Source organism: Amphiura filiformis, chromosome 4 (genome assembly GCF_039555335.1).
Source record: "Amphiura filiformis chromosome 4, Afil_fr2py, whole genome shotgun sequence".
Taxonomy (NCBI): Eukaryota; Metazoa; Echinodermata; class Ophiuroidea; order Amphilepidida; family Amphiuridae; genus Amphiura; species Amphiura filiformis.
This window is the reverse complement of record NC_092631.1, coordinates 78194507-78266595: the sequence shown is the minus strand read 5'-3', so window position 1 is coordinate 78266595 and position 72089 is coordinate 78194507. Positions and strand designations below refer to the sequence as shown.

The following is a 72089-nucleotide window of genomic DNA, read 5'->3' as shown; positions in this document are numbered from 1 at the left end:
ATGTTCGCTGATGTGGGTAATGTGTTTTCAGGTCATTTCAAGTAACCAAGAGTAGATGAGCTTGTTCCATCTGATGGATGTCTATTTGCGTAGCCGACCCCAGCATTGCCATGCTATACAGGAAACGTCTTTCACCACAGAGGACAGGGCATTTCTGCGTTCTTTCTTGGTCAAAAAGTTCGAGTAATGATTTAGTTTTTCATTTTTCGGCCATTTCGAGGGAAAGATTAGTGCGAAATGTAAAGCTTTCTTCAAAAACATGTGGTTTTTAAAAAAAAATTTTCAGTTGGCAGGCAAGGTTTTCTTTTGGGTTAAGTATATCAGGCAGAAGGTTAAATACGACTAAAAAGCGCAATGGAGGGCAGGCTTTACTAATGATCTACCATCGATCATGTCGATGGAAGATTTAAAAAATGGAAAAATAATAATAAATACCAACCCATTAATTCCCGATTGGTTTGTTGGTTTGGAGGGCACATGTAGTCATCTGTTCCAGAAGTTTTTCCCCTGATAGAATTCTCACATTCTACTTCGCACTTTGATTCACATCTCAGCTTGGAGTCCCCTTTCTTGAAGAGGTCCATTTTGTCGCTATCTGAGGAGGTAGAAAATAAAAGGTAATTTTGTTGTTAAATACAAAATGTTTCTCATCTGGCCTGGAAGTCAAAATTATCTTGGCCCATCGTACATCTCATCTTTGGTTTTGTCTTTGGCGTTAAGAGCGCCCGCTTAGAGTTCCGGGTTCAATTCCTGTTCGAATAATAATTTTTTTTCATGTTTCGGCCATCTCGAGGGAAAGGTTAGTGCGAAATGTAAAGCTTTCTTTCTTCAAAAACATGTGCTTTTTTTCCATTTTTTCAGTTGGTAGTCAAGGTTTTCTTTTGGGTTAAGTATATCAGGCAGAAGGTTAAATACGACTGAAAAGCGCAATGAAGGGCAGCCTTTACTAATGATCTACCATCGATCATGTCGATGGAAGATTTAAAAAATGGAAAAATAATAATAAATACCAACCCATTAATTCCCGATTGGTTTGTTGGTTTGGAGGGCACATGTAGTCATCTGTTCCAGAAGTTTTGCCCCTGATAGAATTCTCACATTCTACTTCGCACTTTGATTCACATCTCAGTTTGGAGTCCCCTTTCTTGAAGAGGTCCATTTCCTTTAACACGTTTAAGAGGGCCATTTTGTCGCTATCTGAGGTAGAAAACAGAAGGTTATTTTGTAGTTAAATACAAAATGTTTCTCATCTGGAAGTCAAAATTATCTTAGCCCATCGTACATCTCATCTTTGGTTTTGTCTTTGGCGTTAAGAGCGTCCGCTTAATACTTGAGTTCCGGGTTCACTTCCTGTTCGAATAATGATTTTTTTCTTCATTTTTCGGCCATCTCGAGGGAAAGATTAGTGCGAAATGTAAAGCTTTCTTCAAAAACATGTTTTTTTTTTCATTTTTTCAGTTGGTAGTCAAGGTTTTCTTTTGGGTTAAGTATATCAGGCAGAAGGTTAAATACGACTGAAAAGCGCAACGAAGGGCAGCCTTTACAAATGATCTACCATCGATCATTTCGATGGAAGATTTAAAAATGGAAAAATAATAATAAATACCAACCCATTAATTCCCGCTTGGTTTGTTGGTTTGGAGGGCACATGTAGTCATCTGTTCCAGAAGTTTTTCCCCTGATAGAATTCTCACATTCTACTTCGCACTTTGATTCACACCTCAGTTTGGAGTCCCCTTTCTTGAAGAGGTCCATTTTGTCGCTATCTGAGGAGGTAGAAAACAAAAGGTAATTTTGTTGTTAAATACAAAATGTTTCTCATCTGGCCTGGAAGTCAAAATTATCTTAGCCCATCGTACATCTCATCTTTGGTTTTGTCTTTGGCGTTAAGAGCGCCCGCTTAGAGTTCCGGGTTCAATTGCTGTTCGAAGAATTATTTTTTTTTCATTTTTCGGCCATCTCGAGGGAAAGATTAGTGCGAAATGTAAAGCTTTCTTCAAAAACATGTGTTTAAAAAAAAAAAAATTCAGTTGGTAGTCAAGGTTTTCTTTTGGGTTAAATATATCAGGCAGAAGATTAAATACGACTGAAAAGCGCAATGGAGGGCAGCCTTTACTAATGATCTATCATCGATCATGTCGATGGAAGATTTAAAGAATGGAAAAATAATAATAAATACCAACCCATTAATTCCCGATTGGTTTGTTGGTTTGGAGGGCACATGTAGTCATCTGTTCCAGAAGTTTTTCCCCTGATAGAATTCTCACATTCTACTTCGCACTTTGATTCACACCTCAGTTTGGAGTCCCCTTTCTTGAAGAGGTCCATTTTGTCGCTATCTGAGGAGGTAGAAAATAAAAGGTAATTTTGTTGTTAAATACAAAATGTTTCTCATCTGGCCTGGAAGTCAAAATTATCTTGGCCCATCGTACATCTCATCTTTGGTTTTGTCTTTGGCGTTAAGAGCGCCCGCTTAGAGTTCCGGGTTCAATTCCTGTTCGAATAATGATTTTTTTTCATGTTTCGGCCATCTCGAGGGAAAGGTTAGTGCGAAATGTAAAGCTTTCTTTCTTCAAAAACATGTGCTTGTTTCCATTTTTTCAGTTGGTAGTCAAGGTTTTCTTTTGGGTTAAGTATATCAGGCAGAAGGTTAAATACGACTGAAAAGCGCAATGAAGGGCAGCCTTTACTAATGATCTACCATCGATCATGTCGATGGAAGATTTAAAAAATGGAAAAATAATAATAAATACCAACCCATTAATTCCCGATTGGTTTGTTGGTTTGGAGGGCACATGTAGTCATCTGTTCCATAAGTTTTGCCCCTGATAGAATTCTCACATTCTACTTCGCACTTTGATTCACATCTCAGCTTGGAGTCCCCTTTCTTGAAGAGGTCCATTTCCTTTAACACGTTTAAGAGGGCCATTTTGTCGCTATCTGAGGTAGAAAACAGAAGGTTATTTTGTTGTTAAATACAAAATGTTTCTCATCTGGCCTGGAAGTCAAAATTATCTTAGCCCATCGTACATCTCATCTTTGGTTTTGTCTTTGGCGTTAAGAGCGCCCGCTTAGAGTTCCGGGTTCAATTCCTGTTCGAATAATGATTTTTTTTTTCATTTTTCGGCCATCTCGAGGGACAGATTAGTGCGAAATGTAAAGCTTTCTTCAAAAACATGTTTTTTTTTTTCATTTTTTCAGTTGGTAGTCAAGGTTTTCTTTTGGGTTAAGTATATCAGGCAGAAGGTTAAATACGACTAAAAAGCGCAATGGAGGGCAGCCTTTACTAATGATATACCATCGATTATGTCGATGGAAGATTTAAAAATGGAAAATGATAATAAATACCAACCCATGAATTCCCGATTGGTTTGTTGGTTTGGAGGGCACATGTAGTCATCTGTTCCAGAAGTTTTTCCCCTGATAGAATTCTCACATTCTACTTCGCACTTTGATTCACACCTCAGTTTGGAGTCCCCTTTCTTGAAGAGGTCCATTTTGTCGCTATCTGAGGAGGTAGAAAACAAAAGGTAATTTTGTTGTTAAATACAAAATGTTTCTCATCTGGCCTGGAAGTCAAAATTATCTTAGCCCATCGTACATCTCATCTTTGGCTTTGTCTTTGGCGTTAAGAGCGCCCGCTTAGAGTTCCGGGTTCAATTCCTGTTCGAATAATGATTTTTTTTTTCATTTTTCGGCCATCTCGAGGGACAGATTAGTGCGAAATGTAAAGCTTTCTTCAAAAACATGTTTTTTTTTTCATTTTTTCAGTTGGTAGTCAAGGTTTTCTTTTGGGTTAAGTATATCAGGCAGAAGGTTAAATACGACTAAAAAGCGCAATGGAGGGCAGCCTTTACTAATGATATACCATCGATTATGTCGATGGAAGATTTAAAAAATGGAAAAATGATAATAAATACCAACCCATGAATTCCCGATTGGTTTGTTGGTTTGGAGGGCACATGTAGTCATCTGTTCCAGAAGTTTTTCCCCTGATAGAATTCTCACATTCTACTTCGCACTTTGATTCACATCTCAGCTTGGAGTCCCCTTTCTTGAAGAGGTCCATTTTGTCGCTATCTGAGGTAGAAAACAGAAGGTTATTTTGTTGTTAAATACAAAATGTTTCTCATCTGGAAGTCAAAATTATTTTAGCCCATCGTACATCTCATCTGTGGTATTGTCTTTGGCGTTAAGAGCGTCCGCTTAAGGTTCCGGGTTCAATTTCTGTTCGAATAATGATTTTTTTTCATGTTTCGGCCATCTCGAGGGAAAGGTTAGTGCAAAATGTAAAGCTTTCTTCAAAAACATGTGCTTTTTTTCCATTTTTTCAGTTGGTAGTCAAGGTTTTCTTTTGGGTTAAGTATATCAGGCAGAAGGTTAAATACGACTGAAAAGCGCAATGGAGGGCAGCCTTTACTAATGATCTACCATGAGCGCCCGCTTTAAGTTCCGGGTTCAATTCCTGTTCGAATAATGATTTTTTTCATGTTTCGGCCATCTCGAGGGAAAGGTTAGTGCGATCTGTAGAGCTCTTTTTCTTAACAAACATATGCTTTTTTTTTTTTTTTCAGTTGGTAGTCAAGGTTTTTTTTGGGTTAGTATTACACTCTGCCCATTTTTGTTTATTTTTGCATTTTTCTCAAAATTATAGAGCATTGGTGACAAGTAAGATATGTATATTATGGGGGCAAGGACTACAACTACTGCACTGGAAATTTTATTTCAGCACAGACAGCAGTTGTGGAGTTACAGTCAAAAATGAGGGAAAACCAATATTTGATCAATTAATCAATAACTACTTGCCTTGAGTTGCTGAATTTTCAGTGCAGTAGTTGTAGTCCTTGCCCCTATAATATACATATCTTACTTGTCACCAATGCGCTATAATTTTGAGAAAAATGCAAAAATAGGCATAAAATTGGCCAGGGGTGTAGTACCCCTTAAGTATATCAGGTAGAAGGTTAAATACGACTGAAATGCACAATGGAGGGCAGTTTTTACTAATAATCTACCATCGATCATGTCGATGGAAGATTTTAAAATGGAAAATAATAAATACCAACCCATTAATTCCCGATTGGTTTGTTGGTTTGCAGGGCACATGTAGTCATCTGTTCCAGAAGTTTTCCCCTGATAGAATTCTCACATTCTACTTCGCACTTTGATTCACATCTCAGCTTGGAGTCCCCTTTCTTGAAGAGGTCCATTTTGTCGCTATCTGAGGTAGAAAACAGAAGGTTATTTTGTTGTTAAATACAAAATGTTTCTCATCTGGAAGTCAAAATTATTTTAGCCCATCGTACATCTCATCTGTGGTATTGTCTTTGGCGTTAAGAGCGTCCGCTTAAGGTTCCGGGTTCAATTTCTGTTCGAATAATGATTTTTTTTCATGTTTCGGCCATCTCGAGGGAAAGGTTAGTGCAAAATGTAAAGCTTTCTTCAAAAACATGTGTTTTTTTTTCCATTTTTTCAGTTGGTAGTCAAGGTTTTCTTTTGGGTTAAGTATATCAGGCAGAAGGTTAAATACGACTGAAAAGCGCAATGGAGGGCAGCCTTTACTAATGATCTACCATGAGCGCCCGCTTAGAGTTCCGGGTTCAATTCCTGTTCGAATAATGATTTTTTTTCATGTTTTTGTCATCTCGAGGGAAAGGTTAGTGCGAAATGTAAAGCTTTTTTTCTTCACAAACATGTGCTTTTTTTTCATTTTTTCAGTTGGTAGTCAAGGTTTTCTTTTGGGTTAAGTATATCAGGTAGAAGGTTAAATACGACTGAAATGCACAATGGAGGGCAGCCTTTACTAATAATCTACCATCGATCATGTCGATGGAAGATTTTAAAAATGGAAAAATAATAAATACCAACCCATTAATTCCCGATTGGTTTGTTGGTTTGGAGGGCACATGTAGTCATCTGTTCCAGAAGTTTTTCCCCTGATAGAATTCTCACATTCTACTTCGCACTTTGATTCACATCTCAGCTTGGAGTCCCCTTTCTTGAAGAGGTCCATTTCCTTTAACACGTTTAAGAGGGCCATTTTGTCGCTATCTGAGGTAGAAAACAGAAGGTTATTTTGTTGTTAAATACAAAATGCTTCTCATCTGGAAGTCAAAATTATCTTAGCCCATCGTACATCTCATCTTTGGTTTTGTCTTTGGCGTTAAGAGCGTCCGCTTAATACTTGAGTTCCGGGTTCAATTCCTGTTCGAATAATGATTTTTTTTCTTCATTTTTCGGCCATCTCGAGGGAAAGATTAGTGCGAAATGTAAAGCTTTCTTCAAAAACATGTTTTTTTTCATTTTTCAGTTGGTAGTCAAGGTTTTCTTTTGGGTTAAGTATATCAGGCAGAAGGTTAAATACGACTGAAAAGCGCAACGAAGGGCAGGCTTTACTAATGATCTACCATCGATCATTTCGATGGAAGATTTGAAAATGGAAAATAATAATAAATACCAACCCATTAATTCCCGATTGGTTTGTTGGTTTGGAGGGCACATGTAGTCATCTGTTCCAGAAGTTTTTCCCTGATAGAATTCTCACATTCTACTTCGCACTTTGATTCACATCTCAGCTTGGAGTCCCCTTTCTTGAAGAGGTCCATTTTGTCGCTATCTGAGGTAGAAAACAGAAGGTTCCCTTACGAAAATGGCACGCTTTTTTTGCAAGCGTGCAGCATGAATGCGCACACATGTCGCACATGTGCATATGAGTGTGCGCATGCGTGTTTTTGAAAAAACACGCATGCACATGCATGGTCTGCACGCTTATATAGCATGCAGGGCTGCATGCATGAAGGAGCTGCACGCTTGCAGGAGCTGCACGCTTGCAGGAGCTGCATGCACGCATGCAGAATATAGCTGCATGCTTGCAGGAGCTGCATGCGTGTTTTTTTCCAAAAACACGCATGCGCATGCATGCACAGTCTGCACGCTTATATAGCATGCAGGAGCTACACGCGTGCAGGAGCTGCACGCATGCAGGAGCTTGCCGCTTGCACGCGTGCAGGAGCTGATGATAATATACAGGTAATATGCATGTCTGCTGAATTCAACACTAACCTCATAGACTATGGTTTCCTGGGGAAAAGAATCGCAAAAACAGACTTTTGAAACTTACGTAATTCGATTTTTCTTGCAGAGACAATTCTTGATATGCTCAACATCAACAAGACAATGATCAAAACCCCTAAAATACACTTCAAACTTATAAATTTTCAAAGTTATTGGGAGCTTCTGAGGAGCCAGCACTTCTCTGATCCTTGGCAGTTGGTGACCTCTGACATCCCATACTGCACTGCTGCTTCCTGCAATTATGCGTGCAAGTGTGCAATGCGTGCGCTGCACGCTTCAAGTTTGCGTGCAGAGAATATTAGGTGTGCAAATGTGTGCACTGCACACTTAAAAAATGCGTGCAGGGAATAATGTGCAAGTTGCGTGCAGCGCACAGTTTATTATGTGTGCAAATATGTGTGAAATTGATACTTGCGTGCATTGCCTGCACGCACATGGCTAGTTCGCACACATGAACACGCTCTTGCTCGCTTCTGCACACTTTTGCACACTTATTTAAGCGTGCAGCACGCTTCGGCACACATATTTTTTTGCCTGCATTTTCGTAAGGGTTATTTTGTTGTTAAATACAAAATGTTTCTCATCTGGAAGTCAAAATTATTTTAGCCCATCGTACATCTCATCTGTGGTATTGTCTTTGGCGTTAAGAGCGTCCGCTTAAGGTTCCGGGTTCAATTTCTGTTCGAATAATGATTTTTTTTATGTTTCGGCCATCTCGAGGGAAAGGTTAGTGCAAAATGTAAAGCTTTCTTCAAAAACATGTGCTTTTTTTCCATTTTTTCAGTTGGTAGTCAAGGTTTTCTTTTGGGTTAAGTTATCAGGCAGAAGGTTAAATACGACTGAAAAGCGCAATGGAGGGCAGCCTTTACTAATGATCTACCATGAGCGCCCGCTTTAAGTTCCGGGTTCAATTCCTGTTCGAATAATGATTTTTTTTCATGTTTCGGCCATCTCGAGGGAAAGGTTAGTGCGAAATGTAAAGCTTTTTTTCTTCACAAACATGTGCTTTTTTTCATTTTTTCAGTTGGTAGTCAAGGTTTTCTTTTGGGTTAAGTATATCAGGTAGAAGGTTAAATACGACTGAACTGCACAATGGAGGGCAGCATTTACTAATAATCTACCATCGATCATGTCGATGGAAGATTTTAAAATGGAAAATAATAAATACCAACCCATTAATTCCCGATTGGTTTGTTGGTTTGGAGGGCACATGTAGTCATCTGTTCCAGAAGTTTTTCCCTGATAGAATTCTCACATTCTACTTCGCACTTTGATTCACATCTCAGCTTGGAGTCCCCTTTCTTGAAGAGGTCCATTTTGTCGCTATCTGAGGTAGAAAACAGAAGGTTATTTTGTTGTTAAATACAAAATGTTTCTCATCTGGAAGTCAAAATTATTTTAGCCCATCGTACATCTCATCTGTGGTATTGTCTTTGGCGTTAAGAGCGTCCGCTTAAGGTTCCGGGTTCAATTTCTGTTCGAATAATGATTTTTTTTCATGTTTCGGCCATCTCGAGGGAAAGGTTAGTGCAAAATGTAAAGCTTTCTTCAAAAACATGTGCTTTTTTTTTCCATTTTTTCAGTTGGTAGTCAAGGTTTTCTTTTGGGTTAAGTATATCAGGCAGAAGGTTAAATACGACTGAAAAGCGCAATGGAGGGCAGCCTTTACTAATGATCTACCATGAGCGCCCGCTTAGAGTTCCGGGTTCAATTCCTGTTCGAATAATGATGTTTTTTTCATGTTTCGGCCATCTCGAGGGAAAGGTTAGTGCGAAATGTAAAGCTTTTTTTCTTCACAAACATGTGCTTTTTTTCATTTTTCAGTTGGTAGTCAAGGTTTTCTTTTGGGTTAAGTATATCAGGTAGAAGGTTAAATACGACTGAAATGCACAATGGAGGGCAGTTTTACTAATAATCTACCATCGATCATGTCGATAAAAGATTTTAAAAATGGAAAAATAATAAATACCAACCCATTAATTCCCGATTGGTTTGTTGGTTTGGAGGGCACATGTAGTCATCTGTTCCAGAAGTTTTTCCCTGATAGAATTCTCACATTCTACTTCGCACTTTGATTCACATCTCAGCTTGGAGTCCCCTTTCTTGAAGAGGTCCATTTTGTCGCTATCTGAGGTAGAAAACAGAAGGTTCCCTTACGAAAATGGCACGCTTTTTTTGCAAGCGTGCAGCATGAATGCGCACACATGTCGCACATGTGCATATGAAGTGTGCGCATGCGTGTTTTTGGAAAAAAACACGCATGCACATGCATGGTCTGCACGCTTATATAGCATGCAGGGCTGCATGCATGCAGGAGCTGCACGCTTGCAGGAGCTGCACGCTTGCAGGAGCTGCATGCACGCATGCAGAATATAGCTGCATGCTTGCAGGAGCTGCATGCGTGTTTTTTTCAAAACACGCATGCGCATGCATGCACAGTCTGCACGCTTATATAGCATGCAGGAGCTACACGCGTGCAGGAGCTGCACGCATGCAGGAGCTTGCCGCTTGCACGCGTGCAGGAGCTGATGATAATATACAGGTAATATGCATGTCTGCTGAATTCAACACTAACCTCATAGACTATGGTTTCCTGGGGGAAAAGAATCGCAAAAAACAGACTTTTGAAACTTACGTAATTCGATTTTTCTTGCAGAGACAATTCTTGATATGCTCAACATCAACAAGACAATGATCAAAACCCCTAAAATACACTTCAAACTTATAAATTTTCAAAGTTATTGGGAGCTTCTGAGGAGCCAGCACTTCTCTGATCCTTGGCAGTTGGTGACCTCTGACATCCCATACTGCACTGCTGCTCCCTGCAATTATGCGTGCAAGTGTGCATGCGTGCGCTGCACGCTTCAAGTTTGCGTGCAGAGAATATTAGGTGTGCAAATGCGTGCACTGCACACTTAAAAAATGCGTGCAGGGAATAATGTGCAAGTTGCGTGCAGCGCACAGTTTATTATGTGTGCAAATATGTGTGCAATTTATACTTGCGTGCATTGCCTGCACGCACATGGCTAGTTCGCACACATGAACACGCTCTTGCTCGCTTCTGCACACTTTTGCACACTTATTTAAGCGTGCAGCACGCTTCGGCACACATATTTTTTTGCCTGCATTTTCGTAAGGGTTATTTTGTTGTTAAATACAAAATGTTTCTCATCTGGAAGTCAAAATTATTTTAGCCCATCGTACATCTCATCTGTGGTATTGTCTTTGGCGTTAAGAGCGTCCGCTTAAGGTTCCGGGTTCAATTTCTGTTCGAATAATGATTTTTTTTATGTTTCGGCCATCTCGAGGGAAAGGTTAGTGCAAAATGTAAAGCTTTCTTCAAAAACATGTGCTTTTTTTTCCATTTTTTCAGTTGGTAGTCAAGGTTTTCTTTTGGGTTAAGTATATCAGGCAGAAGGTTAAATACGACTGAAAAGCGCAATGGAGGGCAGCCTTTACTAATGATCTACCATGAGCGCCCGCTTTAAGTTCCGGGTTCAATTCCTGTTCGAATAATGATTTTTTTTCATGTTTCGGCCATCTCGAGGGAAAGGTTAGTGCGAAATGTAAAGCTTTTTTTCTTCACAAACATGTGCTTTTTTTTCATTTTTTCAGTTGGTAGTCAAGGTTTTCTTTTGGGTTAAGTATATCAGGTAGAAGGTTAAATACGACTGAAATGCACAATGGAGGGCAGTTTTTACTAATAATCTACCATCGATCATGTCGATGGAAGATTTTAAAATGGAAAATAATAAATACCAACCCATTAATTCCCGATTGGTTTGTTGGTTTGGAGGGCACATGTAGTCATCTGTTCCAGAAGTTTTTCCCCTGATAGAATTCTCACATTCTACTTCGCACTTTGATTCACATCTCAGCTTGGAGTCCCCTTTCTTGAAGAGGTCCATTTCCTTTAACACGTTTAAGAGGGCCATTTTGTCGCTATCTGAGGTAGAAAACAGAAGGTTATTTTGTTGTTAAATACAAAATGCTTCTCATCTGGAAGTCAAAATTATCTTAGCCCATCGTACATCTCATCTTTGGTTTTGTCTTTGGCGTTAAGAGCGTCCGCTTAATACTTGAGTTCCGGGTTCAATTCCTGTTCGAATAATGATTTTTTTTCTTCATTTTTCGGCCATCTCGAGGGAAAGATTAGTGCGAAATGTAAAGCTTTCTTCAAAAACATGTTTTTTTTTTCATTTTTCAGTTGGTAGTCAAGGTTTTCTTTTGGGTTAAATATATCAGGCAGAAGGTTAAATACGACTGAAAAGCGCAACGAAGGGCAGGCTTTACTAATGATCTACCATCGATCATTTCGATGGAAGATTTGAAAAATGGAAAAATAATAATAAATACCAACCCATTAATTCCCGATTGGTTTGTTGGTTTGAGGGCACATGTAGTCATCTGTTCCAGAAGTTTTTCCCCTGATAGAATTCTCACATTCTACTTCGCACTTTGATTCACATCTCAGCTTAGAGTCCCCTTTCTTGAAAAGGTCCATTTTGTCGCTATCTGAGGTAGAAAACAGAAGGTTATTTTGTTGTTAAATACAAAATGTTTCTCATCTGGAAGTCAAAATTATTTTAGCTCATCGTACATCTCATCTGTGGTATTGTCTTTGGCGTTAAGAGCGTCCGCTTAAGGTTCCGGGTTCAATTTCTGTTCGAATAATGATTTTTTTTCATGTTTCGGCCATCTCGAGGGAAAGGTTAGTGCAAAATGTAAAGCTTTCTTCAAAAACATGTGCTTTTTTTCCATTTTTTCAGTTGGTAGTCAAGGTTTTCTTTTGGGTTAAGTTTATCAGGCAGAAGGTTAAATACGACTGAAAAGCGCAATGGAGGGCAGCCTTTACTAATGATCTACCATGAGCGCCCGCTTAGAGTTCCGGGTTCAATTCCTGTTCGAATAATGATTTTTTTTTCATGTTTCGGCCATCTCGAGGGAAAGGTTAGTGCGAAATGTAAAGCTTTTTTTTCTTCACAAACATGTGCTTTTTTTTCATTTTTCAGTTGGTAGTCAAGGTTTTCTTTTGGGTTAAGTATATCAGGTAGAAGGTTAAATACGACTGAAATGCACAATGGAGGGCAGTTTTACTAATAATCTACCATCGATCATGTCGATGGAAGATTTTAAAATGGAAAATAATAAATACCAACCCATTAATTCCCGATTGGTTTGTTGGTTTGGAGGGCACATGTAGTCATCTGTTCCAGAAGTTTTTCCCTGATAGAATTCTCACATTCTACTTCGCACTTTGATTCACATCTCAGCTTGGAGTCCCCTTTCTTGAAGAGGTCCATTTTGTCGCTATCTGAGGTAGAAAACAGAAGGTTATTTTGTTGTTAAATACAAAATGTTTCTCATTTGGAAGTCAAAATTATTTTAGCCCATCGTACATCTCATCTGTGGTATTGTCTTTGGCGTTAAGAGCGTCCGCTTAAGGTTCCGGGTTCAATTTCTGTTCGAATAATGATTTTTTTTCATGTTTCGGCCATCTCGAGGGAAAGGTTAGTGCAAAATGTAAAGCGTTCTTCAAAAACATGTGCTTTTCCATTTTTTCAGTTGGTAGTCAAGGTTTTCTTTTGGGTTAAGTATATCAGGCAGAAGGTTAAATACGACTGAAAAGCGCAATGGAGGGCAGCCTTTACTAATGATCTACCATGAGCGCCCGCTTAGAGTTCCGGGTTCAATTCCTGTTCGAATAATGATTTTTTTTCATGTTTCGGCCATCTCGAGGGAAAGGTTAGTGCGAAATGTAAAGCTTTTTTTCTTCACAAACATGTGCTTTTTTTCATTTTTTCAGTTGGTAGTCAAGGTTTTCTTTTGGGTTAAGTATATCAGGTAGAAGGTTAAATACGACTGAAATGCACAATGGAGGGCAGCCTTTACTAATAATCTACCATCGATCATGTCGATGGAAGATTTTAAAATGGAAAAAATAATAAATACCAACCCATTAATTCCCGATTGGTTTGTTGGTTTGGAGGGCACATGTAGTCATCTGTTCCAGAAGTTTTTCCCCTGATAGAATTCTCACATTCTACTTCGCACTTTGATTCACATCTCAGCTTGGAGTCCCTTTCTTGATGAGGTCCATTTCCTTTAACACGTTTAAGAGGGCCATTTTGTCGCTATCTGAGGTAGAAAACAGAAGGTTATTTTGTTGTTAAATACAAAATGCTTCTCATCTGGAAGTCAAAATTATCTTAGCCCATCGTACATCTCATCTTTGGTTTTGTCTTTGGCGTTAAGAGCGTCCGCTTAATACTTGAGTTCCGGGTTCAATTCCTGTTCGAATAATGATTTTTTTTCTTCATTTTTCGGCCATCTCGAGGGAAAGATTAGTGCGAAATGTAAAGCTTTCTTCAAAAACATGTTTTTTTTTTCATTTTTTCAGTTGGTAGTCAAGGTTTTCTTTTGGGTTAAATATATCAGGCAGAAGGTTAAATACGACTGAAAAGCGCAACGAAGGGCAGGTTTTTACTAATGATCTACCATCGATCATTTCGATGGAAGATTTGAAAAATGGAAAAATAATAATAAATACCAACCCATTAATTCCCGATTGGTTTGTTGGTTTGGAGGGCACATGTAGTCATCTGTTCCAGAAGTTTTTCCCCTGATAGAATTCTCACATTCTACTTCGCACTTTGATTCACATCTCAGCTTGGAGTCCCCTTTCTTGAAGAGGTCCATTTTGTCGCTATCTGAGGTAGAAAACAGAAGGTTATTTTGTTGTTAAATACAAAATGTTTCTCATCTGGAAGTCAAAATTATTTTAGCTCATCGTACATCTCATCTGTGGTATTGTCTTTGGCGTTAAGAGCGTCCGCTTAATGGTCCGCTTAAGGTTCCGGTCCATTTCCTTTAACACGTTTAAGAGGGCCATTTTGTCGCTATCTGAGGTAGAAAACAGAAGGTTATTTTGTTGTTAAATACAAAATGCTTCTCATCTGGAAGTCAAAATTATCTTAGCCCATCGTACATCTCATCTTTGGTTTTGTCTTTCGCGTTAAGAGCGTCCGCTTAATACTTGAGTTCCGGGTTCAATTCCTGTTCGAATAATGATTTTATTTCTTCATTTTTCGGCCATCTCGAGGGAAAGATTAGTGCGAAATGTAAAGCTTTCTTCAAAAACATGTTTTTTTTTCATTTTTTCAGTTGGTAGTCAAGGTTTTCTTTTGGGTTAAATATATCAGGCAGAAGGTTAAATACGACTGAAAAGCGCAACGAAGGGCAGGCTTTACTAATGATCTACCATCGATCATTTCGATGGAAGATTTGAAAATGGAAAATAATAATAAATACCAACCCATTAATTCCCGATTGGTTTGTTGGTTTGGAGGGCACATGTAGTCATCTGTTCCAGAAGTTTTTCCCTGATAGAATTCTCACATTCTACTTCGCACTTTGATTCACATCTCAGCTTGGAGTCCCCTTTCTTGAAGAGGTCCATTTTGTCGCTATCTGAGGTAGAAAACAGAAGGTTATTTTGTTGTTAAATACAAAATGTTTCTCATCTGGAAGTCAAAATTATTTTAGCTCATCGTACATCTCATCTGTGGTATTGTCTTTGGCGTTAAGAGCGTCCGCTTAAGGTTCCGGGTTCAATTTCTGTTCGAATGATGATTTTTTTTCATGTTTCGGCCATCTCGAGGGAAAGGTTAGTGCAAAATGTAAAGCTTTCTTCAAAAACATGTGCTTTTTTTTCCATTTTTTCAGTTGGTAGTCAAGGTTTTCTTTTTTTTTTTAAGTTGATCCGGCAGAACCGAGATTAAATACGACTGAAAAGCGCAATGGAGGGCAGCCTTTACTAATGATCTACCATGAGCGCCCGCTTAGAGTTCCGGGTTCAATTCCTGTTCGAATAATGATTTTTTTTTCATGTTTCGGCCATCTCGAGGGAAAGGTTAGTGCGAAATGTAAAGCTTTTTTTCATTTTTTCAGTTGGTAGTCAAGGTTTTCTTTTGGGTTAAGTATATCAGGTAGAAGGTTAAATACGACTGAAATGCACAATGGAGGGCAGCCTTTACTAATAATCTCCCATCGATCATGTCGATGGAAGATTTTAAAATGGAAAAATAATAAATACCAACCCATTAATTCCCGATTGGTTTGTTGGTTTGGAGGGCACATGTAGTCATCTGTTCCAGAAGTTTTTCCCTGATAGAATTCTCACATTCTACTTCGCACTTTGATTCACATCTCAGCTTGGAGTCCCCTTTCTTGAAGAGGTCCATTTCCTTTAACACGTTTAAGAGGGCCATTTTGTCGCTATCTGAGGTAGAAAACAGAAGGTTATTTTGTTGTTAAATACAAAATGCTTCTCATCTGGAAGTCAAAATTATCTTAGCCCATCGTACATCTCATCTTTGGTTTTGTCTTTGGCGTTAAGAGCGTCCGCTTAATACTTGAGTTCCGGGTTCAATTCCTGTTCGAATAATGATTTTTTTTCTTCATTTTTCGGCCATCTCGAGGGAAAGATTAGTGCGAAATGTAAAGCTTTCTTCAAAAACATGTTTTTTTTTTCATTTTTCAGTTGGTAGTCAAGGTTTTCTTTCGGGTTAAGTATATCAGGCAGAAGGTTAAATACGACTGAAAAGCGCAACGAAGGGCAGCCTTTACTAATGATCTACCATCGATCATTTCGATGGAAGATTAAAAAATGGAAAAATAATAATAAATACCAACCCATTAATTCCCGATTGGTTTGTTGGTTTGGAGGGCACATGTAGTCATCTGTTCCAGAAGTTTTTCCCCTGATAGAATTCTCACATTCTACTTCGCACTTTGATTCACATCTCAGCTTGGAGTCCCCTTTCTTGAAGAGGTCCATTTTGTCGCTATCTGAGGTAGAAAACAGAAGGTTATTTTGTTGTTAAATACAAAATGTACTCATCTGGAAGTCAAAATTATCTTAGCCCATCGTAAATCTCATCTTTGGTTTTGTCTTTGGCGTTAAGAGCGTTCGCTTAATACTAGAGTTCCGGGTTCAATTCCTGTTCGAGTAGATTTTTTAAAAATCATTTTTCGGCCATCTCGAGGGAGGGAAAGATTAGTGCGAAATGTAAAGCTTTCTTCAAAAACGTGTGTTTTTTCATTTTTTCAGTTGGTAGGCAAGGTTTTCTTTTGGGTTAAGTGTATCAGGCAGAAGGTTAAATACGACTGAAAAGCGCAATTAATGGATGGCAGCCTTGGAATAATAATAATTCATTTTTTCTTGTTTATGCTTTTCTGTAAGAAAACAAAACCTGATAATTTGGTGTTTTTTGGCTATGTCCAACTTGAAGGGAAAAAAAAGGAAAATTGAAATCGAAGAAACTTTAGGCTGATTTAGCGGAGAAATTACTAATGATCTACCATCGATCATGTCGATGGAAATTAAAGAAATGACAAAATAATAATGAATACGAACCCATTAATTCCCGATTGGTTTGTTGGTTTGGAGGGCACACGTAGTCATCTGTTCCAGAAGTTGTTCCCCTGATAGAATTCTCACATTCTACATTGCAAGTTACTTCACATCTCAGCTTGGAGTCCATTTTCTTTAACACGTTTAAGAGGGCCATTGTGTCGATATCTGAAGTAGAAAACAGGTTATTTTGTTGTTAAATACAAAATCTTTCTCATCTGGAAGTCAAAATTATCTTAGCCCATCATACAATCCATCTTTCGTCTTGTCTTTGGCGTTAAGAGCGTCCGCTTGATACTAGAGTTCCGGGTTCAATTCCTGTTCGAGTAATGATCTGTGGGTGTGGGGTGTGTGTGTGGGTGTGTGTTTTTCATTGCTCGGTAAAATTTATGAAATCACCTCTCTGGCTATAACCCTGTTACCACGGACACGTATCCCAATACCGTATTCATTGCATTGTGCATCTTGTTGCCAGGTACCGCCCCCTAAATTAGACGCAGATGAGCCAATCAGATACCTTTCTCCGTTACCATGGGAACCAAAGGGTAAAATACACGATTTCAAAAATAATCATTATGTAAAATGTGGGTATATCATAGAATAATACATACGCAAATTATCCGTGTCGCTTGCGGCCATGGCTACACTCGCCAAAATGGTCAGAAGCAGGAATATAGGCGACCTCATTTCAATGTGTTTGTCTATCTAGAAACAAATGTATAAATATCAGTAATAGTTACTTATAACAATAACATCATTACAGTAATATTTGCAACAATAGCGTCTTCTTCATTAACAATATCAAGTTGACTTTACAATGGAAAATGTTGAAAGTAGCAAAATGTAAAACCGAAATTTGGCTATTCTAAAAAATAAGTGCACACCTCTCGGAGTAACTTTTCAATAAAAGAAAATGTCTGGATTTCACTTTCTGAAAACGACTGGAATTCCAGTTGTCAATGATACTTGAAAAAGCTTGGAAATGCAACTGAATGAAAAATCATGACAATGCCAAAATGAGCTGTAAAATTGATTTCTGATTTTGAACTATTTTTGCTGCTTGATTTTTTCGGCTTGGACACTTTTAAAGTCTGGATTTTCAACAATCATGACTGGACAAAGTCTGGAAATGCAAACGCCTCTTTAGGAAGTGTGCATCTATTTTCTGGAATAGCACAATGAGATATTAGGGTTGTTCTTTAATTGGAGCCCACGTGACTGAGACGCACAAGTAATTGTGTTGAGTTATTGTACCCTGTTTATTGTTATCCTTTACATTTGTCAAGAAATCCTTGTTACCTTGGCCCACCATTGTTAGCAATCTTTAAACCTCTGTAAGGCCCTGTATCCATAGGCTGTTCCCTTGTGGCGTGTGCCCTTGTTCCGAATTCCGTGTTCACTTGTTCCCATGTGACCTGTCACACATACAACGAATCTTTGTTTTGCTTAGTGGCCGTATCCATAGGTTGTATACTATGGATACGGCCACTAAGCAAAACAAAGGTTCGTTGCGTATGTGGCAGGTCACATCATGTGGGAACAAGTGAACACGGAACAATGGCACACGCCACAAGGAACAGCCTATGGATACCGGGGGGGGGGCACTTCAATATGAAATGGATATATGTGTAGGGCTGGCACTTTCGCACTAAGGGGCATTCGGTGAGAGCAAAATGTAAAAAAAAATATGGGGTCATAGCATTATTTATGGCATTCGGTGAGAGCAAATAGTAAAAAAAATATGGGGTCATTGGGTGAGAACATGACCTTTTTTTAAATGGAATCTTTGGGTGAGAGCCGAAACAGCGCCACAAAAACCTCGAAATCGAATTTCTAGTTCTAAATGGCTTCAAATTTCTTTTTTTTTTTCCAAAATAAGTTACAAAATCAGTGATAAATGAAAGTTACTGTTCAAATTGAACTTGTAAGGGTCTTTGGGTGACAGATCAAATGGAAAAATAGGGGTCTTCGGGTGACAGAGCATGTGTTCGTAAAAAAAGTATGGGGTCTTTGGGTGACAGCGACGCTGAAAAAGGGGGTCTTAACAGCCCTACATACGCGTCACCTCCAAAGTTGGAGTGCCCACCCCGGATGGATACAGGGCCTAATACTTCTATCAGTACACATTTGCATACTTAGTAATCAATTGTCCTTCTCTTGGTGTTCATTCCAAAACTCATCTTAGCATTGTTGTTTTTCATAGTCTGTATGGACTTTACAACTTTATAAGTACAAGTTGCTCTTATTTCCTTGATTAGCATGTCTATATTTGTGCTTTGCATTATATTATCACGGCGCGCCCATGATTAGACCCTTTACAAAGGGTATGTACAAAACATGGTCTCGCCAGGCATCTTTCTTTTAAAAAACATTGTTAAAGTCCTGGCCCCCGGGTCCTGGCCAGGCATCTTTCTTTTAAAAAAACATTGTTATAGTCCTGAATATTATATTGTGGATCTTTGTACTCGTATCTTTATCATTTTTAATATTTTGTATTTGTGTGCAATATCTTAATTTCACTTTAAATTAATCTATTTTAAATGTGTCCATACGGATCAGTTGAAGAACAACTGCGGGAACAACTGTTTATGTTGAATCTGATTTTTACCGTGTTTAAATAAAGTTTTTGAATGAAATGCTTGGCCTATACATTTGCATGGATGTAACAGGTATTAGCATTTTACTTTGAAAAAATCTATGCCCCTCATCAGTGAACACTGGTCTATATCCTACCCAGGACAATGTACAAAGTGCCACAAGAATAATTAAATACATCAAAATATTAAATAAGAACAGTCAACAGTTTTAAAATGAGACAACTAGTTCCAAGCCTCTTTAAAAAGAATCAGATTGAATCATCATGATAGTAAGAAGTTGGTATAGCAACAAGGTATTTGCAAAGAGAAAAAAAAAAAAAAACAATAAATGCATTGAGCATGGTGGAAATGTAAAGGGGAAAAGGAATAAATCTAAAACCATAATTATTTCAATTATTCTCAGCTGTTGTTCCCATGCACCCAGATGATGTATTTCTCTAACCTATTTCTTCGCAATCCTTGAAGTCCCTAGTACACAAATTTTGTTGTTCCCAAAATAAAATATTGTCCCATGGGCATGGGTGAGGGAAAAGTCATTAAACATAACATGGGGTCAAATTTCATCAAATTGTGTCGAAAACATTACTATGTATTCCTCTGGTCATAAGGATTCAGAAAATGAATTGCCGTTCTTGAGTTATTACCAAAAAGGTCAAAGGTCAAGCGTTGACCTATAAAGGGTCAAAATTTTAAACTTGCTCCGATCTTGATGCAAATGGTGTCAAAATCTTCGCTTTGATAAATGATTTTAAACAGTGCTAGTTAGCAATATGTAGGATGTTTCATAACCTAGATTTAGCATCAAAATAGGTCAATGACCATAGAAACCTCACATGTAGTATAAACACAAGCTAAACATGGTGTTTAGGATGGGGACAAAGTGTTTAGGATGCGTTTAGATACAAATTCAAAAGTGCGATGACTTGTAAACCAAAGGGATGGTGTTGATTTTATTTTGGATTTGTGATGTTTAGGTGTAGGGGTTTCCAAAAATACCAATCGTTTCGTGAAAATATGTAAAACAATATTTTCAGTTATTCCTTAACACTTTTATGTGTTTAAAAAGTTATGTTTAAAAAGGGTTACAGCTGGACATTTAGAACCTAAACAGATTAGATTTATAGTGTAATTAGAGTCAAATTTAGGTTTTTATAATAAATCCGGAGATTTCCGGTTTTATTCGGAGCTCACCGATCGAGTGATGGCTAAATACAGCGCGTGCATGTGTATCATCGAATCAGTGACGTATAAACTGTGCGCATATCGCTATTCGACTTACGTGTTGACGTATACACAAATTGTGTGCATATCGGTATTCGTCTTGTTTGTGCATCCCAGCTGCGTGAAGCTCCGCCAATAATCATGATAATACGATTGGCGAGCCAATACACGCATTATAGGCGCTGGAATGAAATAGCAACTTTTTTCGTTTTACCTCATTTGTTTGGGTCGGAATTAAAAGGGGACAATGTGATCAGTAGCTATCAGTGAAAACTAACATTTAAATAGGAATCTATTCTTTTATGCAAATCGCTTATTATTGCTTTAAATGGTCTAGATTATATATATTGCGAGGGCAGCGAACATGAAAGTTTGCATATTTAAGGGTTTCCATGCACTGTTTTCCTAAGCATTTTGAAAGCGTTTTATTTAAAAGGCGCCCCATGCATGAATGTGTGCTAAGAATCGCTTGCTCTCCTCTCAGCTTGCCCAAAATTGCCCCCCCATCTAGATGATCTATGCATGAATGAACATAAAAAGAGCTCTTTTGCTCATGTGTTATCGTGATCATAGGGGAAGGGCGGGTAATCCCACACTATAAACCCCTAACCCAAACGTAACGTAAACCTAACGGTAACCCTAACCCAATCTCTAACCCTAACTTTTGGCCTAACGACGTTTCAGACTGAACATGTACTAGCGAACATTTTTTCCGAACTATAGCGAAGCTGTAGGCCTAATTAACTTGGGAACAGCGGTGAGCGGTCAGTCACCGTACGTATGAAGATATGTTCCCTTTCCTTTTTCAGTTTTCTATTATTATTATTGTATATAATGCAATTATATTGAATTATAATAATGCAGATTCTGGAATCGTATACTAGTAAATAGCCATCATGTCGGAGATAGTACATGTAATTTGAGCAAATTGTGGTGAGACAGGCATGCAAATTCATGCCTAAATCATATATAATTTGTAAAAATGATTTAAAGTGCAAGGTGTGGCTGTCCTTGAAGAATTTTATCGTCGGAAACTTTAATTCGGGGTATCATACTTTGGGGGTATGTTAACGGCCAAACAAAATTAAATGGTTGATATGTTTGAGTTGATGTAGATAGTTGATGAATTGTCCAATCATCCAATAAATGAAGTATTTTCGTAAAATTCTTATATTTCAAGAACAGAGCGTGGTCAAATGTCGAACTTCAAATTGAGTAGATGTGACAGTATTATTCCTCAATCGCATCCGCTAGTAGTTATTTCGTTTCTTAAAATACCCAAATAATAAAGTTTTCCGACGACGCAGGCGCAGTTCTTTCATGGACACCCTGTATACCCCGCCCTGTCTCATCTTCTCTGACATAATAAAGCAAATAAAAAATCATTTCAAATATTCGGTTTACATCATGTTTTCGTACTCACCGACCCAGCTGATGAAATAAAAGTTGTGGCTGTGGTGAACGACTCCCGGAGAACGACTGCAGTCCGTGAGTCCGAATTGCACGAAGACGTTGCAGGAAATTTATAGAGGCCCTGGGCCAGCCAACTTATTCAAGCGTGGGAGTGTCCTTAACACGATTCAATGGTTTCAGGAATATTTTCACGAGTGGTAAATAATGCATACATTCACTTTCATCGATTGAAAGAGAAGTTTTATTGTGGACGATTTAGTATAAATATAACAATAAGCATCTTGAACAATCCTCCGAAGAGATGTTTGTAAGTATCCTTTCCAAGGACATCTCAGACATACTAATAATATTTATACTAATAATCATGATAATAGGATAATAGGATCGTTTCATTGGGTCTTGAACTTATTGTCCACTTTCTCTATTCATTGCCCACACAACCCACTCAATGCAATGGCAATTATTTATCTCCGACGATTTATAGGTTCGATCTTGGAATGCACTGTAAAAGTCATAGAACACTTGTTCTGTCTCTGTTTCGAAGATTAGTTATGAAAAGATGTCTGCATATCCATACTAAAATTTGCCTTAAATAGTGTCTCCTTACTTAGCACTATCATAAAAAGGAAACATTGTTACATTAATATTTGATTTTGAAAAATAAGACAACATTTTCAACACATGAAGAGCTTATTTCCAAACCGTGTTAAGGGGTACTACACCCCTGTGGTAAATTTGTGACTATTTTTGCATTTTTCTCAAAAAATAATAACACACTGGTAACAAAAGATATGTATATTATTGGGGCAAAGAATCCAATTACTACACTGAAGTTTCAGTGACTCAAGACAAGCGGTTCAGTATATATGATAGGAAACAAGGTACATCCTAGCGGTACCTTATTTCTTATCATAAATAACCAACCGCTTGTCTTGGGTCACTGAAATTCCAGTGTAGTAATTGGATTCCTTGCCCCTATAATATACATAACTTTTGTTACCACTGTGTTATTAGTTTTTTGAGAAAATGCAAAAATAGACACAAATTTATCGAGGGGTGTAGTACCCCTTAAGTCCACCCACCTTCAAAATTGAGATTTTGATGAAAATGGGTAGTGAGTAACCATCGAGATTTTTATCTCGATGGAGTAACTAGGGCTATCCAGCAATGTGTTTGTTTTTTCCCAAAATTAGTCAAGTTCCGAAATATTGACACACAAAGTATCGAATTTTTTCCAAAACGTGTTAAGTCCAATCCAGTTTTGTAGCAAACTGTGTTAAGTCCACGAACACTGCCCTTGTGGGCAGCTCGTAGGCAAGTAGCACGGCATAGGGCTTCCAATAGTTAATCGCCAAAGTTCTTGTTTGAGACTAGTATGCATGAATTTGGTCTGCATAAAAAGTTGTTATCTATGCCCGTGCAACGGGGCATAGATATTGTATTTGTTCTGTTATCTATGCCCGTGTAACGGGGCATAGATATTGTATTTGTTCTGTTTAGTCTTCTCCTTCTCCTTCTTCTCCTCCTTCTTCTTCTCACGCTTCCTTTGCACTCCTCTAGCTCAAGAACTAAAGTAGCCTCGGGGCCCATACTTGGTATAATGATGGCCCATGACCCCTAGAAATTTCCTAGAGTAGCCCCGACCCCAGAGGTCAAAGGTCATGGGCTACAGGGGGCAATATGTGTAATTTGTCTCCCATCCACTCAGCAGGCCATGACCAACGAAATGTTCAATGTGTGTGAGGGCAGCAGTGGTCTCCCATCCACTCAGGAGGCCACGATCGACCAACGAAATGTTCAATGTTCATGCAATGCAAATTGGGTATTAGAGAGAGTGTGGGCCAGTCTAGTGTTATGAGCATTACATGTATATCAAATGAAAGTTTAAAACAAGGGGTTTCACATGGTACTCACCAAGTTTTCGTTTGTGAATAGGGGAAGGGGGTTAGGTGTGGTCATCACGGGCATAGATATTCGTGTTTGGTCAAACACAACTGTGGTTTCTAGTTTAGTTTTCTCCTTTTTATCTATGCCCGTGCAACGGGGCATAGATATTGTATTTGTTCTGTTTAGTTTTCTCCTTTTCCTTCTCCTTCTTCTCCTTCTCCTCCTTCTTCTCACGCTTCCTTTGCACTCCTCTAGCTCAGAAACTAAAGTAGCCTAGGGGCCCATACTTGGTACAATGATGGCCCATGACCCCTAAAAGTTTCCTAGGGTACCCCCAACCCCAGAGGTCAAAGGTCATGGGCTACAGGGGGCAATATGTGTGTACGATCCGTCCAGAAATTATGTAACATAAAATGCATTAACATAAATGTATGTTGAAGTGAAGTCGCCGTAGCATTGTAACATAATTAAAAATAAAAATAATATACACACCGCCAGCGTATAAATTGCACAGATTGCGATATTGTCTAGAATCACTGATGAGTTATTGCAGTACTGAATGACGACACATGTGAGTTGGTAATTTCTAATTCTAGGGCCAAGGGATCGGTAAGAAATGCTTCAAGGGTGGTGTGTAGAGATATGCCATCGGTGAAATATGAGGCCGTAGAAGAAAAATTTGCGTGGGGGATAGGCATACGTCCGCGAAGCGTGCCTCTCGTCGCGCTTTGCCATGGGTGGTCTTGAGTCGTCGGCGCCAACTGAAGGCAATTAGTGGACACTTATTACACTGTGATTGAAAACTATGTTCCATAATATGAAGACCCAATTGAAGCAGTTTGTAGTCCATTTCTCATAGTAGCGTAGGCTACCTTGACTTTTTGACGAGGGGGGGGGGGGGGGTGAGTGAGAGGCAAAGAAAATTGCCTCATAGGCGCGGGTTTATTTCGCGTGAAGCGCCGCATAGAAATTTGCAATTTACACTATTTTTTACCCAAGGTGTTTATCAAAATCGTGGCCTATTTAAACAAAACATGACTAAAGAATTCCCTTTCTGTTGGGATCATAGGCCTACTGATAATATTTTTCGGCTTCGTCGTGTGTATCTGCGTCTTTTTCACTTCTATCAATCTTTATACTCAGGCTAGGCCTATCCCGGATAGTAGGCCTAGGCCTATCACAGTCTCCTGAAAGTTGGACGTCCTCCTCCGCGCGATCGGTCCTCAGCAATAATTACAATATTTATGCAGATGCTACTGTTTTTACACAAATAATCTTTGATTGAAACCCCAATAGGCCTAGGTAGGCCTACCCTAAAATTTATATCGTGGTAAAATGATGCACAAAATTAAAATCTTTTAATTTTGTGTAATATTGTAGGCCTATGAAAAAACCCAGACCTACTATCCGGGATAGGCCTAGCCTGAGTATGTGTTTTAGAGAGAGTGATGGTCTGATGGGGTATAAGAGAGAATGAAGGCTTGGTAAGGTATTAGAGAGAGTGTGGGCCATTCCGGTGGTGTTTTAGAGCGAGTGAGTGTCTGGTGGAGTATAAGAGAGAGTGAGGGTCTGGTAGGGTATTTGAGAGTCTGGCGAATCTGGTGGCGTTTTAGAGAGAGTGAGTGTATAGTGAAGTATAAGAGAGAGTGAAGGCTTGGTGGGGTATTAGAGAGAGTATGGGTCAGCCTAGTGGTGGTTTAGAGCGAGTGAGTCTGGTGGAGTATAAGAGAGAGTGAGGGTCCGGAGGGTTATTAGAGAAAGTGTGGGCCAGTCTGGTGGTGTTTTAGAGCTAGTGTCTAGTGAAGTATAAGAGAGTGAGGGTCTGGTGGGGTATTAGAGAGAGTGTGGTCCTGACTGGTCCAGTCTAGTGGTGTTTTAGAGAGTTTGATGGTCTGATGGGGTATAAAAGAGAGTGAAGGCTTGGTGGGGTATTAGAGAGAGTATGGGTCAGCCTGTTGGTGTTTTAGAGCGAGTGGGTGTCTGGTGGAGTATAAGAGAGAGTGAAGGCTTGGTGGGGTATTAGAGAGAGTATGGGTCAGCCTGTTGGTGTTTTAGAGCGAGTGAGTGTCTGGTGGAGTATAAGAGAGAGTGATGGCTGGGTGGGGTATTAGAGAGAGTTTGGGTCAGCCTGGTGGTGTTTTAGAGCGAGTGAGTGTCTGGTGGCGTATAAGAGAGAGTGAGGGTCTGGTGGGGTATTAGAGAGAGTTTGGGTCAGCCTGGTGTTTTAGAGCGAGTGAGTGTCTGGTGGAGTATAAGAGAGAGGGTCTGGTGGGGTATTAGAGAGAATGTGGTCCAGTCTGGTGGTGTTTTAGAGAGATTGATGGTCTGATGAGGTATAAGAGAAAGTGACGGCTTGGTAGGGTATTAGAGAGAGTATGGGTCAGCCTGGTGGTGTTTTAGAGAGAGTGAGTGTATAGTGGAGTATAAGAGAGAGTGAAGGCTTAGTGGGGTATTAGAGAGAGAGTGGGTCAGCCTGTTGGTGTTTTAGAGCGTGTGAGTGTCTGGTGGAGTATAAGAGAGTGGGGGTCTGGTGGGGCATTAGAGAGAGTATGGGTCAGCCTGATGGTGTTTTAGAGCGAGTGAGTGTCTGGTGGAGTATAAGAGAGAGTGCAGGTCTGGTGGGGTATTAGAGAGAGTGTGGTCCAGTCTGGTGGTGTTTTAGAGCGAGTGAGTGTCTGGTGGAGTATAAGAGAGTGATGGTATGGTGGGGTGTTAGAGAGAGTGTGGGCCACGGGCATAGATATTCGTGTTTGGTCAAACACAACTGTGGTTTCTAGTCCTTCTCCTTCTCCTTCTCCTCCTTCTTCTCACGCTTCCTTTGCACGCCTCTAGCTCAGGAACTAAAGTAGCCTCGGGGTCCATACTTGGTACAATGATGGCCCATGACCCCTAAAAATTTCCTAGGGTACCCATGACCCCAGAGGTCAAAGGTCATGGGCTACAGAGGGCAATATGTGTAAAATTTCAAGCAGCTCTAGCTCAAGAACTATAGCGCCCTCAGGGTTCATACTTAGTATAATAATGACCCATGACCCCTAAATGTAACCTATTGTAGCCTCGATCCCAGAGGTCAAAGGTCATAGGCTACAGGGAGGAATATGTGTAAATTTTTAAAACAGCTTATGCTCAAGAACTATAGCGCCCTCAGGGTTCATACTTGGTACAACGATGGCCCATGACCCTTAGATATTTTCTGCAGTAACATCGACCCCAGAGGTCAAAGGTCATGGGCTACAGTGAGCAATATGTGTAAAATTTCAAACAGCTCTAGCTCAAGAACTACAGCGCCCACAGGGTTCATAATTGGTACAATGATGACCCATGACCCTTGATGTATTCTATATTAGCCGCATCCCCAGAGGTCACAATCTAAAGGCTTTAAAAAGCAAAATAGGTAGGGGAAGGTGGGGCATAACGGACCCCCGGGGCAAAACGGAACCACCTGGAAAAATAGGCCTTGGCAATACTGCCGTCTATGCAAATTATATTGAGGAACACAAGTATGGCTACGAGGCTTTACAACAAAAATTTTATCTGAAACAATCCACTGACATTCGAGCAAGATCGAGTCAAAAATTACTACCCGTCTGGTGTAAGATATGTAGATGTTTAATGCGCTGAAATTTTACTTCATTAATATCGGATTCCCAAATAATTATGTATATTGTAAACACGAAGGTACTAGCCATGAGCTGTATTAAGTGCATGGCCTATATGCTACGATGTATTATGCATGCAACCTATTTCTAAAAAATCGGGTATGGGGCAAAACGGAACCCTAGGTGTGGGGCATAACGGAACAGGGTTCCGTTTTGCCCCGGGCGTTTTGTCCCACAGATGGGTTCCGTTTTGCCCCAATTGGACATAACTTGTCTTCACTCAAGGAAATGTAGGCGTTATCTAGGGGCCTACTCGAACATGGTAAACACTTCGCTGAAACATAGACATATAACTAGACCTACAGATAGAATTAATGATTAAAAGTTAACCACTTACTCCACAGAGATGGCAGGCCTACTGAATATTTCTTTCTAATCAAATATTGGTCATACATATTATAGGCCTACTAGGCCTATAAGAAGTTAACCACTCACTCCACAGAGATGGTAGGCCCACTTAATATTGTAACTGAATATAGGCCTACATATAACTAGGCCTAGGGCCTACCGATGGAACAACTGATATAAGTTTGCACCCAGGGTACCGTTTTGCCCCATAGGGGGGTTCCGTTTTGCCCCGATAGTGGGGCAAAACGGATTTTTTTTGTTGAAAATATTTCTTCATTTTTATAAAAAATTGTAAGATTCAAGTTATATTGGTTAATGGTATATTAAAGGTAAATACAAACTTCAACTGAATATATAATTTTTACAGTCATATTACTTATGGTGACGTCACAGAGCATCCTCAAAGTTAAGTGTTCCGTTATGCCCCACCTTCCCCTACGACCAATTAACACAGTGTAGCGCAATAGGTAGTATTTTGTTAGCTACCTGTGTTTGCAATGATAAAGGTCTGAATCGTACGTCAAGGAAACTGATCACTTGACAAAAATTCCCTTAAAAGGGAACGTGTAGGCATTTTGATTTTGGTTCATTGGACCACCTCAAAAGGTTGTCATGATAAAATAAGCGGTGTGGTTGGTTAAGGGTGGGGTATTAGAGATAATTCGGTCCAGTCTTGTGGTGTTTTAGAGAGAGTGAGTCTGATGGGGTATAAGAGAGAGTGAAGGCTTGGTAGGGTATTACAGAGAGTGTGGGCCAGTCTGGTGGTGTTTTAGAGCGAGTGAGTGTCTGGTGGAGTATAAGAGAGAGTGAAGGCTTGGTAGGGTATTAGAGAGAGTGCGGCCAGTCTGGTGGTGTTTTAGAGCGAGTGAGTGTATGGTGGAGTATAAGAGAGAGTGAGGGTCTTGTGGGGTATTAGAGAGAGTGTGGTCCAGTCTGGTGGTGGTTTAGAGAGAGTGTGTGTATAGTGGAGTATAAGAGAGAGTGAAGGCTTGGTGGGTATTAGAGAGAGTATGGATCAGTCTGGTGATGTTTTAGAGCGAGTGAGTGTCTGATGGAGTATAAGAGAGAGTGAAGGCTTGGTGGGGTATTAGAGAGAGTATGGGTCAGTCTGGTGATGTATTAGAGCGAGTGAGTGTCTGATGGAGTATAAGAGAGAGTGAGGGTCTGGTGGGGTAATAGAGAGAGTGAGGGTCTGGTGGGGTATTAGAGAGTGAGGGTCTGGTGGGGTATTAGAGAGAGAATGTGGTCCAGTCTTGTGGTGTTTCAGAGAGAGTGATGGTCTGGTGGAGTATAAGAGAGAGTGAGGGTCTGATGGGGTATAAGAGAGAGTGTGGTCCAGTCTTGTGGTGTTTCAGAGAGAGTGATGGTCTGGTGGAGTATAAGAGAGAGTGAAGGCTTGGTAGGGGGTTAGAGAGAGTGTGGGCCAGTCCAGTGTTATGAGCATTACATGTATATCAAATGAAAGCTTAAAACAAGTGCTTTCACATGGTGCTCACTAAATTTTCGTTTGTGAATAGGGGAAGGGGGTTAGGTGTGGTCACGGGCATAGATATTCGTGTTTGGTAAAACACATTACTGTGGCATCTAGTTGTTGTTGTTTTTGTTTTATATTAGTAGGCTTAGTTTGTATGGGATTTCTGAAATATTTGATAGATACCTCCAGAAAGACATGGATAGGGTGGGAAGGGGGAGAGGGAGAGGCTGTGATGGTAGAACAGGGGTGGAATTTCGCGGGAGTCCGAGAGTCGACTCTCGCAGAGACTCCCGTAAAAGTCCTATTGCGAGAGTCCATGTGGACTCTCGCTGGAAATGATCGGCTCAGTGAACTTACGTTTAAGTTCAACACGCCTTAAAACTCAAAGCCTTCAAAATTAAAAGGAAAAGTCACCAAAGATGCAATGACATATGGAAGCGAGTATGATGACACATATATTAAAAACTTAACTTTGTAAGTTTATTTGTTAGTTAGTTTGAATGCATTTTACGTAGGCCTACATATAATACCTTTTGGACTCCCGCAAGATTGTACAACGAGAATCCATTTACGGGAATCCATGGACTCTCGCAAAACTATCTTGCGAGAATCCACTTGGACTCCTGTGGCACTTTACGAAATTCCACCCTGTAGAATTAATGTTAGAGGATGGTGGTAGAGTTAGTTTTTGATATTATTATTTTGTATGATTATCAAAATGTGCTACTAAATTCAAGGTATAATTTTAAAGTTAAAGGTATAAAAAACTTAGGATTTAAAACTTACGACTGTCAATATGGGATTAGGGTCACGGTGGCAGCATGGGGGGAGGGGGAAATATTTGTGATAATGTGATCAAACAAGTGGATATTTCAGGTCATCACTTATTGTCAGTGAAATGATGTTTATTCAATTCTGAGAAATACAATTCAACTAAGTTTTGAATTTTGAATTATTTTAAACGTTGAATTTTTGTAAAAATGGGCAGTAGGAGGGGTTCGAGATGCAAGGTGTTTTGTGGCAAAATTGTGTTTTATATAGTAGAGAGAATCACATTTTGTATGTTTTAATAAATTTGTTATCTTTTAAGACTAGTTTGAGAAAAATATGGTTAGTTCTGTGTTACAGATACTATGTTTTGTGTCAAAATGTGTTAAGTCCATGCCAGAAATTGCGTTTTGTGTCAAAACGTGTTAAGTCCATGCTATTTTTAAAACAAATTAATTCATTAAAAAAATCAAAAGTCTCTAGATTTTAACTTAACATGTTTTTATGGTCCTATATATGTCACCTTCACTTCACTGTAATTTTATAGAAATCGAACTTTTTTTCATTGCCATAAAGAAAATTCCTGATTTTCTTCAAAGTGAATCTTGTGGACTTAACACGGTTTGGAAATAAGCTCTTCACATATGTAACACCTTTTGGAACACAAAATTAAAAATTAAAAACTAGTTCAATTTGGTCCAAACCTGTCACTGCCTGTGGCAAATCGTTCCTCTCATCATAAGGATTAAAAAATATAGGCCTATAGTTGCACCTATCTACGACTTATCGTTGTGGAGTTATGAGCAAAAAGGTCGAAGGTCGAAGGTTAAACAGGAAAGGGGTTACAACAGAAAAATGCTCCAATTTTGATGAAAATTGTCCCAAATTGTTCTTTCGTCAGTCCGAAACACGGTCAGTCCGAACCACCACTAGTCCGAATTTTTAGGGTTAGGATTAGGGTTATGTTTAGGGTTAGAGTTATGTTTAGGGTTATAGGCTGGCATTAGGTTTAGGGTTAGGGTTAAGTAAGCTTAAAATTCGGACTAGCTGTGGTTCGGACTGACGGGGTTTCGGACTGACGGGGTGTACCCGAGTTAAACTTTAAAAAAGCTCACGGGCGAAGCTCTGGTCTGTAAAAATCAAAAATTTAACCGTAAAAGACGCAATTTCATGCCTAATTATAACACCAGGATTTAAAAAAAAAAGGATATACCCTAGCGTTCTGAGTGCAGTCCAGTATTTTATTCGTAATTTACCTAATCTGATTCTACGATGGATGATTCATTTCTGAGTGCGAGGTCGTTGTTAATTCATTTCTTTACATTTAACAGATAAAAAAATGTATTCAAGAAGACTGGCCTTCAGGTATCATCAACTTCTATTGTATTATTTGTAATATTATTATTCATTATGTTAAAAACAGCATTAGTACCGTAAAGCTTAAGCATGATAAAGATTAAGAAAAAGAGTTCCAATCCGCAAGTGAAGCGAACATACGGTAATTCAGTTTTAAAACTTTTATAAAAAAAATACTGACAAAAATTAGGCTCACTGTTAAACATTGTTAGATCTTTTATTCAATACTGTATATTAATATCAATAGTATTCTTGCATTGTTAACACTCTATAGTAGGGGGGTGATCTCGAACCAAACTTTTAAAATACTTGTGAAAATCATTGTAGTGACTTGATGTGAGTGGGAAAATGGCTTTTATTTCGTTCAATTCGGGCATTTTACCCCCCGGACATGGCTTCTGAAGTTTTCCCGTTTTTGCCCATTTTAGTGCATTGCAATGTACAGTATTGTTAGGCATATACATGTTTATAGCTAATTAAAGTTTATGGGGGGCTTCAAATCTCAACCGCTGGTTGACCGGCAGTTAGTGGAGATTGAACCGCATTCCATATTGTTTAGAACAATACAAACCGGCTCTAACCGGGTAGAACCAGACGGAACTGGCGAGCAACTAGACTACTCCGTAGTCCACTTGCCCATTGTCATGATTGTGCATACTCTGGATATTGTATTTAAGCTTAAAACTCCGATTTAATTAATTTGTGCACAATTGATAGATTTTCACAACTGATCATCTTTTCAGTCATCGTACTCCCTCTGTATGTTAACTCGTAATAAACTGGCAGATTCTAAAATTAGAATTGTTCAGTATTGAAATGCCATTATAGTTATGCCATTATGATATGTTGCATTCAATAGTATAATGGCACTTCAATACTGTATGTTAACTCGTAATAAACTGGCAGATTCTAAAATTAGAATTGTTCAGTATTGAAATGCCATTATAGTTATGCCATTATGATATGTTGCATTCAATAGTATAAGCCTACGTATACTTTTACTTTCACAAATATAATTATATAAACTTTTTCATAACCATTTTATACTAGTATTTTGATGTAATACATATATCAGTATAATTTCGAGTTCAACTGAATGCGTTCATCATGATTAATAATGTATTTTTATTTATCAAAATCGACTATGGCATAGTCTAGCGAGCAACAGGCGGATGTGTTTTGAAGCTCTCCTATAAAGTATGTGATTTAACTTCTGATAATTATTGTTTTCAGTGCTCTCAGAGTCCTAATGAATAACAAGAATCACTGATGTTACTGATGGAATATTCAGAAATATTTTCATGGTAGGGGTTGGTTGGATTCTGAATTTTAATCTCTTAATTATAAAGTTTAGCTGAAATGCGGCGGGAAAATATTTTGACTCCCTAATCCAATCCCTTCAACAAGAGTATTATTAAACATTTCCTAATTGAAAAAATCAGAAATCAGTGTAGGTAATCATTGGTAGTGGGGAAAAATGTCATGATTTTGCAAAAAAAAAGCAAAAAATGTCCAGCCGAAATGGGGTGGATGCAACTTGTACATCAGCCTGGTTAACTACCCATTCTACTCCGGTCGCGAAGGTGGCCCTATATGAGGTCGGAAACGAATGAAATATCCATGACAAGAGGCCATGAAAATCTGTAAAATTGTTGATCAGTGACCTGGGACGGGCAATTTTACCTTGAAGATTTACATGAAAATTGTTCAGTTATTTTCAGCCATTTAAAAAAAAAATATTATCTTTGACTTTCCCCATGTTCCATATGAAGGTTCTACAGACCTTCAGCATTGGATCCCGTATAAATGTTCTCGCAACCAATTATCAACCATGTTGTGCCACTCTTCAGCACCGGTATTCCCTACCTGTAGGCCTATGTACATCTTTTGCTTTTGAACACCTGATAACGTAGATGGATGTATAATACTATTGACTATTAAAATCAATGGAACTTTGACCTCTTGGGGTCATTTCATTTCTATTTTGTTGATTGGAAGAAACTTTTTTGCCGCATGTGAAGTCAATTTTTTTTTCATATTTTCGTCAAAATGTAGTCAATTTGATTTTGCCAGGTGTTAATCTAGACTGAAATGGAGTCATTGGCATGATTTCCTTGATTACAGCAAATGTCATCCATAAACAAATCATACATCTGCCACTTATTCATATTTGCTAGTAAATTCTTCAAGCATAATGAACAAGCCCATCTATTTTCTGAAAATAGCCACATCTCTTGAAGGCCATCACAAGAAAGTCATGAATATGCAATTAAAGCCGATCCCCATTGCCAACTTTGGAACTTGTATATTTGTAGCCCAATGTTGTCACAGTATAGCACCCAGTTTTGGTTCTTGGGCTCGAAATATTGCAATTAAGATCCAACACCTACACACATTCGGGCACATTATTTATGGTAGAGACTTGATCCAAGACACCGTAATTAAGAGTATATTCCTAAGGGGTGGTGTAATAATCATGTGTACCCCGGGGTGGTCAATTCCCAAAATGGTCTGCCAAAAATCGCTTGCCCACCCCACCCCCTTTGGCTGTGCCAAAAAAACTTTGCCCTCCTTTTGACGTGCCAAAGAACCTTTGCCCTCCCCCCTTTGACATGCCCAAAACAAAAGATTCTTTGCCCCCCCCCCCCACACATACATGATTTTGGGGAACCCAAGATTAAAACCTTAGATTGTCTTATCATATAATGCGAGCACAGTGAGCAGAAAATGTTGCATATTTGAACATTTTTCCTACACCTTTTAGACCAAAAGGTCTGTGCCAAAATCGCTTGTCCCTCCCCCTCTTTCTTCGACCTGCCCAAAATCGCTTGTCCCCCATTAAACATGCCAAAAATGCTCCCTTTTTTGGCCTGCCAAAAAATAATTGCCACTGACCCCCCACGCACAATTGACCCTGGGGTACACATAAATATTGCACCACCCTTTATTCCGTGTGGTGGAAAAAAGCACTGCGTACCACCTTCCATGCATATTGGTGCAACCCACAAATATGACATCTACATGTATATTATGACGTCATTGTGATGTCAAGTGGGTTGTTGGATCTTTCCGTTTTTGATACCAAAAGAATGACAATACTTTCCGATATACATTGATACCATTTTGTAAAAGATTTAATGACAAGTAATGTTACAAAAATAACATGGAAATAATATGGTTAACCTTATTGTAATTGGCCTTATATGGCCTATGCTGAAACATGTAAAAAAGCTCGATATCTTCAGACCCCATGTCCAGGGGGTAAAATAACCGAATCGGATGAAACAAAAGGCAGTTTCCCACTTACACAATGCCACTACAACTATTTCCACAAGTTTTGAAAAAATACCTCACAAAGTGGTTCAGAGATCACCCCCCTATCTATAGTAACACTCTCCAGCAAACATGAAACGTTTTACAAAACAGAAAACGTTTAAATGTCGAGATGTTATAAAGGGCATAAAACGTTTAAACATTCAGAAAACATTTTTGAAATCTCCGGGTGCCAAACATTCTCGTGTTGACAAAATATTTTACAAAAGTGTTTGCCAAAAATATTTTGCAATAACATTTCGACAACATTTTAAAAATATTTTGTACTGCTTTTTCGTATGAAACGTTTTAAAAATCGCAGCTCCACGTCTTTGGAATGAACTGCCTATTTATATTAGAACTGCTAAAAATGTAACTGTGTTTAAAGTTGTTAAAAAGTTGTTAAAAACTCATTTTATGTCAGAGACATTCTGTAATTCTTAAGGGGTACTACACCCCTGCCCAATTTTATGTTTTTTGCATTTTTCTCAAAATTATAGCACATTGGTGACAAGTAAGATATGTATATTATAGGGGCAAGAACTACAACTACTGCACTGGAAATTTTATTTCAGCACAGACAACAGTTGTGGAGTTACAGTCAAAAATGAGGGAAAACCAATATTTGATCAATAAATCAATAACTACTTGCCATGAGTTGCTGAATTTTCAGTGCAGTAGTTGTAGTCTTTGCCCCTATAATATACATATCTTACCTGTCACCAATGCCCTATAATTTTTGAGAAAAATGCAAAAATAGGCACAAAATTGGCCAGGGGTGTAGTACCCCCTTAAGTTATGTTTCTTAATTTAGTTCCAGTTTTCTTTGTCTTGTTAGTTTTTGTGTTTTGTTTTAGTGCCTTGAGCGCTCTTAATTGAGTGGATATGTGCCTTGTCGCTATTATTATTATTAAAATGTCTTCAATGACCTTTTATTATAACCCGTTTATAACTTAAAAACATTTGTGTTTGCTGGGACCGTACGTATTGTAAATTAAACACTTCGTTTTCTTTAGCATAATGTTTAGACAATTGCATTATAGTTCTTAATCGCTCTCATCATCTTTCGGTAAAAAAAAAGAAAAGAAAAACGCAGTGATTTATAGTGCGCTACGCACAGGCACAACGCCTAGACGTCGATCCACAAGCCTCAGCACACTTTTCAGCACACTTTACAGGTAATCTTCTAAACACGATAAACTTCGTGTTAGTGCACATAATCTCATATTTGAGCTGAGATTAGTAAACCAACAAGTCTCAAATTTGAAAAGGATGTAGTACGTTTTGTTTTTGACATATTGGTCCAAAGTTATTTTGTCCAATTGTTATTTTGTCCAACCCATATTTTGTCCAATCCAAAGTTTTTTAGTCCAAGTGTTATTTTGTCCAACCCATATTTTGTCCAATGACATTTTGCCCAAAGTTGTTTGGTCCAATGGTTATTTTGTCCAACCCATATTTTGTCCAAAGACATTTTGTCTAAAGCTGTTTCGTTCAGTTGTTATTTTGTCCAACCCATATTTTGTCCAAAGACATTTGGTCTAAAGCCGTTTCGTCCAATTGTTATTTTGTCCCACCCATATTTTTTCCAATGACATTTTGTCCAAAGTTGTTTGGTCCAATGGTTATTTTTTCCAACCCATATTTTGTCCAATGACATTTTGTCTAAAGCTGTTTCGTTCAATTGTTATTTTGTCCAACCCACATTTTGTCCAAAGACATTTGGTCTAAAGCCGTTTCGTCCAATTGTTATTTTGTCCCACCCATATTTTGTCCAATGACATTTTGTCCAAAGTTGTTTGGTCCAATTTATATTTTGTCCTACTTATATTTTGTCCAACCCATATTTTGTCCAATGACATTTTGTCCAAAGTTGTTTGGTCCAATGGTTATTTTGTCCAACCCATATTTTGTCCAGAGACATTTTGTCTAAAGCTGTTTCGTTCAGTTGTTATTTTGTCCAACCCATATTTTGTCCAAAGACATTTGGTCTAAAGCCGTTTCGTCCAATTGTTATTTTGTCCCACCCATATTTTGTCCGATGACATTTTGTCCAAAGTTGTTTGGTCCAATTGTTATTTTGTCCAACCCATATTTGTTTGGTCCAATTTATATTTTGTCCTACTTATATTTTGTCCAAACACATTTTGTCCAATATTATTTGGACCAAGTGTTATTGATTTTTGTCTATAGGCCTACTTTTATTCGCACTCGGCGGTCCAGTCACTACCTGCCGCTGTGATTTTTTTTTGGGGGGGGGGGGCAGGGGGGGCTCGTCGCTTCCGGCCTCTCCACTTACCTGTACTTTAAGTTTGTCCATACTCCAGCCCTTAACAGACATTTGAAAGGTATATCAGAGTACAAAATATAATGCATTAAGTGATTATACTCACCGACCAAGCACATGAAAAAAGTTGTAGATGTGAACGAGCAGAACAACTCACTAACTCAGTAAGACTTGTGCGAAGACGTACGTGGCAAGAAATGCTTCAAATGAATCAATTGGGCCAATCCAGATCCAGTTAATAGCTCACCCACGTGAAGAGAGTGAAAAGAGTCACCTATGGGCAGGGCGATGTGACTTCATAAGGGCAATGTCGGGGATTATAGGACACAATTGATGGGGAGAGATGAGGTCCGACCAGGTCCGACCGAGTCTCCTACACAGGTTACGCTCCCTGTGGAGGGGCGGAACCAAACTGGCTGATGTGGAGACTAAGCCAGTTTGCGTCGGACTGATACTCGTCTTTGACCATGCGCAGATCTGGCTGGTCAGGAAGACATTTAATACCCCGAATTTATAATATGCCTACCAGTTCCATCTATAACCGATTTGCTAGAGAATATTTGTTACCATATTTAATAAATTCGTATTAATCGTATAATAAAATGTGGCCAAATGTATATTTGTGTACATAGTGTGTGGATCCACTCTTCTACGGACTTGGCTACTAAGCATGTCGGGAAGGATTTGGCGGTATGCTGACCTGGGTCAATATGTTCTGAGTAGATGAGGTCCGACCAATTGCCTACGACCTTGTGTGCGATCATGTGTAACAGGCAATTCCCGATAATGATAGACGTTCCCTGCTATGGGTCACACATCCTTTACACGGTTCCGTGAGTCCAGGTGTGTTTTGACAATTGGAAGTCGAAGTGATGATGTAACAGGATTAATTACCATAACAATAGATGAATACAATTTTTGAATAGAAGCCCTGCACTACAACGTTCACGCGGTGCCTATGCATGAACCATAGATGTCAAAGAAATGCTAATCACACGCACCTCTTTGAAAAGAGCGGTATTGTATTCAATCTATGATTGCAGACATACACAGGTGATGAGTGCAACCCCCGGGTGCAACCTGCTTGTAGTGCAGGGCGATTTATTCAAAAATTGTATTGATCAATTGCTATGGTACACATCGTCATCATCCCTATATCTTCGTGTCAAAAATTGCCGTGATAGTACAGCGACTCCTCTCGTTTTTCAACAGCTACGCATCGCGATTTTGTTCGAGATAGGCCGAGCGACTCAGGCTAAGCATACCATGACTATCATATGAGATACACACAGAGTTTCTATATATTCTACACATTATTACAATTTGTGCATGCTCTAGTACCCCATATGATGTTTCTATTACAAGAAAATCGATTTGTTTTCAGGTAAAACCAGGGTTTTGTTTCCAGTACACTCAGTCGAAAAGCACTAATTAGCGGGGCCTTGCAGCTTGCTGTGGATATCTTTACTGCATTTTTATGTAAAAATTTTGAAATCCAATGTACAAATTTTGATATATTTAATTTTGAGAATTACAATTCTACTTTATAGGTATAAAGGAACACGTTTAGCCCATTCAGTTAAGTTCCAGGTGCAAGCCCTATAACACAATGCATATGTAAACTTTCTTTATCTGTGTCAATAATAGAATATTGATTTCAACAGAGTATTGAGCTGTATGGAAAAAATATTTATAATACAGGGTGTTGACACTGTGTGGTATATATCCGATTATTACATAACTTCGACCGCGGCGAATTTCAAAACGGGGTGGTGCCTTGTTTGGAAAAGCAAGGTGCAAGGAGGTTATTCGGCGTAGAAGTAGTGAGGTAACACGACTGTAGTGTAGTGATAATATGTGAAAACATTTTTTGAATGTTTACGCTGGCGAAGTGACGTAATAAATCGGATTAACTACCATAGCAATAGGTGAAAACAATTTTGAATATAGACGAATCCAACGAGCCAAGTCATGGTCAGGATTTGGTCGGCCATGACGGGTCCCCGCATGCACCACACTGGTGTAGTGGCTGCCCAATTGGGTGGATTAAAGCCGCTTAAAATTCGATGTTAGATTCTTTTGTGTTGTACACTGTCATTATTCTTTTGTCTACGTGTAGCACAGGTGATAGAGTGCAGTTTAAAATACCCTCCAAGGCCGAATCATTTCACATTTTAGGTGAGATGGAGCCGACGGGGACCCAACTTTGGCAGCCATTAAGGTGTAGGAATGCGTGAAATTGGATTCGTCTATACCGAGCTGCACTCAGGGCCGTTCCGACCATTAGGCAAGGTAAGGCGGTCGCCTAGGGCGGCAAACGCAGAGGGGCGCAAAAAAGGGGCAAAAAAAGAAAAAACAGGAATGGAGAAAAAAGAGAAACGGAAAACAGGGCGGAAAAGGAAAAAGGGGACCTGAGAAAAGGAAAAGAAACGGGGAAGAGAAAAGGAAAGAAGACACGGGGCGGAGAAAAAGAAAAAAGAAATGGGGCGGAGAAAAAGAACGAAGAAACGAGCGGAGAAAAGGAAACATTTAAATGGGCGGTGAAAAACAGAAGGACACTCATTTATGCTTTGGTGGGGCGGCAGGGAGAGGCTTTGCCTAGGGCGGCAAAATCCCTAGGAACGGCACAGGCTGCACTACAAGCAGGTTGCACGGCATCACCTGTATGTCTGCAATCATAGATTGAATACAACAATAGCAGTCTTTTCAAAGATGCGAGTGATCAGCATGATAGGGTTCAATGCAGAGGCCCGGGTGCAGAGGTACCGCGTGAACGTACCAGTGCAGCGCGGTATATTCAAAAATTGTTTTCACCTATTGCTATGGTAGTTAATCCGATTATTACATCACTTCGCCAGCGTATTGCCGAATATCTACTCTGTGGTATTGCCCTACGCTATTCGCTAATCCAATTATCACTACCGGTTATATGTCAACTGGATCACGCTTTTGAGTTCTGCACCACGAAGAAAATGATCGCAACACAAAGCACGGAATAGGCCTGGAAGCGGCACTAGACATTAGCATGAAGCCGCATTCATATGTAAATAGCGTATTGTTATTTAAATTTGCGCCCAGACGTATTGAGGGCGACAGTCATGTTATCCAGACAGAGAATGTCTTGATGCGCCAGGCATGTCAAATTAGTGAATGTGTATAAATCCCCTTTCTGTATAGGTAATAAGCTAGTACATTTCGTGTTCTAGTTTGTTATAACAAAAAAATAAGTATTATATTAAATATATTAAGTGTATAAACTTTGAAATTGACGTGAATTTGAAGTGCAGAGCTCCAAATCTAGCTAAATCGTAGTGTGAAATTATGCTGTGTGACCCCCTCGGCGTGGGAGAATTATATTCATAAAACATTGAATTTAACATATAATATGGGCAGCCAACCACGATTTATCAGCATTTAAAAGATATATTAATTAACAAAGATAAATAATCAACAGTACAAATGACAATTTAACTAGTAAACAAGTCTGAAATCTTAAAATGTTGCCACGTGATTTCCCGAACACATGATATGTCTACATGTGACCATTATTCAGATTTACCGAAGTATTTGGAGTATGGTGCACGGCTTGCAGGCAACTGTGTATTTCTTTACCTCCGTATAAAATCAATAATTCATGCTGGGAGCCAAGTAACATTCTGTCTGCTTAGTGCATATTGGTATTTTATTTTACTTGAGAGCATATAGAAATACATAAAGACGAATAAGGCGCCATGATGGAAAGCTATGGAAGGTCAGGTCGGGTATCAAAGGTTATTTTAACTTCAAATACTACTTGTGTTTCACACCTTGCCTCTGTCACGTATTTCCTTCATGTTATTGACCTCAAGTCCTAATTTTGACTTTGCTATTGCAAAATGTCATTTCATATCAAATTAGTAGACTTTCTTTGAAACAAACATATCACTGGTGCCTGATGGGAATATCCGTCCGCCATTTCATTAAACTGGATCGTTTTCGCCTGGTTTGCGCCCAGATGTATTGAGGGCGCGCTATACTCTCATTGAACAGGCAAAGTTCGCAAAACTAACAACGTTGTTATTTGCCAATAGCAATTAACATGATCCAAGGGTCGAACATGAATTATTCATAACGGATCGATAACTGGCCTCACTTTCTAGCTAGTAAACCAGCGGAATTTTTCATAGGTTTTGCGTTGCTAATAGAACAACCGTGAATTTAGTGTCACCCCCTTGCACAAAGTCTACCAGGGAGTTATGTAACCACTTCGCTGGCGAATAAACAGCCTGCATTCATCATCTGTCTGTGAATATGAGCGTGTTTATTATACGGTCAAAATTATACCGTAGAAATTATAGGTTCAAATAATTTTTGAATATATCGCACTGCACTTCAAGCAGGTTGCACTCATCACCTGTGCACAGCATCACACATCGTCATCATCCCTATATCTTCGTGTCAAAAATTGCTGTGATAGTACAGCGAATCCTCTCGTTGTTCAACTGCTACGCATGGCGATATTTTGTTCGAGATAGGCCGAGCGACTCAGGCTAAGCATACCATGACTATCATATGAGATACCACAGAGTTTCTATATTCTACACATTATTACGATTTGTGCACCCCATATGATGTTGCTATTACAAGAAAAATCGATTTGTTTTCAGGTAAACCCCAGGTTTTGTTTCCAGTACACTAACTTGAAATGCAATACACTAATTAGCGGTGACTGCTGTTTGTTGTGTATATGTTCTACTGCATTTTGTCCGTAAAGATTTTGAAATCGCCGTAAAAATTGTGATATATTTAATTTTGAGAATTACAATTATACTTTATAGGTATAAAGGAACACGTTTAGCCCATTCAGTTAAGATCCAGGTGCAAGTCCTATAACACAATGCATATGTAAACTTTCTTTATCTGTGTCAATAATAGAATATTGATTTCAACGGAGTATGGAGCTGTATGGAGAAATATTTATAATACAGGGTGTTGACACTGTGCGTCATCATCCCTATATCTTCGTGTTAGAAATTGCCATGATAGTAGGGCGAATCCACAGTGTTCAACATTAACAGCACAGCATGGCGATTTTGTTCCGCCGTGATCTATTGAAACCCAATGGGGTTCTTTGTAGAACCAAAAAGTTCTGTCGCCAAGAAAAAGGTTCTTTGTAGAACCTTAAGCTTGAAGAACCTTTAAGGAATCTTAAAGAAAGAACCCTCAAAAGGTTCTAAATAGAACAGAAAAAAAATGTTCTTTATCCAAGAAAATGATTTTTAGTACCAAAAAGGGTTAACATTCTTAACTTTGTGATGAGTTCCTGAATGAATGAATTAGAATGTCCCCAGGCCTATTTAAATCTTTAAGGTTCTTTATAGAACTTTTTAAGGTTCTTTTCAGAACCTTATTACTGCTTAGGGTTCTGCATACAGGACAAAAAAAAGGTTCTAAGTAGCACCTTTTTTTCTGAGAGTGTATAGACTCAAACACATATCACATACACAAACCCATCTTTATATGTGACTTGATCTTGACCTTGGTGACGTTTGATAAAAATGGCTTCAAAATCGAAAGTTTAGCCTCCATTACCTCCTCCCCTCAAGATGTGGGGGATAGCTGATATTTTTAATAAGTGAATTTTGTTTACAACTAAAGGAACAAGTTATGTAGGCCTAATGAATTACAGATCAAGCACAATTATCAATAATATTATCATCATATCCATGCAATGTTTTCAAAAATGCTGATTGAATTCAACTGATCCTTTCTTTTGAGGAGTGTATAAAATTAGTCTACCTCCCCTGGCCCTGCACTTTCGGGCCTGGTCTACTTTTTTTTTTATCTTTCGCTAACCATTGTTACTGTCTATGATTTATTAACAAATTTCACAATATAAAAGATGGCAGATTTTACGATATATATTTTTAACACCAAAAAGGACGAAAGAAAACGAACACAAACAACACAAAACAACAATGACACAGACAAAAGGACAAGTTTCCCATGTTATTTGTCATCAGGTGCAGAATGAGAAAAAAAATAGTTTAAAGAGGAAAATAATGCAAATAAAAACAGAATGGCAGGCAAAGTGACCTCAATCCTCAAAACGTAAATTTCTTAAAATGTTTGCCCAGCCTTTACCTTCGGCAATCCTATATTGTATTAAGTTTCATTCTAACAAAGTTCATAGGCCTATTAACACTTGGAAACTGGGAGAATTAGTCTTTTGAAATTTATATCTAGGCCTATATTATAAAACTTCAAACATAAAGGGCCTACAAGAAAGTTGATTATCCAGTTCTGTGGTTAGAGTCAAACATTTTTTGGTAGTTAAAAATATTGTTGTAATTATTATCACCAGTTTTGGTTTCAAAATTGGGTCAGACTGTTCCACAAGCATTTGATTCATTTATCACAATCACAAAACAAATGCACCAAGGATTCCTTACAAAAACCACAGTGGGGATTTAAAGTGGGGCAGGGGAATCAATGCTACCCCCATGTAATTTTATGAAGGAACTTGTTTGTGTAAATTGCTCTGCATGTGAAGTAAAAAGCCCTAAGTTGAGTTTAATTTTATTATGTAGGCCTATGCCTCAGTACTTCATTCCAATCTGTATCCTGGTAGCTTCCTGGTGGTCTTCTATACCTGGTGTCCACTTTTCCACTTTTTATTATACAAAACGCCCTCTGTAAATAGTAGCACTAGTAAACCATAATTTTTACAAAGATAGAGGACGCGCTTTTTTGACCTACAAATTGACCTTATTTGACGTTTGACCTCGTTTGACCTACCCAATGTGACCCCACTTAGTGACTTCCTCTTTTGCGTGGCTTACATTTTCAACATGGCGAAAGGTAATTGGTCGACAATTTTCTTCCGATTTTCTCAATATATATTGATGCATGTAGTTTATTAAATGTACTAATATGTAGACCTAACTGTATCTTTTCATGTGGTTAAGTGACGCTGCCGGTCACAAATTTAAACCGCCATTTCCAGGTCTGTAGAGTTTACATTGTGCCACGTGTGATAAACGAAATAAGCTTACAATTTACTGTCATTCATGCATTTCCTTCCTTCCTTAAGCTTCCTGGATCTTCTTGGATCTTGGATGCTATACCTCCAAATACTCCCTGCAGAAGTTTTAACTGGAGGTGTGATTGAGAGGTCTATTTTTGGAGTCTCTCTGGGCCTTCCTTTTAGTTTACGTGCTTACCTCAACATGCTCAACTTTTTGATATTAATTATCATGACATGATTCATGTTTTTTTACTGAAGTTTGGCTGGTTCCCACCAGCGTCATACACGTGACACAGCTAAAATATAAACTGACCGGGAATCGGTGATCATTAAAACGTCAACCGTTTCAAAATACGGAATGACAGTAAACTTATTGGCGAGCGGTCCAAATTTTTAGCCATACATTACAAGTTTATGTGGTGAACTAATGATTCAAGAAATGGGTTTCCTCCCAGATCCAGCTCCCCATATAATGTGCAATATCATGAACATGATCATATTTATGATATTTAATACACTTCTTTTCAGAGAAGAACGACAGACAGTCATGTGACCTGAGACCATAATACCTAAATTTAGGTCTCAGCATGTGACAGTCTTGGCTCAGATTGCACAATCAAACTCCTTAGTTAAAATTATGCAAATTTCCTAGCACTGCACTGCCCCACGCTGAATTTTTTTAACATTTCCGGGATTGGATGATGATAATTCGTCATAAAAAGAGGGGGGTGATACCCTGCAGCCTAAGGCTAATGAAAGTCGAATCCTTGTTTCCCGTTACCCTACTCCGCTCAAAACCAAATTCTGGCCAAATATTTCATTATTTTGAATAAAATGTTGATTTCTAACAAACTTTAACATACCAATAAAAATTGTGGTTTTAAATATATTATAAATATCTTTTTGTGGATTTTCAGGGATTTTCTTTGCAGTAGGAGCATGGTATATGGTTAATAATGAATTAATAATCTACTCAATTCTCTGGCCCGCACTTTTTGATCTGCTCTGATCTCATCCCGTAAAAAATATTGTGAAACTTCTGAAAATAGTTGCACAATCACCTTCATGTGCTTTTAAAACTACATCTGTAAACTACAAACTGTGATTTATCACATGTATACATGGGTAGTTATTGGTTTACACCTGTAACAGATGCAATAATGAAATGGTATAAAATAATGAATAATGAAAAATGAAATGGTCACCTACACAGTAATGAAGAATTGTGTAACGGGAAACAATGAATTGACTTTCACTGGCCTAATCCCCGGACAAGCCTCCGTACACTTCCGGAAATTTGCCGAGGTTCTCGCCTTTGGCTCGCATGTTTTTTCAGGGAGTGGATCATTACCTCACTTACACCTCTGCCTCTTGCATATTGTCCGTCTCCGTTCAAAAACTGGATCCTCCGCAGTAAATCCATCATGACCACTTGAAATAAGCTTCCACACACAAAGTTCCAGCTAAGTCAGAAAAAATATACCATGTCCAACAAAAAATTGTAACCAAAATTACAGATAAATGTATCCATTTCTGCAAAGTACTTGGGTCTGAACATCGGTCCAGCAAACTAAACTTTAACACTCATGTTGACATCATCACCAAGAAAGCCAATGGAACCCGTGCCTTCCTTGGACGTAACTTCCATCGCTGCAGCAGGAAAATCAAGGAGGCTACATATAACACCTATGTAAGACCAATTGTAGAGTACGCTGCAGTGGCCTGGGACCCCCACACCCAGCGCAACATCAAAAAGGTGGAACAAGAATATTCGTCATAGCAGGTACGCACAACTGCAGTGTGAATATATTCAGTTCCTGAAGCACACACTTACCAAGAAGAAGAAGAAGAAATTTATGAGTATCTTCAGTCATTGATATATTGCTCGTTTGATGCCAGAAAAAAGTCCATTTTCAAATGGCAATATTTTCCGAATGGAACCATTGATTTTCATTCTGTCTTCGCCAGGGCCAAGCAGCCATCTTGAATACCGGTATCCCAAAATAAATGAATATGCATATGTCTGAGCCCTGTAAGCAGGGTTCGAATTCGTTTAAAAATTTTGCGTACGCCGTACGGTACAGTTTTTGGTTAAATTCATAATCAGGATACTTCCATAATAATCCATATATACTAAAGCACTATAAAAAGTGCTATGCAAAATTGGGTATCAGTTACTTCAAAAATATGCGATACAGCCAAATTCGAACCCTGCCTGGTCATAAATTCATTCATAAAACCAGGATCGTCTCCTTTACCTTTTAAACATACCCCGTCAGCTGTGTACATCATACATGTATAAAGGGTTAGTCACAGCGCGGGGATTTTAAAATTTTGGATTTATAGCATTTAGCATTACCTATTTAAAGTCTATTTCAACATGGCATTCTGTGACAGCCATGAAAGTTACACTGTAACTTTAACAAGGAAATGTGGGACAGAAATTGTGTCCAGTTGTGTTTCCTGCATTGATTTGAATCACATTTTCCGTTTTTAAAACGATGCTTGAAAGGTCAAGAAACGCTGGTCATGACATCATCACAATGTTCTTTGATTCCTCGTCCATACTCATTTTGTAATATGTTTGTTTGAAACTGCCCATCAGAATGATGTTAAATGGTGCCGTGGTCCCTGTGGGGAATAATTATGTTTGCCATTTGATTTCATAAAATAAAAATCATATGGAATTTTAGAGAAGATGTATCATGGCTACCATCAAATGTAATTTTGTCGAGTGATGCTCATATTTATGTTCTGAAATGCAAGCTTATAATCTTCAATTATTGCCGGTGAAATCCGCACGAATAGCATTGAATTAATATAGTAGTTTGGTAGGTAAATTTTCTGATTTTTTTAAAACCCCACTCACAGGCCTGATTTGTGTCGAGTCCTATTAAAATGAGTTCCAATGTAGGGTGTGTGGGGGTGGCTGTCTGTACAAAAAATGTTGACCTTTTTACAAAACTAGAGCGATAACCGCACCATAGCTGAACCATGTGGCTTCGGCAGTATATTGTGGTAGGCCTATACCACTGTCACCCGGAGTCTGTAATGGACATAATCTCGAAATGCTACGAAGGTATGACCGCCCGAGTGGTGTTAATGAAAGAGGAAAAGTAAAGAATATAAAATAAACTAGAGCAACTGTGCCCTTTGCAAGGGCACAAGGTAAGTTATGCGGATGACTGTGATGATCTGATCAAGCAGCAATACTGTGCAGGATAGTATGCATTTAAATTTCAGCTCAATTGAAGCATTTTGAAAACTTGACCATTGACCCCTTTATTGCCCCTTAATGACCTTAAATGAATTTTAAAATATTTTCCACATGTTTAGAATGTCATAAGGATCATTGTGTTTAAATTTCAGCTCAATCGGAGCATTTTGGAAAACTTGACCTTTGACCCCTTAATGACCTTAAATGAATCTTAAAATGTTTTTAAAATGTTTAGAATGTCATAAGGATCATTGCATTTAAATTTCAGCTCAATTGGACCATTTTGAGGACCTTGACTTATGACCCCTTAATGACCTTAAATAAAATTTTAATGTTTTAAACATGTTTAGAATGTCATAAGGATCATTGCATTTAAATTTAAGCTCAATCGGAGCATTTCGGTTGAAATGACCTTTTTTGACCCCTGGATGACCTCTGATGTTTGGAAATATTTTTATTACCGTGTATTCTTTGTGTTTTCATTTTTCATAATGACACCACTCATGGGGTCATACCTTCGTGGCATTTAGAGAGATGTCCATTTCAGACCAAATGGTTAGTCAGTTAGTAAGCTAGTAAGTAAGCTAGTAACATTCACTCATATAGGCTGATACCATTTCATGGTTCAGCAAAAATTGAGGCTTTGCCAATCTCCTGTGACTGAATATTTATACATCTTTGTGTTGAGAAAATGTGTTGAAATGACTAATTATTAAATATTGTTGTTTTTGTTCACCTGTAGGTGTGACTTTGCTGATAGTGTTAGTATGTGGTGTTGTGGGCCAAGCATTGAGTCCACTATATATACTATCCTTAGATGATCAAGCCAAATTAAAGGCTGTCTTTGAGCAGGCTCAGCCATTCACAGACCTTGCCAATGCACACTACTCAATTCTGGGCCTCAAACTGTTCAGTGCCACCATCCCCAAAGCTCAAGTAAGTGTGTATTTAATAACTTTTTGATACATAGTGTAGCCAGAACTGTAACTTTCCCGGAAAATTCCTGAATGCCAGAAATTGGTCCATACAAAAAGAATTCACAAAATTATAATTTAAAAAAAATTAATGTTTATTGCCGCATACAAGCACTTGATCGTCTATCCAAAAGCAAGGCCAGTTCAATTTTCTGGAACCAACACCTCTGTTACATATCTGTGTAATCTGTGTTTGTGCCTAAAATTCCAGTTATGTCAAAGGAGCCCCTGTGCCAGTAGGCGAATCTTTACGGTAGTCAAGGTTTAAAATTAAAGCAACAACATGCAAATACGTTGTTGAAATAGATAACATTTTGTGTCATTTGACTTAGCATGTATTGATATTTATTGATGGGCAGTGTGATGTGCATTTACATAAAAAACAAAAGAAAAAACATGCACCAATCTCCAGTTTCCTGTTCTTGGTTCTTGCAATGTCATACATGTAACAAACTGTGTCTCCCTGTTTCCTAGTTTAATTGTATTAATATTGTTTGATGCAGGAGGCATGTACCTACTTGAAAGCTACAGTAGACACTAGTAATGTCCAAAGTGTTTACCATGCTACATCAGCAGCTAAAGCGCTGGGAAACTGTCAGCTGCAAGTCAGCAGTGCACAGCAGGTGTTGAGTACAGCCATCAATGATAGCACTGATGTGGCTACTATATTCTATGCAGTATCAGCACTAACCACCTTAGGCCTACAAAGTAAGTATTTCATAACATATCAGCAGTGTTAGAAATAAGCAACAGTACGTCTGAAAGTCGACAAACCCTCAATTGTAATTTTGATAGACAATAAGCCCTTTCGCAATTTCGGAAAATTGCAACTGCGCATGCTCAGACATCGTCGCACAGTTCTTCGACAAGAGATAAACAGAACCAATATCCCCCATTGAAGGCCGTGTGAATGAAGTGCAACTCATCCCCTGTGATTTTTCTTGTCTTAGCCATTTGAAACAATCACAATCAATATGCAAGTATTGAGAAGACATCTGGACCAGAGAATGTGAAAAACACAAGTTGGTAGCATTTTTTTAAAAGTGCAAAGTTCACTCCCATTGAAATATACTGCACGAGTCACTGTGTTTATCTCCAATTCTTTTCATGGATATTACCCACAATGCACTCTGTTCTGAAATTGCGAAAGGGCTTGTGGACATAATCATGTTTGTGGTGTTAGTAATTGACATTGGACTGGCCAAATTATTATAAAAGACAAACATTCTTTGCAAATTGGATTTAAGTCACACATGATCACTCAACATACTTGGCACTGGTTTAGTAATACTTTAAGCAGAAGAACTTGATAGAAGATTTCTTCGTTTTGCTGTTTCCATAATAGCACTGTTTTTTCTATACAAAATATATGTTACTAATAATACTATGTGCACACATGTGACATGTTTGTTTGTTTGCTTTCAGTCAATGCTGCTGATGTAATTAAAGCATTGGATGCAGCACTTAAAAAGGATGATGGAGTATTAGCGTAAGTTGACAATCATTTCAAACATGACATTATTATTCAAATTAATCTATAAATAATGCTTTAAGATAAGTGGAATGGCAGGATCCTTAGCCATTTAACTAAAAAACGATTTATTAAATATTGATCTTATAGGAAATGAAACAAGTCAAAGAAGCCAATAATCACTTTATTTCTATAGGTCTTGCTGATGTTGTTGAGGCCAATAATATGTCAAATGAAAGTTTTGGGGTGCTTTCCCTCACCTGAGAACAATGATACGTGGAAAGAGCACCCCTTTAATCAAGCTTGGGATTACCTTTTATAGAACCCATACTATTCCTCTTGTGTGTCAGCTTTATTTGTTGTAATATTTGAGTGCAAATACAACCAAGTCATGCTCCCCTCTAACTAAAAGACAGGGATGCACACAGTATATTGATGTGAATGTATGAAAAAAAGTTAACAATTCATTTACACATAAATTATTATTATGTATGGTATATATTTTTGTTTTCAGATCCAGCTATGCTCTTCACATAGCAAACATGCTACCCAAAGACACGAACGTAGACAAATATTTTGAGTTAATAGAAGATGTAGTTGCACAAGCAGATGAAGTAGATGAAAAATATTTACAGGTAGGTCGATAGCTAGGACTTGTCCAGTTCCCTGTGTAATGTTGTGTAGAAATGCAATCATACTTATGAATAACATTACCCAGGGAGCACTGTGCCCCCTTATGACATGCTATATAATATTGCACTCCCATATATTGGCATGTGTCATGTGCCTGTCAATAGACCCCATTTATTTAAAATAAATACACCCCAATGTCATTATGATGTGTGCAAGCAAACCCAATGACCTCCCCTTTTATTTTTGTCATTACTTCAGTATAGTTTCAACTCAGGAATCACGCTGTAACTGAACTAAACTGAACTAATCCATCCTTCTGTTTTATCAATGCTGACATACAAATTTGAATTGAATCCTATTTCACTGTCTGTCACCCAGTAACCCCTTATATATTATAGCAATCCACACTGATGTCCCCTATTTTGGGGGTAAAAAATCCTACCCCGATAGACCTGTACAGTGATACTCCAATAGGCACAGGTACATCACTTCATCGAGTGCCCTAGTAGTGTGAATTAATTATTTGTAACAAATTATTTGTTCTTATTCTGTGTATCTTTGTCATTCCAGTTTGATAGTTTAGGGCATACAGCTATTTTTGTAGATGGTGCATACAAATTATTTGTTCTATTTTATGTATCTTTCACATTCCAGTTTGATAGTTTAGGTCATACAGCTATTTTTGTAGATGGTGCATACAAATTATTTGTTCTATTTTATGTATCTTTCACATTCCAGTTTGATAGTTTAGGTCATACAGCTATTTTTGTAGATGGTGCATACAAATTATTTGTTCTTTTTATGTATCTTTCTCATTCCAGTTTGATAGTTTAGGTCATACAGCTATTTTTGTAGATGGTGCATACAAATTATTTGTTCTTTTTATGTATCTTTCTCATTCCAGTTTGATAGTTTAGGGCATACAGCTATTTTTGTAGATGGTGCATACAAATTATTTGTTCTTTTTATGTATCTTTCACATTCCAGTTTGATAGTTTAGGGCATACAGCTATTTTTGTAGATGGTGCATACAAATTATTTGTTCTTTTTATGTATCTTTCACATTCCAGTTTGATAGTTTAGGGCATACAGCTATTTTTGTAGATGGTGCATACAAATTATTTGTTCTTATTCTATGTATCTTTGTCATTCCAGTTTGATAGTTTAGGTCATACAGCTATTTTTGTAGATGGTGCATACAAATTATTTGTTCTTATTCTATGTATCTTTGTCATTCCAGTTTGATAGTTTAGGTCATACAGCTATTTTTGTAGATGGTGCATACAAATTATTTGTTCTTATTCTGTGTATCTTTGTCATTCCAGTTTGATAGTTTAGGTCATACAGCTATTTTTGTAGATGGTGCATACAAATTATTTGTTCTATTTTATGTATCTTTCTCATTCCAGTTTGATAGTTTAGGTCATACAGCTATTTTTGTAGATGGTGCATACAAATTATTTGTTCTTTTTATGTATCTTTCACATTCCAGTTTGATAGTTTAGGTCATACAGCTATTTTTGTAGATGGTGCATACAAATTATTTGTTCTTATTCTGTGTATCTTTGTCATTCCAGTTTGATAGTTTAGGTCATACAGCTATTTTTGTAGATGGTGCATACAAATTATTTGTTCTTATTCTGTGTATCTTTGTCATTCCAGTTTGATAGTTTAGGTCATACAGCTATTTTTGTAGATGGTGCATACAAATTATTTGTTCTTATTCTGTGTATCTTTGTCATTCCAGTTTGATAGTTTAGGGCATACAGCTATTTTTGTAGATGGTGCATACAAATTATTTGTTCTTATTCTGTGTATCTTTGTCATTCCAGTTTGATAGTTTAGGGCATACAGCTATTTTTGTAGATGGTGCATACAAATTAGCCGCCAAAGTAGACAAGACTCCACTTATTACAGAGGATCAAGCAGTTATGTTTGCTAATTATGTATTGAGTAGAAAGTCAACACAGACTGTGAGGAATGCCTATTATGTGTTGCTGGCAACAAAAGCATTCTCCAGTAACAAAGTAAGTGTAAGGGTAAATTACTTCTATAATAGAGGTTATCCGTGTTCTATAAGCTGCATATCCTACCAGCGACTCCTATACCTTGTTTAGGACTTTCAAAAAGAAGTACCTGCATGTGCAACCACAACTATTTCAAAATAGCCCGCCAAAGTCATGCAGGTAACTCCGAGGTCGTGCATTGATTTAGTTTGAATGAGGAATACTACGGGAACCAGCGCCTTTTGTTAGAAGTCACGCATGAGTAAAGTGGATAACCTCTATAGTACTTTAAAAGCATCAGTAATGATCTTATGTAGTTGTGTACTTGCGTAATATTTGTTTGTGTGTGTTGTATACCTTGAATGCCTACATTACTACCCAGTTTCAAACCAACCACTTTTTGTCAGTGGGAGCTGGTGGCATAATGGTGAAGACATCTGTCTAGTGATCAGACAGTAATGGGTTCGTACCCTGCGCCGGTACATTCCCTTGCTTTTTTTCCAAGTTGTGTTGTGTTTATTTGTTGGTCTTGTAACACTTTGGGTTGGTTAATTGAACTGTTCTTTCTTTCTTTTTTTAAGTATAAAGGGAAAATATCTCACTTTAATTTAATTGTCTTTATTTTGCAAACAAACCAGTAAATGTTTATTTCATATTCTGTAAAAAGAAGTAGATTTTCTGAAGCCTAATTTGCATGAATAACCACTTTTAAATTGATAAAACATCTCCAGTAGTTGTAAGGTAGAAAAGTGAAAGCAGATGTACCATGTGGCATGTCTGATGGGAGAAGCAGTGGGGAGGAGTTGGCCTCAATGATAAAAAAGAAAAGAAATATTTCCTGTTTCTTAGTACTGTTTAAATATGCACACATTCAGTAAACACCTTGATTTGGGTATAAAATAGTGTTCAATTGCAAGTGAACCCAGTGTGCACCAACTCTCGCTTTAAAATTTAGTATAAAACTGAAAATTTGTATGCTCACAGATATCCCAGTAAAATTGGAACAACCTTCCGCTCACTTGGTACATTTTTTTCTTTGCCCCCAAAAAAAAAAAAAAAAAGTCCAGGTGCCATGCTACCATAGTAAACATCCAGTATGAAAATTTTGTTTTCAAATCACTCCAATATATCCTCTAAATAGGATATTATTGACAAGAGTTAAACTAGCATGTGATGTGAAAGAGGTTGATTAGAGCTCGAGTCGGTGCTTGTTAATAACCCATCATATTTGTGTTAACAGTTTCAGATTCCAGTTAGTTTTGCCCTATCAGGCTCTATGGCCATTTCATCTACTGAACCCAGCTTGCAGGTAAGACACACTTAATGCTTGCACAGGTTATTATGTGTTTGTATGTTGATTAGTCTGTGTCACTTTAACTCATAAATATTTATAAAGAGTTGTCGGCTATTCCCGGGGGCACTCCAACTTTGGAGGTGACGCGTATGTAGGGCTGTTAAGACCCCTTTTTCAGCATCGCTGTCACCCAAAGACCCCATATTTTTTACTTAACACATGCTCTGTCACCCGAAGACCCCCTATTTTTCCATTTGATCTGTCACCCAAAGACCCTTACAAGTTCAATTTGAACAGCAACTTTCATTTATCACTGATTTTGTTACTTATTTGAAATTTGAAGCCATTTTGAACTAGAAATTCGATTTTCGATGTTTTTGTGGCGCTTTTTCGGCTGTCACCTAAAGATTCCATTCACAGAAATGGTCATGTTCTCACCCAATGACCCCATATTTTTTACATTTTGCTCTCACCGAATGCTAAAAATCATGCTCTCACCCAATGACCCCATATTTTTTACATTTTGCTCTCACCGAATGCCCCTTAGTGCGAAAGTGCCAGCCCTACACCTATATCCATTTCATATTGAAGTGCCCCGGGGCTATTCATCAGTTTGCAGTGATCACAACAATATGGTTGGATGGATGGTGGACTGATGGTATGGCAGTGGCGACGGCAAAGTTGGATCTTCAATTAATCTTAGGTTATTGATTAGAACTGTCTGCTTAGCAAATTAAGATACGTACAAACCTTTCATAAAATGTGATGGCACTATAGGGACAAAGGAACATATGAGAAGTGGGAACCCAAACACACAATCATTTTAAAACCTACTTTGCATTTGAGCTTAAGAAACGAAGTTGGTGTGTCAGTGGTTGTCTTTACCCACTATGAGTATTTGATGTTATTTTGACTAATTTTGTCATTGTATAACAGGTGCGTGTATCCAATCTGATGGCTGGTGATTTAGGTAAACTTACAGTGAAAGCTACATCAGTGACGATCCGAGATGGTAATGATGCACACCTTAGTAACACAGCAATGACAGCCGCCAAAGAACCGTAAGTATTCAGGCATCGACCACCTGGGAACAATAATATTGGCCTAGGCAAACCGTAAGAATATAGTGGTTGGTGATCAGTGTTTACTCAGAGGCAGTATGTCACACTTTTATAACAATACAAGGATGTCTTCCAAACACCTAGGATCATATTTCATTTCATTGCAAATTTATTTATACACAGAGAGGCCCAGATCACCCCCTGAGCTGGTCTTCCTTGGGTTCATGTTTTGCAACAAATAAATATACAAATTACACAATTGTATGTAAATATTAATGTTGCCCTAGCCATATGCAGAATTTTAGTCTTTGGTCATGTTTTTTGAGGTGGGACCCAATTGCGTCACATCTTGCAATTTGTCAACTCCTTTTTTGTATTTCTGATTATATTTCAAAAAGTTTTCACCCAAACCATGTAAAAGTATATATTTTTAGAAAGCACACATTGTCAGGATTGCAAATCTGTTAAGTTTGAGTGGATATACAGGGTGTGCCAAAAATATACAGGGTGATTCCACTGAAAAATACCTAAAAAATTACATTTCTTTACCACTCCAATATTTCTACATATTAAATTGGAAAATGAACTTGATATTTGGAATGTACACAATTAGTCCTTTCATTAAATATTTAGTTTGCACTATATTTGTTAAGCCCATTGTGTTATACAGGGTGTGAAAAAAGTTGTATTTTAAATTGTTTAATTTAATGTAAAATTTCTTTTAGTGCCATTTGTAAGCAAATGCACTTCAAATTTGGAAACAAAATAGTTTAAAGAATTGCTATAAATCACATTTAAATATCCAATTCCATATAGGGTGTTTCAAAAATCAATTTACAGTGAATAAATTGTAACAATGGTACATGTACATAGGCATATAGATGCACAATTAGCCTACATCAATAAACTATTTAACAATAACCAGAGATCAATATGTCATCAGATTAAATCCTTTGACTGCAATAAACTCCTTTGAGAAGATTTATTTGATAGATATTTCAAAGATAAAACAATTTCAAAGATATATTTATGACAGATGAGATTTATTTTCATTCCTTTCTTCATGCATGCAAAATTTAAAAGCCATTGTATTGCATGACACACATTCCCCTGCATTAATTAAAAGCTCGTTAAATCCTTAAATTACTAAGTTTATTAAGATTAGCTAGGCAATTATAGTTATAGAAAGTTAAAAAATGAAATTAACATTGTGCAAATGCATTTTTACTTCTGCTCGGCAACCAAGTTCATAAATTTTATTATTGAACACCAACTTCTCATTGGATTTACACAGAGCTCCTCCTCTACCGGCTCCTCCTCTACGGCTCCACCCCTGGCTAATTAACTTAATTAAGCGGTTGTAATTAATTAATACATTTGTTCAACTGTATTTGTTACTATTTCATTAGATTAATAATTTATCTTCAATTTGAGACCAAAACCGTTTCGTCATGATGGATTTTAGCAAAAATATATGAAGAAGAAGAAATTATTTTTTTGGAAAATGTGACAGCTCCACCTTTTTTGGGTGCCCACCTCCAAAAACATGACCCTTTGTATTATCTGTATATATCTTATGGTGATTTGCACTTATAAGCAGGGATTAAAACTAGCCTGACAATCAGTGGCTTGTAATTTTGCTGTAGGGCTGGAAAAATTACATGGTTGACTGGCTGATGATCATAGCAAGTTACCCTACTCAATAGAGGCCATGCATGCTTTTATCGATTGGCTCCAAACAAAGGATTTGAACCGGGGTCCTTCATCGTAATCATGGCGTAGTGCAGTCCATTCAATCAAATGTTGTCATCAAGGGCATCAACCTATTTGATCGTAGTGCATTTGTTATAATGTGTGAGATGAACTGTCGGCAGGTTGCAATCATGCTTTTGTTTAATGCATTTGAGGAGTCAGCCATATTTACGGTATGATACGTCATATGCACAACCTCTATAAGACTCATGTATGTTAATCAGGTCAAAGTTCCTTCCAGACCGATAACGTTTACTGGTTTGTAAAGTATGTGAAAGCTTGCATTACTGACAATAAAAGACCAGGTGATGCACATCTTGGCAATATGCAACCACGTCTGTATCAAAACTATTGGAAAAAATGTGTACTCACTCAATGATTTGCCTGTTTCCTTGCAGATCTGTATACCAGCTTAACCTGTTGCAGTCCAAACCCGCCCCAGGTTTCTACAATGTAGAGTTAGAAGCTTCACCAGCCAAACCAGACAAACGCCTCATTGGTCTCGGTGATGGCCTGGTAGTTGTCAAGGTTACCACAGAGGTTGCCGTGGAGAATGTGGAGGTGTCCATTGTGGATAAGGATCAGTCTATTACAGCAAAGACTGTCAAGTAAGTTCAACTGATTTGATGTCAAATAGATTTTGAATTGTGTCAAGTCTTGGTCATCCAATGTGTATGTCTAGGGCAAGAGAGCAAACCAAGAGATTGATGAACACCTGTGATTGTTAAGGAGAGAGAGGCTGAAAAATATTGATTTTATTTTCATATATGTGACACGATCTGGTGCATGGGGGCCAAAGGCAGCAAAAATATGGAGTAAAAAAAACCAATAAAATACATAACGCAGAGATGTAAGACTTCGGAAATTTCCTGAATTCCGGAAATGATGCAAAAAAAAAAATTCTGAAAATGTGGAAAAAACATTTTTGTGAGGGGGGTGAACCCCCGCCAGGGGCTCTGCCCCATGGACCCCCGTTGCACGCCTCGGCTGCTCACCTTAGGCTCGCATGATTTTCAGGTAGTGGATCATTACCTCACTTACATCTCTGATAACAAAATACGCAACAAAATACACATCACAAAGCTTCAGAAACTTCATAACTCTGTGCACGTGTGATGATATCTAGCAATTTTGTCCACAGGGAGATTTTAGGGTAATGATGGACTTTGTTACAAGCCAACGTTTAACATGGAGCCACTATCTTACCTCTGTGGTGTTGGTTCCTTCCATGCCGTTGGAGAGCAACTTGTTTTGAGACCCTCTAAGGAGGTGGTTGAATGCCTTGTCATCTCCTTGGTTTTGAAACATACAATGTTTTTTGGTTACTATATATGCACGGAAGACATAAACATAGATGAAAAGCAAAGACAGAGGTGGTAGGCAACTTTGATCAAAAGTCTTACAGTATGTTTTTACATTATAACTTACCTCTAAATCCCACCACAAAGCTTCAGAAACTCTAGTCTATGCTAGACTGTATGTGATAGCCTATTGTTTGTAACTCAAATTGTCCTTTTGCCCCCGTGGAGCAGATCATGTCACATTTACTCAAATTATCAATGTTGTTTTGACTAGCTTCAGGATTTGTTACAGATAGTGAGGATTTTGTAACAAAACTAATTATCTAATAGGGTTTTTGATGTTTGGTTTGTTCTGTTAAAACTCTAATCCTAATGCCCCAGGAGCTTTTTGGCGACGGGAAGGGAAAGAAGGAAGGAATAAAGAGAAAAGAAAGAAAGAAATTGTTTGCTCTGGGTGGGATTCGAACCCGAGAATCATCTCATGCCAAGCACTCGGTCACTTTGCCACGGGTCTTGGCGCTTACTTTATTAGTAAGAATCTGTTGGTGGATTTTAGTTAATGCTAAAATGTGACTTGTTTGTGATGTTTTCAGGGTTGTGCATCCTCGTAAGATAGACAAGGGTTTGGAAGCTGACCACCATCAGAATGTCGTGCTCAAATTCAATTTGAGAGACAAATCTGGACAGCCAATTACTGTCCACCAGGTAAGTCTCAATCAAAATTGTTAGTCGTAAACAAGTAATTCACAACTACATTTCGGTCAGTATCAAAATGTTTTGTACCCCAAGCTTATCCGTGGGAATCGCTTGAGAGTCTGGTGATTCTTGTCAGCTGTTCCTAGCTTACATGCAAACCATGGATGGAGTTCACCAACTTTGATTTGAGAAATGTATGTTAGCTATTAACTACCAATGAAGTAAGTCCCAGGTGGATGACAGAACTTGCATCCATTGAAATAGATGTACATGTTAGGTGGGCTTGGGTTGTGTTTGTGTGTACACTTGTGGGAGTGCGTTGGTGTGCGCCTGCAAATGAGGTTGTTTATGAAGATATGTTGCAAAGAAATAGCACTGAAAAAATATTTATAAAATACAGCAAAGGCAAACAGATTGAACTTGAAATGCACTCGTTTTTGTCCACAGACATTTGTGCGTCTTGCTAATCTGAAGACCGGCCAGGAGGTGATCTTCACCGCTGAGGCTGACAATTCAAAGACATACAAATTCAACCTGGATGTTGCTGAGAGCGGACGAGACTACTTCCAGTACCTCTCAGGAAAGTACACCTTGGAGTTGATTGTTGGGGATGCTGTGGTGCAGAACCCTCTGTTGTGGAACTTGGTAAGTAGTTTTGTCTTACAAGTGTGAACAGTCTCATTTCAGCATGGGAAAATCAAATATTTGTAAATCTGGGGTTTACACTTACAAAACTGTACAGAATTTCATGAACATAAATTTTGCAAATGAAGCAGATTGTATCCAAATAAGGTAGATCGTTATCCAAATTAGGCAGATCGTAAACAGCACCGCTCATTAAATGACATCATCAATGTTTTGGGAAATCCAAGCTCTGAGCAAATCACTCAGTCTCCCGATTGGCAAACATAGACTTGCCATTGCAAATTGATTTGTTGTACAAAGTAGGTTTTACCCCGACAAATTTTGATAAATATTACCAAAGTTGCAGCAATTTTTTCATTGCTGTTTCAAGTCAGTTTTGCTGCTCGGAACTGTAAGTTTTTTAGCAATCGGGTAAGTTTTAAGTGTAAAGTTGAGAGTTGTATTTTATTTTTGATGCCAAATTCAGCTGACAGCATTGCCAAGATGTGTTACAGCACGATCGATATGCTTAGGCCAAATTGTTGTTGCACATGGGCAAAGCTCATTTTAGTGTTGCAATTTCAAAGTGCGCATGCACAGACTGCTGATCGAAATTATCTCTATATAGTGTCAATGGAGCAGATTTGTTAGTAGTTCAGTGTGAATGTATTTGATATTTGGTTGATGGAAACAGGCAATTCATGTATTTAGTGATCTCTTAAAAGAAGGTTAATCTTAACAGTGAATTATTCCCAAGTTTTCCAGGTTGCCATTGTCTTTCTCAAATTTACTACAACTTCAGTCCCCTCAAGTTTTAATTGATGCACTAGTGAAACACAAGCTTGTTAATTTCTTATTTTTGTGATTTTATTTTACAAAGGCTGACGTTGTGTTGAAATTCCCGGATGAAGCAGAAGCCAAGCCAGTGGACAAGACTCGCTACACCGCCAAGCCTGAAATCATCCACCAGTTCCGTAAACCAGAGAAACGCCCTTCTGTGATGGTTTCCAATGCCTTTTCAGTACTTGTTTTTGTTCCTTTGATCATGCTTTTTGCAGTGGTAAGATATTAATTACTTTGCATCCACATACCCCAAAAGATCATTGAAACCCTGTGAATGTGGAGGAATGTTAAAATGTTGCTTACATTCAGTTTAAGATTAGCAATATAATATTTGCTCTCTGATTTCATACAGATGGGAAGAAAGGGGCAACCTTGTATTAAACTTGTAAATATCTTTGTTGGGGTTTGTTAAGTTCCCTTATGAAGTTTAGTTGCGATAAATGCTCAAGACCAACATTTTTTTCCAATTACAATTTTAGTATGAAGCTGTTACAGGTGGGTGACCTGATTGAAAGAAAGCATCCCCCATGTGGCATCTGCATAATCTTATATTTTCTCATAATGCAGTACAATTTTAGGCCCTCAATATTTTTCTGGTAGCCGGTATGAACAAAATATGATGACCTCATCATTTTGGAAGCTATCAACAAGATAAGAATGGAATTGTTTGGGCTTGAATTTGGAAAAATCAATGATATAATGAATATCATGACTCTGTATGTATGATGATATCTAGCAATTTTGTCCACTGGGTGATTTTAGGGTAGTGATGGACTTTGTTACAAGCCAACGTTTAACATGGAGCCACAATCTTACCTCTGTGGTGTTGGTTCCTTCCATGCCGTTGGAGAGCAACTTGTTTTGAGACCTTCTAAGGAGGTGGTTGAATGCCTTGTCATCTCCTTGGTCTTGAAACACAATGTTTTTTGGTTACTATATATGCATGGAAGACATAAACATAGATGAAAAGCAAAGACGGGTGGTACATTATAACTAACTTCTAAACATTACTATAAGGCTTAAAAAAAACCCACCACATTCTACGGGCCCGACCGACCCAGAATATGAGTTTTGGAGATTTTTTTTTAAATTTTGCTAAAATTGTGTTAAATCATCCGCTTTTGGGTCAAATTTGGCTGACCATTTTTAGACAATATGTATATAAAAAATCTTACTATTTTTTCAGACTTTGGGTTTAGTTTTAGCCTACAGAAAAAATTATAAAAAACCACCTGACCAGCCAACTCTACTTGAAAGGTCTGTCTGCCCGTAGAACAGGAAGTACCGTAAAGGTGATGCACTTCATTGCATTCTGACAAAATGTATTGCAAAAAGATCAGGGCTTGATCTAATAATGAAAACACCAATGCTTTCTGCCATTATTAACAGTTTTTATTTTTATCTCATTACGTTTAGTGGGCTAAGCTCGGTGTGAACCTGAAGAATTTCCCAGCCTCTCCATCAGCAATTGGTTTCCATGTAGGATTAGCAGGTAAGCTAATGTCACTGGCAATCCTGTGAGTGATATATCATATCGTTATGAACACGGCAGAGTGCCGAATACGCAAAATTGCTGTTCTGAATAAACGGCGTTTGAAAATATTGGTACTATTCCATTGATCCTTCTAAAAATTTAGAACATTCGTGAGCACTCATTTGAAATGTATATTATAGAAGTGAAAGTACACGAATTATTTACAATACTTGCATGTTCTGAAACAATCGATATATCCCTCAAAAGGCGTTTTAACAGCTATTCGGCTTTATTCCGTATCCAAAATGTCTCAACCACTGCGAAGAGAGAGGTCGAACACGCATTCAACTACGTGTAAACCATAGCACGCATTCTTGATTTGGGACTTTTGTGTAGAAATTACTGGTTGTCCTAAGGCTATGTAGGCTTAACTTGCCATATAAGTTATAAATAGTCATCCCTGTAATATTTAACAAAAACTCGAGGATTTTAAAGCAGAAATAACAATATTAGCCAATATTTTGCGTATGATTTTCCAGGATTTTCCAATTTCACGGGGGCGCGCTCACATTATTAAACCACAGCAATATGATGTGGGGAATGTTTTGTACTTATTTTGGTATCACTGGATAGAAGATACCTACAGCTATACATTGGTATCAAATATATCAGTATAGGACATGTAATATAGAAAATTCGGGGTTTCCCGCTATACAATACTATAGATCAACCTGATTTGTACAGCTAAGTATACGATTCGTCTCTCTGTCAATTCATTTATGGCACTTAGCGCGATTCGTCCAAATCAAAATTTCAATAACTACATCGAGGAGTAAGATTTACCATTAATTTTTGGTGGAAATAAAAGACAACCTGAAACATAATCATAAGCATACAAAAACTCAATTTACTCAAAATTCTCGATTCGTCACTCTGCCGAATTCATAACGATATATTTGATGAACTTGGAATCTATTGGCGATGTGATCTGTTCAACTTGAACCAAAAAAGGGAATTGTGAAATAGAAATATGTATCTGTAAAATAGCGAGTAAGTAACAAAATGTTGCATAAGAAATTGTACATTATAAAAGCTTGTGACTTTTACAATGAAGTGTGCTAAGGATGTCAACAATAGTACTTTTTTTTCTCAGAAAGTAGGTACTGATGATAATTTCAAATTATCAATATTAAAATTAATTATGTTATTTGTCCAGAATACTATCATGTATCATTTTCAGCTGTTTTGAAGGGCAAAAAGGTACAATTTCTCTATTTCAGTGCTAGTAAGCAAGTCCTCATATTCCCTTGAGTTTCAGTTGGTCAGCCCAAGTTCTAGTTACTACTGACCACCACTGACTAGTGTAGAGAATCCCCTGCCAGTGGGGTGCATCAACGGCAATGTTGACATTAGGTTGACATCAACAGTGAAATGTCAACCATTTCAATTTTGGGTTGAAATTGGGTTGAATTGAACTTCAATGTTGTTTCAAGGTTGAAATGTTAACTTGTGCCTGTTGGGTAGGGTGATTTTAGTGTAGTGATGGACTTTTGTACAAGCCAACGTTTAACATGGAGCCACTATCTTACGTCTGTGGTGTTGGTTCCTTCCATGCCGTTGGAGAGCAACTTGTTTTGAGACCTTCTAAGGAGGTGGTTGAATGCCATGTCATCTCCTTGGTTTTGAAACATACAATGTATATTGGTTACTTAGTACTAATACTGAACACATTTTTTAAGAAGCACTCTCTGTGACAGCCTGGGAGCACTCTTTGCGGCAGCCTGAGAACGCTGTACAGTAATTATACAAGCCAAATAAAAATTACAATGATATTACTCATTGGTTATTACCGTAAATATATATGGAAGACATAAACAAAGAGCAAAGACATCGGTTGGTAGACACGCTGATCAAAATATGCAACATTAAAAATAATTAAAAATCAAACACGTGATTGAAAAAGATCAATTAGATTTTTGCACCTGTAAAAGAAACGTGACGCCAATTTGATATCGCATTGTGTGACCAATTGAGTAACATCTTATTGATATCATGTATACGTTTTAATGGTTAGTGCATCCTATTAGAAGTTAACCATTCTGTGTCTACTTTTGCCATTCCTTGCAGCAATTTTTGGTCTGTTCTACTGCTACTGGTGCTACTTAAACATGTTCCAGACTCTGCGCTATTTATCAGTTATAGGCTTTTTCACCTTCATCTGTGGACATCGTTTACTTAGTCATATTGCCGCCAGCAAAAGCAAAAGGTGAGTACATATCGTTTAGATATTTTTTGCATACTGGTGAATCCAAGAGAACTGTAAACCATGCATATTGTGGAGTGCTATAGGCGATTTGCAGAGCACGGATAGTGAACATGGCAAAATTAGCTCTGCACAGCACTGTAAAAAAACAACTTTGCTCTCTGTATAGTACTAGTAGTATAGTAGTCAGAATAATACGAAGGAGTGCAGACATTTGTCACATATGATATGAAATATCTGTTGCAAACAATTTTGGTCAATATAGTGGTTGATTAGTGACACGATCCTTCCACTCGTCTATAGTGGGAACCATAACCATTTGTGGATTTTTCAAAGACCCTCTTTGCCAGGATTTCTCATCAAATGAACCAAATTTGAAGAGGTCAAAATTGAAGGGTTACAGAACCCCTTTCTAATATTCTTAAATTAAGACATAAAGAAGTCCCGACGACCTGTAAGGCTACTATTTGGTAAATGTGGCTGCAAAATCTAGAAGTTTCAACAACAACATACGCTATATTTTGTCATTGACAAAAACTGAACCACAACAATTCCATGAACTTGCAGAAATGGATATTCGGGGTTTTGAAATAGAAAACACAATGGGTTTAACAACTTCTAATCAGAAAATTGAATACCTGAGTGGAAGAAGGGCCCAACTCCAATTTTTTACAAAAATGAGTTAGACCCACCATTTTATTGCCAGCAGACTGTTCTTCCTTGTGTGTGAAAGATGAGCCAAAATTCACTCTCTAAATAGTCTTCCATGTATACTTAATCATGGTTTTCATGGAAAAAGGCCCAACTCCATGGAGTTGGGCCCTTCTTCCACAAATATTGGATTAAAGATGAATTTTGTTCATCCATGAAATCTGCTTTTCACTACAATATATTTTTTTCTTAACATATTACATGATTCTACTTGCGCAATTAATGGATAATTACCAAATTTCTGTAGCTATTTATAACACATCTGCTAACAGAACTGGCACTTGCAGTATATTAGTGGAAGAAGGGCCCAACTCCATCTCGTATTAAGACCTGTACCGTTGCCATGGAAACATACATAATTTTGAATGTATGTAATATTGTATGTTCATTTATTAAAGGTCCCCTGAAGATGAAAACATTCTGTCTATAAAACTTTTCCAAATATTAAGTTTTTTCTTAAGGGATCTAAAATGAGCGTTTATTGCGTTTCGACAGTATTTTTTGTGGGACATAAGAGCACCTCAGACCTATCGAATTGCATTCTGAATACGAAGCATGTCTTTCTGATATCAAATAATTTTCATTTTTTGAAAATCACAATATAATACAAATTTTCTGACAAATTATAAAAATTTGATATTTTTCAAATTTTTGATATATAACAGTCCTCGAAGTAAATTATATAAATCTAATGTTATATTCTTAAAGTGTATGTAGCAGGGAGGAAATGCCGACGGTCAATTGAAAATTTTGACCTTGCATATTGAAGATATGGATTTTTTCCCAAAAAGACATAATTTTTTTTGGTGTTTTGGGAAAAAAATCCATATCTTCAATACGAAAGGTCAAAATTTTCAATTGATCGACGGCTTTTCATCCCACCTTGTCTTGGAAACCTTTTGTACCGAATAGTACATAGTATATGTTAGCATGTATAATGTAAACTATACCTTTTTGTATTTCATCAATATATTTACTTGATCAATGTAAGGCTAATGGAACTCGATTGTTAGTTTCCTATTGACCTCCCGCATCATCTTTTCAATTTGACCAAAACTTTCATTATTTTTATTAAAAAGTCAATTATCTGAAAATTGAGATGGAACTAATCAAAATTGAAACTCTCAAAATGTCTGACATACCCTGCTGATCATAATCAGCCGTTTTTCTTAGTTGTAGGGGTAGAAGATGTGGTAAATAATGGAAATTTACGGATTACCTCATCGTGTTTCTGGTGATTACAAAAATTGCAAATTTCTTTTCATCTTAATTTTTAAAAATAAAATCTTTTCTCAATCTGTTGCAAAATGTTTGTGATGATGATCTAAGCATTAATACCCGTTTTGAAATGGTCTTTCATCAACAATATATACTTTGGTACTGGTGGTGGGGTACCTAAATTTGGAGAAAGCTGTTCATAAAATCATTGATTTTGTTGACATAATGGATAATGAAAAGAGACCGAATAATGAATAATGAAATAGCGACCTCATCCTTTTTTTCAAACATCCAATCGGAAACTAATAATCGAGTTCCATTGGCCTAATGTAAAACAATTTCATGTGATGTATGGTTTTGTCTTTGTTGTATTATTTGTATGTTTTTTTTTCCTCTTTGAGCACAGGAAATAAAAGCCCGTTTGGGGCATGAAAGATAAAAAAAAAAATAAGTATAAATCATCAGATTTCTAAAGTTTACTTCAAGTACTGTTAAATATCAAAAATATCAATTTTAATGATTTGCCATAAAATGTGTATTAAATTGCTAATTTCAAAAATCAAAATTATTTGATATCAGAATGACATTCTTCGTATTCAGAATGCAATTCGATATGTCTGATGTGCTCTGATGTCCCAAAATAAATACTGTCCAAACGCTCATACCCCAGCCCTTAATATCTCAAAAACAGTTTTGATGGAGTTGGGCCCTTCTTCCACTCAGGTATTCAATTGCATTCTACAGATTCTATTTTCCCGGCTCCATGAGCCTCATGTGAATGTGTCAAGTACACTCATCTTCATCTGGTTTAGTTTATACTTACAATATTTGCCCCTGCGTCTTTTTCTTGCAGACATTGATGGGAAATCAACCACACACACCACTCACTCATGGAGACAGAGCTTTCATCACAATTAACACAATTTTATCAGGACCTTTTTTATACTAAAAAAAATTGTGAGAACCTTGGCCAATCGATTACAATTTTGCCCCTTTGTATTAATTGAGCAACTGAGATTTTAAGCAAACAACACAACTATAGTTTGATCAGCTTGTAATCGGCGAGCCTTACAACATCGCGGATTAATATCAATATATTTTGTTTTGAGAATTGTCTTGCCAGAAGCATCACAAGTTATTAATCCCATACTTTCTACTTCCTAAAATGCAAAATATAGACCATACAGGTAAACTATATCACTCAGGGGTGTGAGAGTTCAGATTAAAATCTGAATTCAGATTTTTTGATCTTGATATTTATCTCTTTTTCTACACTTTCTCTGTACAAAAGTATAGGAGCTTGCCAAATTTCAGACTTTTTCAGATTTTTTCAGATTTTTTTATCTGTGGTCACTCACACCCCTGATCACTCCTAACGTCGGTCTACTTTTCGGCGTAGTGGTATAAGCCCAACAATTCCCACCGATTAGGAGCTGATCAAATTATAGACCTAAACACTTTTTCTATAAAACATGTTTGTCTTTGTATGCACTTGTGAAAGTGTTTGTTCATTGTTAGCAGAAATTTATGGGTTTGTTATTACCACTTTTGTCTAAATGTGAAGTTTGATTTTACCAAACAAGTGCTATCATGACGTCATGAACACTGGATGAATCCTAGGTAGCTATTAACTGTCACTCTTATAATATATGGAGTGTCTTGGGCGATTCTCAGAGCATGTGCAGCGATCAAGGCAAAAAACAGCTATAACGTTACCCTGTATTGTCAATATCATAATACAAAGGGGTTATGGTTTGTAGCTTTCTGCTATTCTTTGTTATACAGTGATCACAACGATAATGAGTCTGTTATTGTAACAATGAAGGTTTTCTGCACTACATATTTTTACCAACATATTGGTAATAATAAGTTGGATATTCAAGGACATTTCATTGAATTGGAATCAATTGCAGTTTAAATCAAATAATCATAAATAGTAAGAATCCAGACAGGTCCATGCACAGTTGATATATCACACACACACTACCTGTACTGTCCTGCAGCCCGCCATATCCAAGTGTGGTCATCAATCTCCATGAGGCTATTGTGCAAAAATCCTTCAATTAAATTCCCAAGTACTTCACCACAGTACATATAGATATCAATGTTAAATGTTTAATTTTTTCTGAAATTTTGTGTGTGCAATTTGTAGTTGTTGACAATATCATCATGAATCCTTTTTTTCTTTGCTAATCAAGTAATAAAGTAAATAGTTCAGTTGTGGTATAAATTGAAGCATCATTGGTGAGTAGATTCATCAGATTGGTTGATCAACAGATTCTCAAGTTATTCTTGTCTAAACCAATAGTTGATTTTAGTCACTATTTTGATATTTTATCCATTTCATCAGAGAGTTGTATGTATCTCATCAGGGCATTTCACTTTTTTTAATGAACCCTCTGATAAACGAGGTATCATTGGTTTTGACAAGCAAAACTTGAAACTTCTTAAGCATTTGTTGAAAGCAGATTTACTGGACAGGTGCTCATGCACGCTAAATTGTAACAAGTAGCAAACTATGCACTTGCCATGTATAGCATTTGATTTACTCACCAACAGAAAAGCTAGTCAGAAGGAGCAGATATGCTTGATGTGAGACACAAGTGTTACCAAACTGAACTGTTTGCTAGTGGATAGAAAATAATTGCAAGGGAATGAATGACCTTTTTTTGTTACTGTGCCAATTACTTTTGTCGTAGTCTTGAGCACTCTGTACTGACACATGTTCTTAAATGTAATGTCAGGAAGAGATGCAGTGTTGATCTTGGTGTAGCATATATTGAATGCAGCACCTTAAAGTTTGTGTTATATTGATAATGAAGCATGATAACATGTATTATGAGCTCACTTTGTGATCCATGACACTGGTAGATGTATGTAGCCAGATGTACACTCTTTGCTAGTCTCTGGTAAAGACAAATCATGCTTCATGGAATGACAAGTGCTGGAGAGGCTAGACCAGGGGTTCTCAATTATATTTGTGGCTGAGTAGCACAGAGGGCCAAACACATTTCATCCATGTTTGAGAGCCAGATACACATTTCATCCATGTTTGAGAGCCAGATACACATTGTTTTGCTACGTTTACAGTGTATTTTAGAGCTGCTCAAAGGCCAACGACCATTAGTCTGCAGACTGCCTTTGAGTGAGAACCCCTGGGCTATACCATTTTTCTCCCTGATGTGGCAGTGACATCAGTGCGCATTTCATTTGGGCAGATTCTCAAAAGTGCTGGCGTGCGCACATACACGCTTAAAAACACCGCTCGCGAAACAGCTGCCTTGATTGGTTGACGTCACTGCCACATCGGTGACAAATATTTTAGACCTACAATTCTTACATGGAACATCAATGCTGACCCCTATGCATGAAATCTGTGCATAAATGAGGTCAGCCTTGTTGCTCTTAGTTGAATTTTAAGGAATTTGTGAAGAAGTTGACGAAGGAGATATTCACCACTATACTAAATCTAGGAAAGAATTACAAAAAATGGTATTTTGAAAAAAATTGTTTAGGATCAAAAAATATTTTGGAAAAATACCAAGGAATTGTAATTCAAGAAAAAGTTAAAATTGTAGTCTGCAAGTCTGCAATGTAAACAAAATGAAATATAAATAAAAAAAATGAAAAAAAAAAAAGAGGCAGGGTGGGAGGGCGGGAAATAAAAAATGCTCTTGTACCATTGAAAATAGTTTGTATATAGGTTAGTAATTCTGGTCTTATCCAATTACAGCAGCAATGCAAACTCCGTAAGTGGTGGCAAACCCAGGATTTTTATAGACCTGTGCATATTTTTAAAAGATGGACCAAAAGTGGATTTTCATGTGCTAAGTTGGACTTGGGTTCGATAGTGGATATTGTAAGGATGATAACTTCAATAGTTAAATTTGATTATCCAAAAGTGCACCGTATTAGCAGTCCTTTTATCTAATTTTTTCTGGGGGATTCAGAATGCAGATCCTGGTTATGCCACTGCTGAGGAGTATCTAAAAGAGGAATTGTTAGAAATTTCGTCCAGAAACTCATACTAGCACTCTCAAAATCTGTAGGAAATAGGAGCAGAATTAAAGGGCAATGATAATCAGATATGACTAAATAGTAGTAGCTTATTTTGCTTTCAGTTGGGTGTGGTTTTCTCTTTGATGGTTTGTGGGTATTTGCTGCAATATCCTGTAATACCCTGAGTAAGGCTATCCTGTTGATAATGGCCCTTGCAAAGGACTAATGCAGGATATTGCAGGTATTTTTATAGAAAATGAAAAACAAGTGCCAACCCGTGTCATGTTCTGCCTGAATCAGTGGTAGAAATCCTATTTGGTTCATTATAATTTCAAAATTCTTGTGGTTTTCATTGTGCTGATGAATCCAATCTTGATGTAAAGTGGGCAGTGGAAGAGTGTATTTGAGTGTAAAAATGTTTGTTCTTTGGAGGAAATTTTAAGATGTCCTGTTTTCTGAAACTGGACTCCTTTTGTTTGAAAAGTGTAAAAGTTTTCTTAATGTATGCATTGCAAGCTACTGAAGGGGAACCATTTGTAAAACTACTTCTTGATACTTGAGTACTTCTTCCAGTGCACACTTCAATTGTATCATTATCAAACCTGTATGTAGGTTTATCTTGCCTTAGGATGTGAATACAACATTATGGAAAATACAGAGGTGTCATATTTATGCATTGTTTTTGATTTCATATAGACTAGGACAACGTGTCATAGATTCCTTCCATACATTGTTAGTTTGGCACAATCAGTTGTGAAAAATGTTGGCTTATTTTATGACATGTGATGCAAGCAGGTCATTAACAGTAGCTGAATGTGACCAATCACTTTGCAACTGGTTGTTTTTTCTATGACAAATATGCTGACGTTCACACAAGATGGAACCTTTACATGGATCTGCCATGTTGTTAACAAAATGAGGTTCTCCCTGCAAACACAATGTGCAAAAAACTGTTTTTATTTTTGGCACTTTTCTAACAATGCACCAGAAGGCAAAGTGTACAAGGTGATCAAACGTAATGTGTTTGAAAGGTGTACGCATACACGACACACATGTGGGTATAATCTCGTTTTGAGATGACCATCCAAAGGGCCAATTAGAGGTTCAGCAACAGTTTGTGTTTTGAGCAGTATTGTGTCATGAAAATCATTTGAAGGTGAACACTGTTATTGGGCACACTTTTATTGCTATACTTCATATAATTTATTTTCTAATTCATATCTTGTATAATGATCTGGTCAATTTTCAATAAAAACCATGGGTATGGCTAAGGTTTACATTTTGTGTTGGTTTGAATTTATTGTGTGAACTGCAAAGTGAAATAAATTATAAGGTTGCAGGAAATATTTAACAAATATGACCTGCCACAACAATATGGTATCCAGGCTGACTGAGTTGATGGCTTTGTTTGCCACGCGCCTGTGCAAACCAGATGTATTGTCTGTATGTCCTTTTGAGTGTGGGCACAATGGGAATTCTCAAAGGAAACAAAGGCCAACACAGTAGCCAGGGCGTTTGGAAACTACCAACTTGCAACTTTACGCTAATTTCGTGGTGACAGGTCACAAATGGGAAGTAAAAAGATTAAAACTTTCAACTGCACTCACCAGGTTATTTTCCCAAATATTTCAGAACCAACTGGTTCCTTCCTCAGTGGGTGATGGTGTGTGAGATGCTGCTGAAATCAGTGTTTCTAGAAGATCTTCTACTAGAGTTGCCAGTTGGTTTCACTGATTTCAGCAAGCTGTTGTAAACTGGAGATAGGTCACAAATGGTTGACATGTATGTCCTCCTTAAGGTTAGCCGAGAGTTTTTCATGCGCTTGATTTCAGAGGGGCGTAAGTTCATAACAGAAACAGCCATGCAGAAAATGAACAAGCGTACCGGGACGTAGGCCTACTTACAATAGAATATCGATCCACGGTCAGACATGAAAAGGCTATGAAACTTGGCTTAGCTCGTGCCCGGAGCTCGGATGCCGGGGGTGGGGGGGTGGCACAAGCCGTTTTCGGCAATTTTCACAAGGATTTTATAAATTTTAAAATTGATTGGGGGCACTTCGTCAAGCTACGCCCTGGAAAATGTGTTGATTTTGAATTTATAGCCTTGATATCTTTGATGAAATCAATGCTGCTATTCCCCTGATTACAATGTAGGCCTAAGGGTAGGCAACAACAACAATATCAAAAAGCAATTATTTGTAAATCGAATTTGGGATGAAAATCAACAAGACAGACTTAGCAGGCCTACAAATGTCTGAATTATATAAAGTGAAAAACAATCAATCACGATTCACTGCACTTAGCGAATCAATCAAATAAAACTAAAAAGAAAGGAGCAAGAAAGAATAAAGAAATAGTGAAAAAGAAAAAGAAAGAGAGAGAAAGAAAATGAACGAAAAGAAAGAAAGAAAGAAATGAAAAAAAAAAAAAAGAAATGAAAAAAGAAAGGGAGAAAGAAAAGAGGAAAGAAAGGAAGTAAAAATGAGAAAAGAAAAAAAAAAAAGAAAATTCAGCCACACGGAGACTCGAACCCACAAAAATAGTTCATATTAGATTACCAGTCCAACGCTCTATCCACTCGGCCATAGATCACCTTACACAATTGACTATTCTCAAAGCGGATGATATAACTATAATTGGATGCAATTACATATGATTACAATCGCGTCCGCATTATGGCTCTTAGAATAAACACGCATGTCGGCGCTGAAATTTTGAACCAACTGATGGAGG

General features: G+C 37.8%; 3 protein-coding genes across 7 annotated transcripts in view; 1 reads left to right on the top strand and 2 right to left on the bottom strand.

The window, feature by feature from the left end:
• LOC140151460 (uncharacterized) overlaps positions 1–6611 on the bottom strand; it is a 13098-nt gene extending 6487 nt beyond the window's left edge. For 2 of the 5 annotated variants that reach the window (XM_072173810.1, XM_072173808.1), the window contains exons 1-7: positions 6462–6611; positions 5869–6051; positions 2758–2940; positions 2184–2339; positions 1611–1766; positions 1015–1197; positions 440–595 (exon numbers count right to left, since the gene is read on the bottom strand). In XM_072173810.1, coding sequence (XP_072029911.1) covers positions 440–595; positions 1015–1197; positions 1611–1766; positions 2184–2339; positions 2758–2940; positions 5869–6051; positions 6462–6501 — 1057 coding nt within the window. In that variant the 5' untranslated portion in view covers positions 6502–6611. Of the gene's footprint in view, positions 1–439; positions 596–1014; positions 1198–1610; positions 1767–2183; positions 2340–2757; positions 2941–3352; positions 3600–5066; positions 5094–5868; positions 6052–6461 lie in introns of those variants that run through there. The other 3 variants (XM_072173811.1, XM_072173812.1, XM_072173809.1) reach the window with 3 other exon arrangements.
• Positions 6612–15176: 8565 nt separating this feature from the next.
• Positions 15177–21893, bottom strand: LOC140149941 (uncharacterized). The gene is made up of 5 exons (XM_072171952.1): positions 21731–21893; positions 17101–17190; positions 16493–16657; positions 15769–15924; positions 15177–15355 (listed from the first exon to the last, which is right to left on the bottom strand). Exons 2-5 carry the CDS (start codon positions 17174–17176, stop codon positions 15177–15179), a joined length of 576 nt encoding a protein of 191 aa, XP_072028053.1. The 5' UTR covers positions 17177–17190; positions 21731–21893.
• Positions 21894–43556: 21663 nt separating this feature from the next.
• On the top strand, positions 43557–70631 carry LOC140151459 (dolichyl-diphosphooligosaccharide--protein glycosyltransferase subunit 2-like). Its single transcript, XM_072173807.1, has 15 exons — positions 43557–43651; positions 47777–47970; positions 48512–48716; positions 49434–49497; positions 49994–50114; positions 51945–52139; positions 53359–53427; positions 54349–54473; positions 56624–56833; positions 58120–58231; positions 58670–58867; positions 59727–59906; positions 61106–61181; positions 63291–63429; positions 66209–70631. Exons 1-15 carry the CDS (start codon positions 43642–43644, stop codon positions 66213–66215), a joined length of 1905 nt encoding a protein of 634 aa, XP_072029908.1. The 5' UTR covers positions 43557–43641; the 3' UTR covers positions 66216–70631.
• The last annotated feature ends 1458 nt before the right edge of the window (positions 70632–72089 follow it).

Bases quoted from the DNA above. Each gene is read 5' to 3' on its own strand.
- LOC140149941 (XM_072171952.1), bottom strand. From the start codon at position 17,176: ATGAGGTCGCCTATATTCCTGCTTCTGACCATTTTGGCGAGTGTAGCC. The intron at 16,658-17,100 runs GTATGTATTATT...TTTCTACTTCAG, and splicing joins AAGCGACACGGATAATTTGC to ATATCGACACAATGGCCCTC. The intron at 15,925-16,492 runs GTTCGTATTCAT...TTTCTACCTCAG, and splicing joins AACCAATCGGGAATTAATGG to ATAGCGACAAAATGGACCTC.
- LOC140151459 (XM_072173807.1), top strand. The intron at 49,498-49,993 runs GTAAGTTGACAA...TTTTGTTTTCAG, and splicing joins AAGGATGATGGAGTATTAGC to ATCCAGCTATGCTCTTCACA. The intron at 50,115-51,944 runs GTAGGTCGATAG...TTGTCATTCCAG, and splicing joins TAGATGAAAAATATTTACAG to TTTGATAGTTTAGGGCATAC.